Genomic DNA, 50811 nt, shown 5'->3' on the forward strand with positions numbered 1-50811 from the left:
TATCTTAGAGGTCTGGAGTAATATGGGAAAGGGCCAAAATGGATGGTGGCAAATAGTGGGGGAAAGGTCATGAGAAAAAAAATGAGGGAAGTAAATTGTATTAGCAGAAAAACAGGGCATGACCCTACCATTTGGCAAAGTTACAGAAATGTTAACCTTTGGAAATGCTATTAGTTCATTGCTGTTGGAAAGTTGGCTAGAAAGGCAACACTCAGGACTGACTCAGTTCTAGGGTTTCTGCTGTGCTAAGCACAGTAACACACGAACACACCTCCCTCCCCTCTCCTCTCAGAGGCATGCTCGTAAGGAACAGCCACTAAACTGTGTGTTATTCCCAATATTTTGCTACCCTAGGCAACCAACCATCAACTCCAGTCAGCATGACACAGCCTGCAAGAACTAGATAGTCTAGAATCAATTTGCTACTCCAGTTGAGTTTGATTTTATGATCTTAACACTTGTCATTTTGGGAAGGAACAAAACATTCACTGTTCCCAGGGTATGTAATGCTACTGGGAAGCCATAAATTTTAATTCAGTGCTTTATTTCCCTCATGAAGAGATGTTGTTCATATGTGCTGTCACAGTTGGGGGTTCCTCTTTTTTTCCTTGTCCCTTCATTAAGTTGGAACACACTCAGAAGCACGACAGTTTTTGTTTCCATCAATGATGGATATTATAGTGAGAGTTTTGGTCTGGTTTCCTTGGACCCGGAATTGTTTCACATTAAATTTTCTGCTGGATGAGCTGGCACTCCTGGCTCCCTCTCCAAACTCTGCCAATCACTATTTTTTTCCTTTCAGCATTTGCCTTGAATTTGAAGTGGCAGGATATGGAGATTGATGGTTTTATTCTTTAGAGGAAAGGAATCAATTCAGAGTGCATGCTGGTGCCCAAAAGAGTATTAGGGAAGAGAAATGCTCTATCAGTTTGTCCAAGTGTATTTCAGGGTTTGAAAGTAGAAACAGAAAACTTACTAAAAATATTTGTATTTTTATTTAAATTAATATTTTAATTGGAAAACCCATACTGTATAGAGTTTTCTGTAGGATATATTGCTTCATATTTGGCAAAAAATACCCAGATGTCTAAAAGCTCAGAAAAATACCTGTTTTTTCATTCTTTCCCCTTGTATTTCCCACTTGAAAAAATTTTACCATGACAAAAAATGAAGGTACATACAGAAGAAGACCCAGTTAATAGAAGGCTACCTACTGCAGTCTGTGAAAAAAGACAGGTGTTATACAAAAGGAAAGAAATTTTAATTATAGCAATCAAAGTTCAAAGGAGAATCTTTTAAGGGTTTTCTACTATTTTATGTTATGGGATAAAAGTATATCCTGTCTGTGAGGTCAGAAACTCTATCTAGCTCCTTTTTGAGAAGGAGACTCAAACATCAGTCAGGAGATTGGCTGAAGCTGTTAATATTTTTTAATACTCACTGGTCTTAGCATTTTGAGGACTGAAAAGGAGGAGACAGATACTGCAATTTGTATGTTTTTCTCCAAGCTAGGTCCCCACAGAGTAATTTATGTCCTTGAAAATATGCAAATTAATTTTACAAATGGATCTGGATAAGAATCAATTTTTAATCATCAATTTAATGACCTTGCAGATAGAGGAGGTGACCTCTCTTACTGCTTAATGGACTTTAAAATACAGCTGACATGTGGAGTCACTGTTTTCAGTGGTGAAAGGGAAGTTATTGTTTTTGGTTGGATTTTCTGTTCCCATCCCTGAAGACCACATGAAACCTGGCTACTGTCCTGGGACTTGTAGTTCAAGTTATTGTCTTTGTAGTCCCTGGAGTTAACCAAATAGCCTGGGATCTTGACTGTAGAAAACATTTGGAGAAAAATGAATTTATGTTCTATTTCCTGCATATTTTTGATAGCTGCTTGGCCAGACTAACAGCATCCCTCCTTGTACTGTGGGACAGTAATCTTTCAGCTTTTGATGGCCTTTTACAGAGGGAAATCTGGATAAAAAATGCAGTGTTTCAAAATGAAGGCCAAGGTTTACTCAGAATAGGATCAAAGTAACACACATACAGCATACATGCAGCCTTTCCCTCTTGTGGTCTTTGCTACACTTCCACAGGAAAGTTGTCAAAAACTAAACTGTTCCACACCAAGTGGGGAGGATACTGAGTATGAACTAGAGGGGGGAACTGGGTGTTCTAATTCGCTTAGGTGCGGAGAGACAAAGTTTGCCTCGATCCACAACGTGGAGAGGTGTTAGGTTCTAATGCACCCAAAAGCGAGATTATTGCACAAATGAGGCCAGATGTTGGATTCCAAAATGATAATTCAACTTTATTTTCTAAAACAAAAACAGAGGAGGGAAAGTAGGAAAACAGAATAGCAGGAAAACCAAGAGAAATTACTGGAAGCACAGAAAAGTGGTCACCACAACCATGGGCTCAGCATTGGCTTGTAGATTCAGTCCTCCTGAGTGGAGAGGATCTCCACTGGGCTCTGATCTCTGAGCTTCTGTCTTCTGTCCCCAGTCTCGGTCTTCTGCTGTCTCTCATCCTTGTTGATATTCTTCTATGGTCTTCTCTTGTGATCTCTTGTCCTGTGCTTGCTCTCTGTGACCTGTTGGGCACTTATACTGTGCAACTGCAGGTCTCACAAGAACTTAATTTTGATAGAAACACACTTACCACAGTAGGGTCTGGGTGCTCATTGGCTGATCCATTGGTATACAAGAAAAAATCACCTGGTATACCTTATTTGGGAGAGTGTATTTAGCTGAAGCCCTTACCATGAAATAGTATTTTAATTAAAGAGATTATTTTTTAATCAAAGCAACTTGTCTTTAACAGTTTTACAATTGAAGCAACTTGCCTTTTACAGTTTTTCAATAAATCTTTTTGTTTCATGGCTCAGGCAATGGCAAAGCACATATTGTTTTTAAACATGTTCTTCATACCAGGTTGGATGGGGCTTTGAGCAGCTTGGTCTAGTGGAAGAGGTTGGAACTAGATGATCTTTAATAACCCTTCCAACACAAATTATTTTATGTTTCTATGTTTTTAAAGATGTGTCAAGCCCCTTCCGCTCCTCAGGCAATCAAAGAAAACTGTTTGCTCCAAGGGAAGCAGAGATTTAAATGCATGTTCATTAGAAAGGCTCTTACCCTGTGTGTCACGTTTGCCCATGTGCAAACACTTGCACAGCCACCTCTTGTAACATTGGTGAGCTCTGGCTTTACACCAGTGAGTTGTACAACAAAAAGAGGTTGATTGCATATGATGTGAAAAACAAGCCTTCAGACAGGGAATTGCTATTTTGGGATATTTCTGGTTTTGGTGGATAATCCAAAAAAGGAGTAAAAGTAGTCTTCTGCATGTCCATTAACCTAAAAAAGGAAAGTTTTTTACCAAAGGACTCCAGAGCTTCCCCATCAGCACAGGAAGGACTGGCTTCCACAGGTTTTGACAGAGGGTGCTGTCACGTTGCTCCAGGAGCACGTTCTACTGCGGTTGGTTTCTCAGGCTGCAGCGCCTCTGTCAACTGGTGCTGCTGGACACCTGCAATAACCTGGAAGCCTCCTCTCTCCCAGCATCAGCTTTGGGGAAACTTCAGGGACCGCAGAAATCTGTAGTTTTGGGGTTGCCATTTTAGAAGTTGTGCCACTGTGTGCTACCTATAGGCATAGAAGTAAGTTCTTAAAGACACTAACAGAAACAACATCTAATTTTTTTATAAAAATAATTTATTGTAATAAATGAAAATAATTAACTCCTCAAAATACAGTAGCTCAGTGAAAGTCTTAAAACACTAATTCTCTTTTAAGACTTTCCTTGGACTACTATGCACTAATGTTTTATTTTCATCTGCTTCTCTTTGAAAAAACCAAAACCAACTGGTTACAGTTCTCAGCCGATTTTGTACATTTTTGTGCCTTCATTTAGAACCCGCTTCATACATTTGCCAACTAATTTAAAAGAATTATTGCATTGCAAAAATATTCAGAAAACCTGGATGCAATTGATTCCTGTAAGACATTTTGTTCTACAGGAAAATAAATTATCTATTGTTAACCCTTTAATCCCTGATGCTGTGTACCACAACTACTTCCACATGCATCTTTAAAAAAAAATTAAAACCCACCGCATTAAGCAACTGTCCGTCTGAAAAGTGTTTTTTTAATTAGAGATTTACAATTTGTTATTCTGTGCACACACTCTGGATTTTTGGAGCTCCAAGGAACAGTAACAGACTTTGATGTGTATGATCTCTCTTCCTCACCCAACCCAACTCATTCCGAGCAACTAGCTTTGCCCGTGGGCGAAGCTGTCTTGGATGACACCTGGTACAACCCAAAATTTTTCAGAAGTACATATGTGGTATTTATAAATAATTACAACTGTAGACGCAGGATTCATCACTAGAGGCACAGTTAAAACAACTGGAGTGTTTCAAGAGGGGAAGAGGAGGGGGCTTATTCCTGAGGTGGCATTTTAAGTGATAAAGCTCTAGATAACTGAGGTTTTACCTGTCCAAGTTTGCTTTCATCCTTTTCATCCTTTTGTTAAAGGACAAAAAAGAAAAAAAAAAAAGCCAAAAAAAAGAAAGTCTTTTTTTTATTGCCCAGTGTGGGGAAAAAAGAAAAATAAATAAACGCAGACACTAAGAGAAGTGACATGTGAGACTGAGCCCTGATGGGCACATGGGTTTCCAGATGCTTGAGCTCTCCCATTCATCACAGCCATTTTACTCTTTAAAACACAGTCCCCCCCATAAAAAAGGAAAAAAACCCAAAAAACCAAACCAACAAACCTTTTCTAAGAAACAGGGCTAAGAAACAGGATGCTGAGAGAAGGACTGAGCTGAAATAGCTTTCTCATCCTGGCTATTTATTTGATCTTGAGATGAAATGAAATATTGAATTGCATCATCCTTTCTAGAAATTACAGCAAATCCTCACATATTTGGATCAAGAAATTTGAGTCACTCTCTTCCTTCAGATTGCTTTTTCATTCTCTGCTTTACTCTTGCTGTGTCCTGCATGTCTTATTTATTCTATTTCTTAAGAATTGGGCTTAGCCATGCAAGGCTGTCAGAACCGTAGCACTGCTGTAAGTCCATGATGAAAAGACAGCTAAAATGCTGGTAGATGTTAGGCACATCGTGGACTGTCTAAAAAAATTTTATAATAATAATTCTGTGCAGGCATTTTTCCTACTATAGAAGAAACTGTATTTCTTTAAGAGACCCAATGCAATAAATGAAAGCTATATTTTGTCTTTTGTCACTCCACCTACTTTGCAAACTACCTTGACCTCAATAATTTTATTTTGTCCAGCGTTAAGCTGGCTCTGACTTTCAAAGCTGCCACAAAATGGTTTCAGCCTATATCCTCTGTCCTTTCTGAGTTCTCATTATTCACTACAAGTTTACTTGCTCTTGCAGGGATTTGATGAGACCAGTGTTCACAAAGTACTGTAGTACAGCTGAGTTGAATTTGCAAGAGGTAAACTGTGGGTGCTGTTTATATTGCTGATCTCTGGGAAGAGCATTTAGAAACATGGGATTTTGGGTGGAGCTTTTCTGCATGTTATATCCTTGGAAAACAGAACAATGCTATTGCTGTTCTGCTTTTCTCAGTCTTAGTGCTTCAGAAACCTGCCTTTGGTAGTTTACTCCCGCGAGCTCTGTTCCTACCACCTACTTCACATGGACATGTGAATGGATCAGGTTTGACATATCTGGCTCTTCCAGATTTAGAGCACTGAAAGAAAACTGTCATGCCGCATTTGACAACTCTTTGGCTGCATATTCCACGATCCCCCGAGGCTTCTACCTCCATTGAACAGTCTGTCCCCCTGTCAATTATTTTCCCAGATTTGTTTCAACAACCCCAGCTGCCTTTCTGCCAGGTAACTTCTTCCATTACTTACAGGCTGCTAACCAGAGCGTCCTGAACATCTTTAACAAACACATAATCTGGAGCCAGTCACACCTCACCTCATCCCATAGAGTAATCACCACTCTTCTCTGCAACCTCATTTTATGAATTTGCAGTGGTGAAGAATGTGTACCTTGGAGACTCTCAGCTTGATAGGCCCATCAGTCACTGCGCTGTCCATGGGGCAGGCAACTATCATGCACGCCATGGTTCAGACCAGGAAAAGACCCTGCCACAGGTGAGTCTGATGCAGCTGCTCTGAGGGAGCCGTAGAAAGAGCTACAGGAGCAGTGTGTTACCATTCAACCTCTTCACAGTGCTACAGAGAATGCCAAAATTGCATTCTGTACTTCATTTTAACTTCCAAAAGCTCTTGCCAAGCACGGAATGAGAGCTAAGGATTTGTGCTGGCACCCATTTTGAGAAAGTTATCTGGAGGACATCATGAGAGCCGGAGAGCTCTCAAGTGAGAGCTGCTTTCACCAGGCGAGAGCTTCCTAGGTTCCCAAAACTGCTCATGTATCACAGCCCACAGGAGCTGGTCCAGATGCTCTGGGGTAGTTAACCAACGTGTAGCAACTGCAGTAAGAGCAGATGTGTGCTGTAAACTACACCTGATTCAACATGATGAGCGCAGACATACTGTACAGCTGATACACAGATAACACAGGTTTAATTATCCACAGTTTGATTATCCGGTGTTGACATGGTTTTTATGACTAAGTTACCCTTGAGACGCTCAGAATCTGGAAATTGCAACCACAGATAAAAATTTCCTTGCAGCTACATAAAGTCATAGTACTTTTCTGACAAATTTTGGCTTGGAGTTTTGAGCATTTTTAACTTATCGAGTTTGCATTGCTTTTTACAAGGAGTGAAGTCTTAAGGCATAAATCATTGACTTAAAAGAAAACAACTGTGTAACAATATTACAAGATATACAGAACAGGATGCGCTTGGATTCCAGTTTCTGTTCACTGGCTCACCAGAGACAAGGATCATAAATCAAAAATAAAGAATGGAAATCAAAGAAAAGTAACAGGAAGTGTCAAAATGAAAACCTGGCAGAAATTACCAATAGGAGGAAAAGAAAAAAGACTCCAGATGTTTTTTTAAAAACTAAAAACCTGGGAAAGATTCAGGGAACAAAAGATCTACAAGCAGAAAAGAAAAAATGATAGCTTGGAGAAGGGGGGCTTCTCCTCCTCCTTTCTCACATACAAGTCAGGCCTATAGTGAGGTAAGAAAATACGTATCTGGTAAGATGAGGGAGGCAACGATGGAAAAAAACCATATAAACATCACCTCTCCTTCTTTCTTCCCATGAAGCACAGCTCTGGAAAGTGTGATCCTACAAATATTTCAATCGGGTTTACAATTCAAAAGCTTCATTAAATCTGGGATTATTACCACGAGAGAATTTGATCAGAGCAGCCAGTCTGTAACATTTAAGGGGCTCCTTATTCACACATACCTACAGGCTGCAGCACTCACACGGCCAGGAGCGTGTGAATCCCAGCCCTGCCAGCACCAAGCTTTTTCCTCTGGGGCCATCTGCTGGCTTTCCTGCAGATGCTTCTCAGGACTTTTCTAGGACAGTGATTGCTTTATCAGGTGCATCAAAGGTGTGCAGTGCCGGAGCCATTCAGTATGATTTCTCACGGAGCTGTGGTCCAAGATGTGCTGGAGGCTCCATCTCTCTGTCCCACATGCCACTCCAACTCCCACTGGTGGCACACGTTCTACAATCCATCTTCTGAAGACTTAAAAAAAAAAAAAATCCAGCCCCACTTCCAATACTTCCCTTGTGATCAGAGACGTTTTTCCCCCTTCCCCATGTGTGTGCTATATTTAATTCAGAAATGGTCCTAAATTTTAATAATTTTGAGGGTAAAGCATGCTAAATCCTTCGTCCAACAACTCCAGCCAACATTAATCTATTTGCCTAAGACTTTCAAACAAAACTGTGAGAGAGAAAATTAATTTGCAGACTGATACTTAGAAAGACAAAGTCATTACTTATCCATGTTTAATTTCTCTAAGAATCAAGCTTAGTCAATAGACTCCTGACCCAAAAATAGATTACATTTTTATTTGTACATGATAATTTCAGGGTAATTTTACCAACTGGCATATATTTGTATCATGTTGATACTAAACTTCAGCGTATTGTTGTAAATTCCTTTTCAAGCTGATTAACTCAAGAATGGCTAGATGCTTAAGGCTATCATTAAAAAAACCCCAATAGAACACCAAACCCCAAAAACCTAAACACACTGTCCCAGTCAAATCAAACACCTTTCTCCTTTCATCCTCCAGCATACTTTACAAGTTTTGACTGAACAACAATTCATGGACCGTACTGTAACATCAAGAAACTTTCAATCCCAGCACATTCCATATAAAAATACTCTCACGTTATAAAGAAGAAAAATATCCCCTATTATTAACAGAAAATGTATGCTGACCCACCACCAGAAATTTGCATCTGCAAAGCTTATTACCTTACAGACTAGAGAGACAGATTGATATGCTTTCGATTTTAAAAGCTTCAGTTGCTATAATTCCAAATTATATAGCTGGGCTACATATTATTGGCATTTCATTTAAGCATTCAACTTGCTGTTTTAAGTTTCTCTAGTTGGCTCCTTTGCACTGCAGCCTCATGTATTCAGATACGAGGAATCAGGAAAGCCACTTGCTACATGTACTGGATCAGACTGCATGCAGCTACATGTGAAAGTGCATTGTGGAGTTACAGTCCATCTGACCAAAGGGTTCTAAAATGGAAATGATGGGTTTCTGTATATTGTTACAGCATCCACTGCTTTGAGGAGAAAAATGAAGAATATGCTTCTTTAGAGATAAATAAGATCATGATAATGACCTGTTAGAAACCCTTAACAATGCAGACATCAAAAGTAATACTAGGTCTGTTTATGCATTAGTTATTTTCTTGAATAATGCTAAAAAGCCTTTTAATTATTTTATAATCTTAGAGATGTTGGGGCTCAGAATAACCTCAAATTTGAGACAAATTAGAAAGGCCATAGATTAAAAAACAGGCATTCTTTGGTATTTTTGGCACTCTGCTTCATTGTAATTCTACTTAAACCTCAATATTAAGCCTTGCAAATCTGTACTGTAGAGATGCTGGAGTCCTTAGCAAAACAAGACCTTTTTTATCTGCTGGCTGGTTGTATAACATATAAATTAACCCTGTCAAGCTAACAAAACCCAGAGCTTGTCCACAACCTGCAGCCAATGAAAAATCCCCTCGAGTGACATATCCCAAGACAGTCCTGGAGCAGTGGGAAGTAACATCTGGGAGAGCATCTGACCAAAGACCAAGAATGAGGTCTTCATGGTCTTCAGTTGTGTCTTGATCTGAAAGGCCCTTTTTCTTCTTCTTCTTTTCCTCTTTCTGTCTCTTTACCTTCTCCTTAAATATGTCACAATGTTTTGGCTCTTGAGGGCCACAGAAGAGTTTGTCCTTGCTTAGATGCAGCAAGTCGTCTTCTGTTGGGATGCAAATCATGGCATGTAATTCAGGGTTCCCCTTTCTCAGGAGTGACAAGGTGACCCAGACGAGAGCCCTTGGATAGCTCATCAGGATTGGCAAAAAAACATCTTCAGTCATTTCCTTCTGTCCCAGTCGAGAAATAAGACGGATTCGCCGATCTTTTCCAGCAGTGGGATAGCACCAGGCTGACAACTGCATTAGTAGTTTCTCACTCCTATTAAAAATTTTCAAAAATAAACATCATGGATAGTTATTAACAAGCAGTACAACAGAAATCCAGCACCCCACATATCTGTAAGAGTGTGATTAATAAAAGCCCTGGGGTTTTCAGGTCACTCAGCACAAAAAAAACATGAGGGAGTGGAATTCATGTGTCTTCTTCAGAAGGAAGGTGACATTACTTCTTAAAACCCCCAAAACTTGTTAAACCACAAATACTCTAAAACCTTCAGTGGCATTAATGCAGTCCAGAACTTCCAATGTTTTCTTCCCTGGTAACTACACAAAAATTAAAGACTTGCTTTCAGGCACTTTCCAAACACTGTTGCTGCCCTCATGCGTTGCACTGGAATGCAGGGGATTCTCTATTTTCTTTAGAGTGCAAGAACCTCCTGTGATGATGTATTACAGAAGAGAATGCAAGACGATTTTCACAGCAACAGTTTAAAAATCAAAAACATGAACATCTAAAAGCTCCATTCACCCAGAAGCAGCCAGAATATGCCAACTTTAAGAACACAGTAAACTCCAGAGTGTTATATTTAAAATAAGTTCAGGAATTTTCTTCATCTAGTCACTAAGTTTGCTGGGGAAAAGCAAAGGACTTCCACTCAACAGTAAATTCTGATCCTCGCAAAAGTATTTAATCTCACTGTATTTGAATCAAATAATTCCCTTAATATTCAAGGTTTGGCTCTTCTTTTCCTCAATTCAATAATTCCCAATAAAGAAATAACATGTGTGTATCATTTTGACATACCTGAGAACAATGAAGTCACTTGTCTGAGTTCCATCTCTCTCACCAAGGTCTTGCGTGCTTGTAACATCCTCTGTCTTCAGGGCACCTTCAGAACTTGTTATTTCCATGGTCTCCTCTACCTCACCAGTCTCAGGGGAAGTTTCTCTGACCACTTCTGCTTTGGGGTCACAATAATTATGCCCTTCAGTTGTGCAGCACTCAGGGTGTGGCAAAGAAGGACGTACAAAGCCTCCTGAAGCTTTCATTCTTCCTTCCCAGTTCTTTGTCAGCTGCCCCCAAGGACAGATGAAAGGAGACAGAGTGCCCAGCTTGACATAATTTGCCCTTTTTGCGGGTGGACGTCTAAATAATAAATCAAGTAAGTAGGTAAGAATATTTGTTTTCTGGGCCTTTATTCAGTACTTAGCACTTCAAAACGTTGTCTACTTTTTCCTGCTAGTCTAATAATGTTTTCTGTTTTCAAAATCAAGTATTTAGAGCAGAAAGTTAACTGTGTATTCCCTTTGTTACCTCATTGAACAAGAATTTTAAAGTTACAACCTAGAAAACACTGCTGTATTTTTGACAAACAAATCCTTTCAGCTATGCTGGAAATGTCTGTGTGCTGTGATTGACACCACCACTTTTTCCTCTGAACTTCTCCTACGTTCCCCTCCTAGCTCGAAGCAGAACCAACATCAGCTGATGCAGAGGACACTTCCAGCTACTCCATACTCATGATTAAGACTTTTGTGTTTGTTGCTGCAAAAATTAAAGGAAAACTTCAGAATACCTGATATTTTAAAAGTACACACTGAGATGTACTTCTTAATTCACTTTATTTTTTTAACATTTGGTATGTGCTTTGGTATTCTGCCTTTGCATTCTCTTACCTCCTGCCTCACTTGCTGCTTAGGGAACTCAGAACAGCTTTGTTTATTTTATTGTTTTACAGCCTTGTTATAGTCCTATAACTGAGCATGTCCCTGGGAATAGAATGTTTTAATTCATATGCCCTGTTTAGCAGAGTTCAATATACCTAGGATTCTTTTTTAAAATACAAGATTTAAAGCATTAGTGAAAGATGTCAATATTAAGTTCAAGTTTAAATGAACACAATGACAGATAATTAAGGCAATATTTTAAGCAGTATTCGTTTTTGTCATTCTTGTAATTAATTTTTAAGTTAATATTACCGTTTGAATTTTTCAAGAAGACTCGTTTCCAGTTCTTTGGCAAACTGCCTTCCTGCCTGGCAGTCTGGGAAATCATTGGGAGTGTGAGGTGTTCTTTGATATTCGGAATGCATTAATGCTTCTTGCAAGCCACCGACACGTACACCTTGATATATCTGTTATAAAAACCAAACACCCAAAAAGCAATGTTTGTACTGATTCCAAGTTCCTAACTGAAACAAAACATTATTGCTCCAGAAGGTATGGTCTTAGAAAATTGAAAGTCTAACAGTTCAGCTTTCAAAAAATAAAGCTAAGTATTGTTTCTACAGTTCTACATGCCTATTTCAACAAAAATGTTAGCAATGCTCTTTAAATTTAATTCTGAAAAACTATCAACAAAACTGAAAATAATTTTACAGGTTCTGATCCTGTACGTTGCCAGGAATGTTGTAATACTTCAAAAGCCACTGCCCAATCTATACTACACAACAGGTATCACTGCAATTAATGCCCCTGCACATTCAAAAGCATAAATTTAACTGCAGAAAGATACTAAAACTGCCACCTAAACATTCAAAGCAGGATGCTCCAAACAGCATCAAAGGAGCATTCAAGCTTAACTCAAACTCTGTGTTTCAAGCTCTCTCCCAAATCAGAGGCAACCCATTTGCTGACAGAGGTGGAGATAGCCAAGCTGGAAACAGATTGGCAGCAGGCACCAAACCATTTCTCCTTAGAGGCACATCCCTGCAGAAACACAAAACCAGAGAGCTACAGCTTCAGCTTCCTCTGCTGACTCCCCACTGCTTTGCTGCTTTTGGATGCTATGTGGGCAGAGCACCCGACAGAAGATATGGAAAGTTATTTTTTATTTTTAAGGTTTCAAGGCCAAGCTTCAGTCATCAACCAGTTCATACATGCTCTTTTATACTGGGGTTTTGATCCTGTAATTGTGAATTGGTTATACAATGTGAAGTATACTCTCTAAAATCATTTAAACCAAATTATTTGTCATATTTACTTGCAATTTGGCATCAAAGTCACTTACAAAAGGAATCCAGAAAGCCATGCCCCAGCCCTTTGGGAGATAGATATCCCAGCCACTCCCCCATCCTGGTCGATCTTCTCCAGCCATTTTCCCTGGCTGCTGCACCAACAGTATGGGAATCTTAGATTCACAAGGACCCAAATCAAGGTGTGATCCAGGTACCAGTAACTGAGCTCTCATATGGTTTAAATCCTGAGAAGGAGACATTTCCCAGAAGTTAGTAATCATTCTTTTTCCCTCTTTCCCATACTGTTCCAAGATACAGAGAAGAACTGAGCTTACAGATAGAAAACATATGCTAGTAATACACTATATATTTTAACAGAATTTTACCAGGGTATGAAAAATTATTTTAGAAGAGTATTAAACACCCTCTTTTCCCCCTTTTTACTTCTGTAGTCCTTGATGGAGAGCAGGTACTGAAACTCAGGGAAAAAAAATGTACAACACAGATGAAGGAGGAAAAACAAATATTGCAACTTCGTATTATAGATTTGTGCACAAGACTAGACTGAACAGGTGCTTTCAGACAGTTTGTCAATACACAGAGCAAATCTGAACTACATCCAAGGAGATGGGAAGAACATTTGGTCATGAAACAGTTTCACATAAAGAATGCTGGCACCAAGGCTTTGTCAATCACCAGTTGTTATATTCCATTGTACCACATTATGAATATATTTATAAAAACCAGACCATCAGACTCCCTCTGTTTTATAAGGTAAACATCAAATTCCATGACAGCATGAAAAACACTGTCATCCAGAAAAAGACTGTGCTGATAACTGTCATGAGCTAGTGCAATATTTTCCAAGTACTCTGCTTTTTTTACACTATGTCAGCCCGTTTGAAAGAGCACAAATCTAATTTTCATAAAGAGAATATTTATACAGATCTTTCTGCCATACAAGCGTTTACTCTTTCCGATTACAATGGTGCCGAAAATTTATCACCTCTTGTGACTGAACCACCACATAAAGTGCAATTCACCCATGAACTTTATGGGCTGCTCCTCCATTGTCAATGAAAATGTCAAGACAGATTTCAAATCTGCAACAGCAAATTTAAAGTTCTCTACAAATCACAGGTTATTGCCCAGAATGCCCACAGCATAGTGTCCTGCAGTTCAGAACCAGAGGATTTATTTTCTTCCAGCTTCCATGGTTCTTTCATCAGGAGAATAATCCTGGCTAAGAGTGAAAGGCCAGAGCCTCTCTGTGCCACTTATCCCTCTTATCTGCTGCACTTGAGTCAAGGTAATGTAAGAAAATCCAATTTCAAATTCTTCTGATAAATAAACCTACAACGATTTAGCCCTGTAGACAATGCAATAGGGCTTTCTTTTAATCAAGTTGGGAACAATGGTTGTGCAAGAACATTATACAAAGGCTACAAAAAATCACTTCAAGTCAGCAACTGGATACTCTGACATTAGGAAACTCCTGATCGACCTTGGATTTATACAAGTCTCAAGAGCCTCTTTCTAGGGACTCTATGGACCATTAGCCATTTTCTCTGTGGCAATCCACCTACTTAGTTACCTGCTCTGAGATTTTATTTTCAGTGACGTTCTTACAGATGTCCTGGTCCCAGATAAAGCTGTGAGCACAGTCTACGGGTACACCCTCCAGGTACAGCTGCCTAACTTTATCATTATCTAGAAAAGAAGAGAATCTTTAAACAGAATTCAAACAATTTTTGTGGTTTAAGTATCAAATTTCCAAAATCACTCCACTGTCATAAGTACAGTGGGCAGACAACCAAGGAAAGACTACTAAAAGCTTAACAAGCATCACTGCTTCTGGAGTAGGTTCCTATGATGTTTTTCCAAATATGAAATAAACTGTTAGAAGAACTAACCTGGCATTTTTTTACAAGCATTTCTTATTACAAATAACATCACCTTTGGCAATCTAAATTAGATCTTTACGTGCCAACTTTAATTTTCTGTAATTTGACCTTTTAGGCAGGGTGTGAAACTCAAAAGGTTTGGCGAAAAACAGGAAGAGGAACATTACAAAGCCTGAAATGAGTTTGCCTAAGCAAACTTGTAAGAAAAGTACTACCTTTTAGAAAGGTACAAACAGGAAATACTTGTATGGAAATGACTACCATGCAACTACTTATTTAGCACTTGCTTTCCACTCTGGATCTTTTCAGACTGCACTTCAAGGAAGTGAATATTCTTCCTTATGTCTGCACAAATCAAAGTTGTGTACATTACTGAAGATAAATAACACTTCTAGCTTTAAAACTGATCGTTGAAGTATTAAATACCCTATCTCTTTTTCTGTTTTGCAATCTAAGCAAAGCAAAGAAAGTGTATACCTACCTTTAGTGATCTGTGGATTAAAAACCTTCAGTGTACAGTTTGTAATGCATGCTGATCCATATTTTAAGTAAAATATTTCTTATCCACAAACAATCCAATGAACCTATTAATAGTTCTGTGATTAAAACTTAGAGTGACTGCTCCTCATTTTGTCATCTACAAGGTCTTACACATTATAGGAACAGAACATGCCAGGGTTTGGTTGTTTTTTAAAATTACTTAAGTCTTTCAAAAAAATGGTTCCACTAATTTTTCCAGGTAACGAAAGACTTGAAGCACAGAAGGTAGGGACTATTCAGTGGTAATAACAATACAATAGGCACTGTCAAACATAACTGCAATAACTGTTTATTTAAAATCCATATTCTTAAGATGTCCCCATTACTAAAATTTGCAAGATCCTTTGCAAGAAATATTACCTATGGCACCATTTGTGACAGTTTCATGGTGTTATCAAATTGATACTTGCCATGCATTCTTGCTAATGAGTTAGATTTATGTGAGAGGAAATGCTAAAGAAGTTATGAGATTAGGGTGACATTCCTTCAAATTAAGTACAATACAGCTAAAAAAGAAATCCTTCCCAATTAAGCCAGAAGATTTCCTTCTCTCACCAAAAATTAGGGACAGGAACCTGATCAGGAACCTAAGAGAGCTCAACATTCCTAGAGACAAAGCACATTTTGTCTGAAGATACAGCAAATATCAATGCCCCAAAGGAATAAAAGACAGCAACAAAATTATATGTGATGGTAGTAGGGAATTCCTTCCTGACTCTTATTATGTGATTTAGGGCACATAATCACAAGCAAACATAAGGTAAGGAATGACCCTTTTCCATCTTCTGTACAAAACGCATTTGTGAACACCAGAATCTCTTTATGTTAAATTATTTAAACATGTTCTAGTTCCTTCTACTCTAAATTATTCACTGTAACTTTTTCTGCTTTTTTTAAACATTTCTTTTTATTACCACAGTTCAGGCAGTCTATGCTTGTCATATTCTTGGAGTTCTTTACAATTACTGTATACTATAATGGCATGAATATTTTTTCCCACAACAGAAAGCCCTTTTAAGTCAGTCTCTCCATCACCATCACACATCTAATATCTTCCTTACTACCTTAAAATACTCGTCTCTAGCCTGGTACATTCTTCTCTTTAATCCCCAATGATCTTGTAGTATTTACTCTTTCTACTAACCATACTGTGATTCAAATCATAATCCCAAACCCTCACACCAATCCTTATTTCTTACCTCTCTCCCGTTTTCTTCAGTCCACATTTTAAGATTGCTGGGGAAATAACCCTACTGATGAAGAAGTTGCTGATGATAGGGAAAGATGTTGTGGTAGTATAGGAAGCAGGAAGCTGCATTACTAAGCACAGAAAACTCAGTGACAAGCTGCTTCTGCTGGTGTCAGTGGTGGTGCTTAGACAATACAGGCAGATAGAAGGAGGTTTTGCTCCATTTCAAGCTGTTATTCTGATTTGCATAGCTTATTATCTGAACAGTCTTAGAAGACAGGCCTAAGAGTTGAAAATTCTCCTTCCTCCTTTTGCAAAAAAAAAAAAAAAAGGCCCAAAATAAGCAGTTTCAGAGTCCTATGTACATAGGGTTGTGTGTATCAGGACAACTGAGGACAGATACCTAAACCTCTGCAACAGATGTGTTTACAGGCAAGGACACAGGCTCTGTGTTTGCAGAAGGAACTTCAGCTCATGTATCTTTCATGGTGTATTTTCCTTCTATGCACCTCATTCATGCATCTATATGTATCATTTAAAAGCTTCAACATACTCCATGTTGACTGGTTTTTAAGGCAATGGAATTTGCTTTCTCCCACAGAAGACAGTAAATACATATCAAAATGTCAGAAGTGTACTTTAAACTGGAGAAAAGAACAGCACTAATTTGCAGCCATGTGAGAACTGCTTATAGGAAGCCTTGAACTCCAGAAGGCATAAGGCTGCTGAGAAGGCAGTGAAAAATAACTTATCTTCCATATATATGGAGGATATATAATATATAATATATATATAATATATAATAACTTAGCCTGAAGAAATGAGGACAGTGCTTTGATTAAATCCCATCAGCACATGTCCATAACACACAGCTTTCACACATGCATATGCATTCAAGAGTGAGAGTAACTGGGAAAGACTGAAATTACATTTGATTCGTTAGCATGTCACTCACAGCGAAAAACTACTCAGGCAAAACTTAGAACAGCATTTTGGAAAAAAAGGCAATATGGACAGATGCGTATCAATTTCACAGAGTGCAGGTATGACAATCCACGAGCAAAGATGATGGCTGTAACTTACTTAAACACATTTGACAAACAAATGCAAATTAGTAAAGACTGTCTAAGAAAATCAGTTAGCTTTTATATGACACTGAAGAAAAAGAAAGGCTAAAGCACATACAGAATCTGCTACCATAAGCAAGCAGTGGCATTTCAATCTTACTAATACCAATCCTAATAGCATTTGAGTGTCTGGGAAGCAAAAAGGGGAAAAAAGTGTGGAACACAGAAATGGTTCCTTTTTTTTGCTCAACCAACATGACATGTCATTAAGACAAATGAAAGACTATTAACATTTTTTAAATTGAGATCAGCTGAAAATACTAGCACATCTGAGTAAGGCTACAACACAACCAAGGCTCCGAGGGTTTATGTAGTTCTAAGGCTCATAAAAAGATCTTTTTTTCTTACAGAAGGGGAAAATTAATACCACTGAAATGGAATTACAGATCTTAGAGAAGTTTAACTTTTTTCTGGGTGGGTGTTACTGTGGAAATGTTGATAATACTATTGCTGTAGTGATGTATGCTATGCGCTATGATTAAATTCCTTCCTTTTCTGGTTGAACAAATTTCCCTTCAAAAAAGTGAAGAGGAGGACAGTCTCCATTCCCGGGTTACTCCTGGCAAAAGAAGCAGTAGAATGAGGGGACAGAACAGATTGGAAAAATGCTAGTGAAAATGCTAAGTCAAACTAGAATAATCCTTAGGAATACATTGCTTTTGATGACATTCTTGCTGCGTATTACACTCATCTGATTCCAAGTGTGGCCAATAATAGAGTCCTAGGGAAGAGTACAACACTAGTACACTACAACAATCAGTACGTTGTGTTGCATTTCCTCACTCTGCCAGTTCCTGGCCTCTTGTGTATATAAACTTCTTCAGTTAGAAGTGATTCTTTTGCACTGAGTGGCCTGCAATAGGTTCTCCTTCATATATTTAACTGATTTTAACTTCTGCAAACCTGACAGGCAACCAAGGAGGCTTACAGGAAAAAAGAATAAATCAAAGTGATGGACTTGGCAGTGCTGGGTTAATGGTTGGACTTGATCTTCCAGCTAATATGGAAGAATACTCAGAGGGAAACAAGGGAGTGGCAGTTAAACCCCAGTCTTGAGATGTGAACTACCGTGCCAGAGGATTCCCCACTGAACGTGTAATAGGAGCTTGTAAATGATTCTGTAACTCCTCCCCCACAGCATTAGGAAGTCACTTAGGTGGGAAATGTAGAAAACAGCTGCCACTTTCCCTGCTAAACCATCACTCCCTCCTACTCTCTCCCTAACTACAACAGTGTAGGGCTGTCCTCTCCTTTTCTACTCCCTTTACCATGACATCCTTTTGATTTTCTACTGGAAGACAGCTGTATTGTCTGTCTTCTTTCATTCTTCTGCCTACTCAAATTTTTTAGTCGTGTGTAACACTAAGTCATTTAGCACAATCCAAACTGGAAGGTATTAGGCAGTTTACCTTCCCTTGCTAGCTGAACAAGGACCTTCTCCCTCTCCTGAATAAAGGTCAGAGAGGACAGAAGCAGTTTTAATTTAATTTCATGATGAAACAAACAAACAAAAAAAAGACTAAGAAAAAAACCAGAAAGCAACACCAAGTTTTCTGAGTACTTGTGGTTTGGAAGATTTTTTGTAAGTGAAGGATAACCCCAGGTAGAAAGATCTTGAAGATGGACATTTTTAGCTAGCCAGAGGAAAAACCATACAGGTCCTCTTGCCTTCCTATCTTACATCACTACCTCTTTACCATGGCATCCTTCCTGATGGACAAACAGCTCTGGTAGTGAGAGAGAAACTACTTTTAGACATTTCCAATACCTGGATGCCTCCTCTTGATCCTGCCTCCTTGAAATGTTCAGACATGGCAAGCAGAATGAAGGGAGCCAAATTACTTTTTGCAGTTGCTAACTCCTCTATCAGCTCAAACAAGTATCCTTAAACAAGTGCAACGTTGCTCACCTTACTTCCCAGAAGGAAGGAACCAAAGTAGAGGTTTGGTTCCTTTTGTATGCTGCAGCATTTCCAACAGGAACACTAATGATAAGAAAGTTAGCTGAGAACTAATTAACAGAAAGGCTGTTCTAGAGTGTAGAACAGGAGGATGTAAGAGAATGAAAATAACAAAGAGCTAAAAGACAGCAACTGAAGTAGGTGTTCAACCTGATTTAAGTGAAAGGTAAGACTAGATTATCCTAGTGTCTTTCACTAGACACCTCACCAAGGAAATTAAGTATTTTTAAGTCTCTGGAACTTTCAACTTTTCCTGTGTGCTACTGCTTGCTAGCTGGCTAGGATGTTTCATATATTAGGTCAGACAACCTGTGTCCACTCAACCTAATTGGGAATGCCTACACAGCACTGTGCACAAACCCCACTGTATATACTCTCGCACATTTTTCAAGAGCATTCACATCTAGCTGAACTCGAATTTTGCACTGAAATAAAAATTTCAGAAGTCATGCTTGCATCTTTCATTTTTTAGCATAACCAGCATCCTGGCCATCTGAAATACTAATCCTGCAATGGCAATATTTTTTCCCAATGGAATTAGAACTTTCATCACTGTAGGACTATAAACCAGAATAGCAGATATCTTTTTGGAGAGATAAACAGCATCAGGAAGACTAAACAGCAAACAAAACTTACTAAGCAGCTTTTAGCACCTGGTTGGCCTTGCCAGGATTCGAACCTGGATCATCTGTATGGTCAGACAGAGGCTTCCACTGAGCACAAGACCAGCTTTGGTGCATGTCCCTCCCTCACAACTCCTGTTCTAAAACCTATGCAACTTTCAAGCTGTTTCTGTTCTGCCAAGGGCTGTGGAAAGGGAAATGAAACATTCTGAAAATCAAAAGCTAGAGGAAAACAGCAAGAGACAATCTATAAAAGATGACAGTAAATGAAAAGAATTGTAGAGAAAAAGTGAAACTCCGCCCTTTATCAGTTCCACAAGAAGCATAATATAAGCCAGGCATTTTACCTTGGTATTTTTCAAAGTCAGGCATGGCTTTTGTCTTCTTTTTTGGCAAATTGATTCGAGGATCTCCAACAGTTAGGCCAAGTATGGTACCTGGGGGCATTTCTGATGGTGAACTCATCCCTTTAAAACACACAGATGAACAATGCCATGAAAGCACCAATTGTGATCTTTTTTTGTGCATTTTTTACTGAAGGGATGTAACATCACCTAAGCCAGCAAAGCAATCCAGAGTACTCTATTTAATGCTTTGAAAACTCACCAATGCTTGTTAAATGTCCAAGACCAAGAAATCAACAACAGCAATGCAAGACTTGGTTTGCATTTAATTTTAAGCATAGAAGTGAGGTCATGCTCACCGACTCAATTCATCCTTTGCATTTGGCACGTATCAAAGAACCACAAACCTTTATTTACACTTGTCTTCCAGAGAAAGGAAATTTAAAAATGTTTTGTAAAAGTTTTACCTCATCTCTGCTTAACTGCCTCACGACAGACAGCTTGAGTACAGTGTGAGATCTACCAATGCCAGTTCCTTACCTACTTCAGTGCTAGAAAGTGAGATGATGTTAATTTTATGATACTTTGCAATTCAGCCAAATACACATCTGTTAATTAGAAGCAAATATTTGTAAAGCAAGGTATAATACTTTCCCTTTGGGTAGAAGACTGCCATTTTATCTCGGGAGGTGTTGTACAACTTATAGTCTTAAATTGAGCGTATGGGGGGAGAGGGTGAGAGTGTACATCAGACTGTATATCCCATCAGCAATCTCAAATCTAAGTTCACAAAGATAACAAAAAAGATTCAGTTTATCTATTAAGAGTTTGGACTACACAGATGATTTAAATTCCCTTAAAAACTCCAATGTAACATTTCTCAGTTCTTTGTCCTGCCATGGTAATCACTTAAGCACATTCTCAAAGGCATCACTCTCTTGATCATGCAAAAGATAAGCATGTCCACACTGAAGTCAACTCATTAACATGCCAATTCTGACCACGAGATTTTAAGAGTTTCCCCTTTCTCCCATAGCACCCACATGCCCAAATACCTTCTAGAAGCTCAAAGATAGCACTTTGACATTGATGAAGAGATACTTTTTCAGAGTCCTTGCAGTTTTCTACCCACCAGTTATTCTGTTCTGTCTCTGAATCTGCCATCTCCTGGAAAACAACACATCTAATTAAACTCAAATGGTTATTTATTACTTTTGATCAGTATGAGTTCATTCTCAGTTTGCCTCAACCACTACAGTTGCTTTCTCTCCCTTCATGTTTTAAACCAAAATAATTTTTTCCTGATGCAGTATAGTCCCATACTTTACACTAATCCCTAATAAACTGTTCAATTTAGCCCATGTTCCAAAAATAAACAAAGCACAATACTTCCTAATTCTGTCACTATTTCTTAGAGAAAGCCAGAAATTTCATGGCCCCTGTCATTTTTACTGCAAGAGACAAAAAAACCCCCACCAAACATTAAGTCCACAGTGATACTATGTGACACACAAAACCCCCAAATCCTGGAGGAACTGAATATTTGATTGAAAACATAAAAGAAGTTTGCCCTTCAGTTCTAGTGCTCTAGCTCATTGCTTGAGAAAATGGTCCAGGGTTTGTCAAAGAGAACATGAATTATTCTGGACTTCTCAGCAGAATACATCACTACAGCAGAAACTACACAGCCTGCTCAGCAGCACCATTGGTTTTATTTTCTTCCTACCCCCACTTAAAATCCAGATATGAGTTCTTCCTGAGATCAGCACTGGTCAAGAGACCCAATAAAGAGAAGATAACAGAGTAATACATAGCTTAGCCTTTATAATAAGCAAGGCTAGATAATTTACGGTTATTTCTAGCCAAAACAAGCTTGCACATGCTAGGAACATTACCAAAATTACACTAAGATCCAAACTGCCAATTTCCTTACTGTTTGGACAGAAGCAGCTTTCAGGGTCTCTGTAAGGACCGAGTGTGACAATGGGCCAATCAGCCGGTATCTGAGAATCTCCATGCTTCTGTCACTGAAAGAGAAAAATTTCAGGTGAATGTAAAACACACTTTTTTTCCCCCCCAGTATACTATTAAGCTAGAATTCAGCTGTGGTATGTGGTTATAGGCCACAGTTTCTGACTCTACTATGAACAAACCTGATTGCAATACCAGTAGTCTGTGAGATCCAAGAGTAGGACTGGAATGGATCTCTAGTGCCATCACCAATTATTTTTTTCACTGGCACAACTTTTTCTCCTTCTTTATCCTCCTTCTTTCTTTTCTTGCCAGGGCTCATAACAACCTCCATTGGTTTTTCCTCTTGAACTGATGTTGTAACAGGCTCAGTAATACAGATTTCTTCAGGCTCTGAACACTGAAAAATTACTTTTAACTCCCTAAGTATGTCCTTAAGAAAAACAAAGTTTGGATTAGGATGATATGCAGTGCACCACAAAACTTAAGTACATGTTAAAAAAATTACACTCTAGTTTTCCTATTTGGATTTAAAGGAATAAACTTAATTCTGCTGAATTTAAGGGCTTGTTAACAAAAGCTGAAAGCAACATTGAATGTAACTAAGAATTTGTTCATGCAAATTAACATAAGAAAAATTGCTGGCACACAACATTTTACTTTTTAAAATTTTTTTTAAAGTTGATAGCTAAGTATCAGATTATGATTACCTGTGGTGATATCAATCTTAGCCTGTTGGGCGTGCCAAGGGAAAGGACGTGAATCAAGCAACATCACACTGCACATGTATCCTGAAGCAAGTGACACTACAAAACTTTTAACAAGCTCAAACGCTAAACGCCTCAGCAGCATCTGCTTTCTGTACATTTATAAAAACAAGCTGCAGAACATGAATATTGTTACAGCAGAAACAGTTTTCCAACATTTAGTTCCTGAGGTCATATATTATATCCAACTCCTCCATACTTTTCAAATGACATCTAAGCATTAATACTATGCAATGCATAAAGAAATAGGAGTTCAACTATATAAAAAAACCCACCTGCTTTAGAGCTGGATGCACCCATATCCACAGCTGTCTGTGTTCAGACCCATCTCTGGGTCTCCAAATAAATGTAACAGGACCAAGCATATCCTCAGGATAGCGATCTGCTCGGTAGAGATTCAGGGAACCCTCAAATCTTCCAGACAGACAACAAGCTTCTTGAAATGTTAATCCTAAAAGAGACAACACTTACTGAAAAACAAAATAATCTCTTGTTTAATAAACAAAATAAAATTGAAAGTTAGTCCGGCTGCTGGGTTGCCAATGTTGTACCATAATTAGATCATTAATAAGCAACTAGAATGTCCAGTCCTAGTATGACACATTTTAATTATGTTTTCCACCCAAAATCACAACTCAGTATCAACTTTGTTACTGAGACTGGTACATTATTAAAAAAAAAAAAGTGATGGGTCATCCTCTAGTGTATTCAGAATCTTTCTTTTGAATTACATAAATTTTACCTGTGTCAATGCTACACATTCTACCAAGTTGCTTCAGAAGTTCATTCTCTTTACCAGTCAATTCCAGGCAACAATAATATGATAAATCCTGAAACAAGAAGACAGTGCTAAAGTGAGAATAACTCTTGAAAGTGAGCCTGGTAAGAAAGGACCAGACAGGGATTCACAATTTACATGGAAGTATTAATTTTTCATTCCCTAAAATTTGTCAAAGAGAAAGGAAAAAAGACTAATTGTTAGTTATATTGTTAGTTATAAGAGCTGTTAATTATTTCACCTTGGTAAAATAACAAACAAAACAGATGTAAAACGCGGTACCTGAAGAAGGCAGTGTTTCGTCATGGCTCGGTAACAAGCCCTGTAGCTCTTCTCTGTAGGGCTGTTTCCTAAACAGTATCCCCATTTCTTTACCATGTGAAATCTCTTTGCATGCCAAATGTGTGTTTCCAGCCAAATATTCTTTCTTTGTCTACGATTAAACTCTGCCACCAAATTTATGTGGCGCCTTCTGGCTTTGCGGCATTTAGTCTTTGACTGTTCTTTTTTCTGATGCACAGCTTTCTCTGCCTGTTTTTTAAAAGAGAAGATATGGAAGTAAATCTTGAGAACAGACTTCTGAAAAGAAAAAGGCTGAAATATAATGATACAGGAAGCACTAACATTAGGTTATACTTTATTCTGATGTTGGACAAATCTTGAGGGTAACTAACACTTTGAAACATTCTACACAAGCGACATCCATAGAAGTGCATCAAGGTTTGACTGAAACTCATACATAAAACAAAATCCCCACACATTCAGAAACTTAACAGGGAACAGTAAGATCTGCTACTTCCTGTCTGAGGTTCTGCCACACATCAGTACATTAACATGAACAAATCCCTGTGACAATAAAATCACCTGGGGATTTGAGCTCCTACAGAAGCAGTACGGACTCTCAGACTGTCAGGTAGGACCCTAAGAGTTCTACAATGCATAGAAGCAGGCAAGAGAGAACTGTGGTGATATCTTGGCCAAATTTTTGATAACTAGACCCAGTCAAGGTCTGAATTATTATGGGTGAATGCACGGTTGGAGAGGAAGGTTTGACTCAATCAACATTTGATTTATCTTTTTGTGAAGAGAAATGGTAGAAAGAATTAGGGACTGTAAGATACAAAAAGATTCTTAGGATATCCTTTGTAAGAAACAGTTGACAACAGACCACTGGTTATAAGAATAGCAAAGGAAGGAGAATCCTAGAAGACTGGTGCCAAGAACACTGAAAACACTGAAGCAACCGACGAAAATTGGGAAAAAAAAAGAAAATATCTTCCCATCAGACCCATCATTCCACCTCAGAGGAGGCAATACAAGCCACTGGATCAATGGTAGGGGACTGGTTCAGAAAGGCAGTTAGAGAAAAATGGATGTGGTACTGCAGGAGAAAAATATACATATTTAAGCTTTTCGAAGAGATAAAGAGATGGTCTGGGTAAATGTTTAGATGAAAATGGTCAAGGTAAATGAAGAAAATGCAGCAGAATTGAAACAGATAACTTTGAAGATGCAGACCTCAAACACTGCAAAGTAATAGACAGAACCTTTACAAAAGCAAATAATGGAGACATGACAAGCTGTAGAAAAGCATGAAATAAAACAGCCTGTGCAAGCACACAAACGACACCAAAAGACCTTAAGACAGAAAATACAGAAGAAGAAATACAGTTGCACCAGGGCTAATTAAATTCTATCAAATATCCAGGAATTATATATGGAGTGGAAACAAGGATGGGAGAGTGTGAGCATGTACAGAGAAATTAGACAAGCTGTCACATGAAAGGAGTTAAAAAAGTAGGACACAAAAGAACATAGACATTAAAGAAATCTAGATTTAACAAGGAGAGAGCATATAACTAATTATGCAAAACAGCCCACATCTTCTTCCTCCAGTTGTCAGAAAACAGGCCAAACTGCATCTCTTGTCATGACTGACAAAGCAAAAAGAATGCTAATCAAGACAGTAAAATAAGAGTTGTGGATTTTGAAGACCCAATAAAACACACCCTAAGAAACACGTAGTTGGTGTGTGGCAAGGAAGTACCCAAAGCAATTTCAAACCATTAACAATTATCTTCAGGAACTGAAGATGAAACAATAAGGTCTCAAAGAACTTAAGAAAGACAATGCAAGGGAAAAAAAGAATGCAATAAATACAATTATCAGTCTACCTTAATACATAGAAAATTTGCCAAGCAAACTTAATCACTTTAAGAAGTCTCTAGAGATGATAAAGTGATCAATGTGAAACATCAGAAAGATCATTTCCCAATAAAATCCTGCCAAACCTATTTTTTTTTAAACATACATGAAAGCCACAAGGGGTAAGGAGCAAGTAACTCCATGGGCGTTTTCTCATTAAATGTTGAAATACTGACAAAAAATGAGTTTCATGAGCCACTAGGAATAGACAGTAAGTAAGCCTCAAGCTGCATGCAGCCTGCCAATAACCCCAGTGTACCTCCCACATTTGAGCTATAATACGGGAACTATGCATCAGCCATGCTGGTTTGAGCCAGCAGGGTCACACCCTAAAACTGCGGTGGTGCAAGGCAGACAGGTTGTACTGAGGACTCCTGGACGACCTGAGACCAGCACACTAGCTGAACAAACCCTCCTGCAGTGGGCCCTTTTAACACTACTCTGATAATTTTCAAGATGTCCAGCAATCGCAAAGCCAAGTGGTTAATGAGGCCTACGTGAGGTAACACCTAAAACTGAGGTGTTCCTGCATTTTGTATCCAAATGTCACTCAAACTTTAGGACACCCAGGGAAGTTTTGCAAATAATTACAGGTCTTAACATTAATAAACGTACAGCTGAACACTGTGCATTAGCTATGCCCACTACATCAAACACTGTAAAATGCACTTATACCTCTTTCTTGGCCATCTCTTGGAGCCGCCTGGGTAGGCGTTTGATGTTGTGACTCATTGCTCGCCTTCGCATGTGCCTGGGTAGAGTCTGGAAAACCAGAGAGTTTGAAGACTTCTGCGAAACTGCTTTCAACATGGCATTGATTTCAGCAGCACGAGCTTGAGCAAAGGTAGACACTGGAATGAAAAGGACTGCATCAGAACATGACAAATGGCAAAAAACAAAGACAAGGATACTGTACATAAATTATGGAATTATTCCTAGTACATCAGTCCAGTACGTGCTTGACGTAAAAGTACTACACACCATTACTGAAGAAATTTCAGTTCTTTAGATATCCTGAAGCTTACAGATATGTTCAAGCTAATATTTATACACGAATGAATCCAAAAGCCGTGGTATAACCATGAAGTCCTATTTGCATTAAACAGTTCTTTGTTAAATTAGAATAAAAATCTTTTCAGATGGTATTCAGAAAGATGAAAAGAACTTCAGTGTGGAAAAAAAGGGAAAAAGTAATCACATTACAGACATCACATATGAAGTAAAAATACAGATCTTGGTCTTCTTTTATGCTTATGAAAATCTACCAATATCAGAGCACTGCCACATTTTGCAAAGCTAATCTGCTCTCCTAAATAAACGTTCTATTAGACAAAAAGCTGTCTTTAACTTACATCATGGGTAAAATCAGTCTCATTGGCTACATTAAAAGCAGATGACTGTCAGTACTCATTTTGCTGGCAAACAGAAACCAAAATGCATATCCCTCACTACAAGCAGGTGCAGCTTTTCAACTCAGAAGTCCGAAAGGACCCACTGAACAACAGCTGGTCATTCAATCCAGTTCACAACTACTTCTGTGTTTTGGAGAAAATCAGGAAAGAAAACCAGAAGAACATAGAATCAGTTCTAATTTTTGCTCTTGCACAAAAACAAAGACACACAACAAACTTCATCACCAGCAAAATTGTCCTGGACATAAAATTATGACCTCATATATACAAACCTGTTATGTATTTTGGCATTTCCTCAGAAACGCTCTGGAATCCTCCTTGCCATCCTCCTCTTCCTCTGGCTCTCTCTCCTCTACTTTGCCCATTTGTGAAATATTGGTCTTTCCTGTGAGAAGGCCCAGCTAACTGATTTGAGAACTTCTGCTGCTGATGCTGCTGCTCAGAACGAACATCTCCTGGAAGGTTTAGAGATGAAAAGAGGTTAGAGAAATGCAAAGCAGTCTGAGTAACTATAACCCTACAGTCTTTCCTCATAAAACTGCAGCGTAGATTCCTCCTATTATACTTAATATATGTAACTGAAAAAGCCATCAGAAATCAAATTCTTATAGGAATAAATAAGAATTTTACACTGTCCTGCAGCAAACCTGGAGTACCTTAAGTAACTTTTGCCTATTCTGAAAATGGTACCCAATCCAGACTTTGCCTCCAAGAGCCTGACTGAAATTGATCCATGCGACATCAGTAGTGATTTTTATTATTGTCTGTTCAGAGATTTAGTACCAAACCAGGAGTTATTTTTCATCTTCCCCCTTGACCTTTGTTCCTATAAGCAAATGTATTCTTCTCTGACACTATATATCAAGAGTGCTTAGCAGTACTTAAAATTGAAGAGGGCCTTGAAGTCCATATTCAATGATTAGTGTATATTCACCCTAACTAATATGATATATTAGTTTAGATTACTTAATATTCAGTTAAGTCTTGGTTAGGATTTCTAGTATAGCTTGAGATATGGTTCTCAGGCTGTTCAAGCTGGACAACCTAACTAAAAAGGGCCCAGACAGCCATTCCCACCACCCCACCCACTTCATCAAGATGAGTACTTGAGAGGACATGGGGCCATGCAGTTCAGGGACTTCTCTAGTGAAAAATCAATCTGTATGTGCAGAGAAATGGGGTGAGACAAGCCTGTCCTTTCATTTCAAAAATGCTACCATTGGCATGAAGAACAGCCAGGAGCAGATTCACCTCCAGCAGCATCAATTTATGTGAATTAAAAACGGCAAAGAACCTCCTTTTTCCATTTCAAAAAAGCAAGAAGCTGAAGTTTTATGTTCAGCAGCAATGCTGTCACAGCCTGCTGCAACCACAAATCATGCAGAACTGCAGCAGTACAGCTAAAAAAGTAATTTGGTGTGGAAAACAGATATCAGCTTTCATGCAGAACAACTCCTTGACCTAGTTTTTCCACATAGCTGAGAGAAGTACTGTCCAGGCACTGAGGTGAAGGTGAGAAGGAAACAGTTAGGAAAGAGGGATGGAAGCTGCCTCAGACAGCAAATCTGTGTAGGTTTACAGCCCAAAATTATCTCATATCACAAACACACCCTCTCCATAGAAGAACTAAAAATTTTAATCAGAAAATGGAAGCGTGTTTCAAAAAGCAGTAAATGACTTAACACCTAAATAAAATTTAAATTATTTCAGCTTCTATGGATATCCATAGTTTTACAACTCCTATTTAGAATTTTTCTTTCCTGTTTCTACAAAATAGCCCTGTAAAACTGAGATAGTAACATTACCAAAGAATGTTACATGGATGAAAATCCACTCTGTTTAACAGAACAGAAAAGCATAACCACGTAATCTTAGAAGTTCCCTGCTATAAATAAAATTAGAAAAATGTGTTTAATCTGGCAGTACTGCTGTAATGATATTCCAAAATATTCAGACAAGACTGAGCATAATTTGCAATGTCATTCTGTGTGTTTAGGAGCTCTTCAGTCGCCTAAATACATTGTGACACTTGAGTATTTTTTTTGTTCAACCACAAAGATGCAATTTGTCATCTTTTGAAAGTCTCACAGTAACAAGCCCTTTCATGTGCGGTGTTTATAGGTAACGAAGTATCTAAATGGGAGGATGTGGGGTGGAAACTGAGGTCCAATTGAAGCATACAGGATGCAGGTCAAAACACAGACAAAAAAAGCATGTGCCATACAAGCTGGCAGGATTCTTCAGTCTTCAGCTGCAAAGGTTACCTGTGTACAAAAAGCTCCAGCAATGACTCAGAGACATTGCCATTTTAGGGACCGGCCTTGCTGCCTCCTACCCATACCCTTCCATAGATACAGGAGCCACAAGCCCCAAGAGGCAAACTGGTAGGGTACGCTGATCTGAGAGAAAACCAGAGCATTTATCACAGTGCCAGAAGGCTAAACCAGTCCCTCCTGCAGCTCTGAGGTCTGACAGAAAAAGAGGGGGGCCGCTCGATGGAATATAACACCCAAATTCATTTTAAGATTAGGAACCACAAGGATTTGTTGTGTAATCGAATGAATGATACAGAGAAGTGCATATTCCCAGAACTGTCAGGGTCGGAACGGACCTCTGGAGATCATCCCGTCCAACCTCCCACCTCAGTCAAGGCAGGGTCACCTAAAGCAGGATACACAGGAACGCGCCCTGGTGGATTTGGAATTACTCCGGAGACGGAGACTCCAGGATTCTCCCATACTAACATGCATCCCGTACTAACGGGATTTATGGCAGCACCAGGACTAAAGGAGTCTACAACAGGGGACGAAGCCCTGGGTACTCCCACGGCGGGCACACCAGGGGCCGAGGGGACGGAGACAACCGGCCGGCCATACCTGGGGGAGGGCAGGCTCTGCTCCCGCCGCCGGCGAAGGGCCCCGGCTCTGCGGGAAGCGTCACGCTGGCCGGCTGGTTCCTCATCTTCTTGGCCCGCTTCTTCTCCCGCGCCCCAGACATCTCCGGCGGGGGCTGCCGAGCCTCTGGGTAGCAGGGGAACGCGGGGAGGGGCTGGCGGGCAGTGCAGCCGCGGGCGGAGCGAGCACAGCGAGCACAGGCACCCCCACACACCGGGGACTCACTCGCAGCGCGGCCTCCACCGGCACACGCGGCTGCCTGCACGCACCATAGCGCATGCGCACAATCCTCCCCCTCCCCCCGGCAGCTGCGGGGACTACATTTCCCACAAACCCCTGCGGGCGGCGGTGGGTGGGGTGTGCGTCCTTGGGGCCCTGAGGGGAGGTGGGGAGGGGCGGGGAGGGGCGGGCACCGAGGGCAGCACCGGCACCCACCGCGGCACCAGCGTCAGCTATGGCCTCGCTCGTGAAGAAAATAATCAGCACTACGAAGGCCCCTGCGCTGGGTCCCTACAGGTAACTCCTTAGCTGAGAAAGGACTTGGGAGTCTTGGTGGATGACAAGTTGACCATGAGCTGGCAGTGCCCCTGCGGCCAGGAGGGTCCACAGTATCCTGGGGTGCATCGGGAAGAGTGCGGCCAGCAAGCTGAGGGAGGTGATCCTGCCCTTCTGCTTGGCCCCAGTGAGGCCACATCTGGAGTACTTTGTCTAGTTCTGGCCTCCTCAGTTCAAGAAAGACAAGGAGCTACTGGAGAGGGTCCAGCACAGAGCACAAAGATGATGAGGGGTCCGGAGCATCTCTCTTAGGAGAAGAGAATGCGGGAGCTGAGCCTGTTTAGTCTAGAGAAGAGAAGACAGAGGGGATCTCATCAGGACATACAAGTATCTCAAAGGCGGGTGCCAAGAGGATGGTGCCAGACTCATTTTGGTGATGCCCAGTGACAGGACAAGAAGCAATGGCCATAAACTAAAACACAAGAAGTTTCACTTCAACATGAGGAAGAAGTTTACATTGAGAGTGGTAGAGCACTGAACAGGCTGCCCCGGGAGGTCATGGAGTCTCCCTCTCTAGACACATTCAAAACCCACCTGGACGCATCCCTATGTGTCCTGCTCTAGGTGACTCTGCCTTAGCAGGGGGGTTGGACTGGCTGATCTCCAGAGGTCCCTTCCAGCCCTAACAATTCTGTTATTCTGTGAGGAAGAGGTCTCTTGGGAGAAGCAGAAGCAGGCTTTCCAGGTGAAGTTTTGGCAGACAGACCCCAGTGGGGTCTGTCAGGCAGCCCTGGGGCAGAGATGAGGGCAGGACCCCTGAGCAGGGGCTGGTCCTCTCCCCGGTGACCCCAGGGACACCTGGAGTCCATCAGCAGGAGCGGGGCCACACTGCCACGCAGGGGGAATGTCCCCTAGTCATTTTAAAATGTCCCTCCAAAAGTCAGTTTGGGAAAATAATTCTGAAATTAGTGGCAAGAAGTGAGTGAAAATAAACTGCAAGAGGAAGAATGATTCCTCTCCAGGAACAGTGTTTGCCTATAGACAAGGTGGTTGTGCAGGGAAGTTACAGAGAGTGCTGACTATGGAGGTGATGGAGAGGAAAGGCTGAGCCTGATCCAGGGCAAGCTTGGGCAAATGGAGAGTCCAGTGCCTAGGAATTGCAGATCCTGTCTTATTTTTGAATGTTTATAAATGCTTTTCAGGCTAAAAACTAACTGCTGTAAAAATATGTAAGAAGTTGTTCAACATTTTCACAACAAGTTTGTTGTTGCAGCAGATCTGCATGTAATTTAAAAAAAAAAAGAAAAATCCCAGTTTTGATTGGAGAAAGGTTTCTCTTTACTATATGAATGAGAAAAAAATGTTCAATCAGTATAGTAGACTCTTACAGCTAAGGTACCGAGGGTTTTTTACTAGAGCATTTTATATAACATTCTGCATTCAGGTTTTGTATTCCCAATAGCACCTTGTTGCCTTCCAGGTGCGTTTTTGTTTCCATTGCTATGTGTCCTGAGCTTTCTGAGCTTCAAACTGTGTGTTCCTTATAGGCATTATAAAGATGGAAAAATACAAAGTGTAGAAGCCAAGAGACATGACATGAAGGTTAACTTCTGTAAACAATAAACTGCTGTTGGACTGCAGCCAGGGGCCCGGCACTGCTTGGCGTTAGCAGAACGTCTAAGACATGGAAAGGCAACGATCCTTCTGCTGCACACCCACACACACCACACTGGCCCAGTCTGCAATATAGCTCTCCACTTCTGTTGTGCATTAACTGCCCTCCAACATTTTGTGCTTACTGGTAGCTCTTGGTGAAATACTTCTTATTATGCTGTCTGTAAATTGTCTAACATCCATTAGTTTATCACTAACTTAGTTTATCAGATTTCAGTAAACTTGTCAAAGTCCAGGGAGCAGAAGTTGCACAAGAAGTAACTGCCCCATCTCTACTGTGAAATTTGAGCATGGTAACACAGGAATGTGGGTTTAATATGGAATAAAGAATTGGGATGTGCGGGATGCATTTTAGTTCTGCTACAGGCATTCAGTATGCTTTTTGGTGACCAATTTTTACTGTATTTTTACTGTATTTTTCTATTTCCTTTACTACATCCCTTTGCCAGTACCCTGAGATAGGTAGGTAGGTAGATATTTAAAAAGACACGTATCTGTGTATGTGTATATATAGATATCATTAATGTTATATGTAGATTTCATTAATGTTATTAACCCTTTAGAAGACTCTGCAGAGATACTGTTCTTGTATTAATCCACAATAATTTGTGTAAAGAAGATCTGTTTAACTTGGCAGTCCTTCTCTTTAAACACTGTCTCTCTGATGGACAGTGTTCTTCCAGAGTCACAGTGTTAGTCCAGTTATGCATTTAGACACACTGAAACCTGAATGACTTTAGACACACAATCAAATCTCTGCTGATTGAGATTAATGAGTACCTGTGATTGACCCTAGTTGTAGGGTACATCTGCAGTATAGAGTGATTGGGGTTTGTGTGGTTGAAGTTTCTCCGAGCCTCACTCATGCATTTGACTGCAGTAGAACTGTACCCCTTGGCTGGTAAATTGTTACTGGTATTAGTGAATGGAGGAGTCCATCAGTAAGCATACCAAGAGAAGGAGGCTGAGGAGGAGCAGAGAAGGGGACCCAATAAGGCTGTTGCAGATGCTGGTCTGGCAGTGGTATCAGAAGGCTGCAGCATGTTTTTTCCCTAGTTATTTGTGATTTAGGATTTTTTTTTTGTCTGTTGAGATAAACATCTTGTCATGACATTCATTTTATACTAAGCAGTACAAGACAATGTCTTCTTTTTTGTTTAGAGGGCTCATACCTTCTTGTTGCATGGTTCTCTGTGCTTCAACAGAACAGAAGTTTATGTGCTGAGGGGCTGTGCCTCAAAGCAGGACATGGTAGGAAAGAAAATTAAGGTAGCATGTGTGTACAGGCACACATTTTCTATCAGCAAGATTATGTTGGCTGGAAAATGACTTTATTCACTAGTTTCTTGTCTTTAAATGATGTAGTTCTGTGATTTACTCCAGTTTTGTTAGTTGATGACAGAAAAAATAGTTGTCACATAAGATATTTCACCATATCCAGTAGCTTACTCTCTGTTTTTTCCCCTTATGAAATTACAGGAGAACATAGGACAGGGATAAAAGGAAAGATGGGAGTGATGGCCCTGTTTGAACTGCCTGACCCTAATTATTTTACTGAGTCCCTAAATCATGTGTGTCCCCTGTGAGGTTGGATTGAGACAATCCAACTGAGTCAGTCTCAATTGAGAGAAGAGATGTAATAAAATATACTCTGAAAGTGTCCATTTCTTTTTTCTACTGACATTAAAGGGAAGCTAAATTCCTTCAGATACTTCGGGGATGTTCTTGGCTAGTTTATGTAGTTTGAGAGACTTGTTGAATGGTCAAAACAGTGCATTTTCTTGTAGAATGGAAGAGATAAGAAAAACAGTGTTGACACATCACAAACACTTTCAAAAATCTTTCTCTAATTCCTTTGCAAAATATTTTCAATTACTGGCTGAAGAGAACTAAATTATATCTCTTGCATAATGTTTGCTAGGTAGTTTAAATCTTTGTTTTAATCTTTTAATCTCTTTGTGATAACTAGAGACATTAATAATTGCTAATTCTACTTCAGCAAAAACACACCTGACATTTATATAAAAATGTTTTGCAACTAGCTTTAACTCTGCATTCTTCTGAATTAACCCAGCCAACAGGTCACTCAGGTTATTTGGTGAGAGGAGGGTGATTGTTCTGGGGATGGAGTGATCAAGGTGTTTTGCTAACTGGCCAAATTCATTACTATGGGGAAATACTGCCAAAGTACTAGTGGGCAGGGTGTCATCTCACAACTGTAACTCGTTACTGTGGTGCCCGTTTGAGAAGAAAACTCTTAAATTTTCTAATGAGCCCTCTTTTGATTTTTCTTTTTTGTGGTTTTTACCCCCCCTTCATTCCCCTCATTGCTCTGCAGCTGAGATGTAGATAAAAGGTATTGTCTGCTTCTCAAACTAGCATGGAATATTTATCTAGTCATGTCCAAAAAATGTCTATTTACTCTGCCTTGCTTCTGTGCTATCTGCAGTGTGGAATCTATAGGTCAGTTTGGTGCATTCATACCCTGAACCTTTGCAAGAAATGGGGTTTATTTCCTCAAAACCAGATCTATGCAATTCCATAGAGGGTCTAATCCCAGCACTTCCAAAAGCATTCACCAACTGAGTGTATGACTTTGTGCACAGACTTGTGTGTGCATAACCTCAGTCCTCTTTCTGAGATATTATAAACTCCTGTAGAAAAATCTGAAATGTGCTTTCAGATACTTGGATGTTTTCATGGGGAAACATAAAACCTACAATGTGACTTGTGTTTTCAGCCAAGCCGTGCTGGTGGACCGGACAATGTACATTGCGGGACAGATAGGCTTAGAACCTTCCACCGGGCAGCTCGTCTCTGGAGGGGCAAAGGAGGAAGCTAAGCAGGTAAGAAGTCTTCTAGCAATTAACTTGTACTGGGGTTGCCACGAGTTTAGTTAAATGTGGACTTGTGAGAAATTGAGAGGACTAGAAAGTGCATTTTATATCCTCCAGATGAAGAAAAAGCAAGAAAAAGTCATTCCTTTCTAACCCTGTCTTTTTTCCGCTTGGACAACTTGGAGGTCAGGGGAGGAATCTGTGTTTTTATATAGGAAAGTAAGAAAGAATCAATGTTTGTAAGAAAGGTTCACACCCCTGTAAAAACCTTGGCTTGATTTGGGCAAAGATTTATTCCCCCAGAAGCAGTGAGGTGGAATAGGATGAGATGGAGCTGCATCATAAATTTACATCTAATGAATGGATGGTTTAATATTTATGGTTTTATTAATTTTTATTGTGGTCAGTTTTGACAGTTGAGGTTTTGCTGGGTGAACTTACAATATAACATGGATGCAGCCAAGTTACAAGTCATATTTACATACTTACATAAATATAACCCAGCTGATAGTTAAAAGATTTTTGTTCCATTTTCCTTAGGCTCTAAAAAACATGGGAGAAATCCTGAAAGCTGCAGGCTGTGACTACGGAAATGGTAAGTGGTGCTGTGATGGTGGCAAACAAGTAGTTGTTTTTACCTGAATTGAGATACAAAAAAAATCAAGTGACCTTTAAAGTGATCTTTGCAATGGGTATCAATGGAACGCTGCTCTTCACTGAAACTTTCTGCCAGTGGTACAAATACTTTAACTCCAGCTGGGAAAGCTTAGGTATAGGCAGAGCTGCACCTGGCTACATGCATTTTAAGCATCCTAGGCTTTGCTCCAGGTAAAAGCAGGTTTGTGTCTATTGTATTAACATTCTAGGCACTTTCAGTACTTTTTGGGGGGAGGACTCTAATAGTGCAGCCAAACCAGGATTAATGCTGGCTTGGACAGTCGTGGGCAAAAAATTCTAGCATGGACTATATTTTCAGGCCTTTTTCTGGACTTTTTTCACAACAGATATTATATATGTTTTAAGTTATTGCCAACAGTTGGTTTACAAGAGCTTTTTTAATTGACTTGCTTGTGAGTTCTGTGCCTCTTGGAAGATTTTGGCTTTTTCAGAGCTGGTCAGGAATGCCTCAAGTCCTTAAAGTTTTATTAATACGAGGTGCTCAGATTTTTTTGGTGGTTCTCTAGGCTGTATCTCTAATGGTCAGTATCTGTTTGCAAAACTTTTCAAAATGTTTAGAATACTCAAGAGAACTTTATGAAATAAAAGTAAGAAATGCATTAAAGTTTTTCAACTTTTGTATACAAGGCTGAGGTCTAAAATAACTGCAGTTATATAATTTCTAGTTGTGAAGACTACGGTTTTGATGGCAGACATGAAGGACTACAATGATATTAATGATGTTTATAAGCAATGTAAGTAGACTTTTTTTTCTGTTTTATCAGTATGGCTTGTGTAACAAATTATATTTGTGGTATTCAACGTGTTTGAATGACTCAGATGATGCGGTTCCATACTGCTTGAAATTCGAGAACAAATTAAAAACAAAAATTCCTTTGCAAGCATCAGATCAAGCACAGCCTAATTTCTTGTAGGTTTGTGACCTATCATCCCACTAACTCACTGTCCTGTGAAGATCAACTCCTGCTATCCCTCCAGGTTGATCTTCCATGCCTCTATCTCTATAGATGCTCTGTTGTTCCTAATATAATTCTACTGTAGGTGGCCTTCAAATGCTTCATTTTAGATTTTGTATCTCCATTTCTTTAAAGTCTGTTTATATCTTTGAAGAATTTGTGGGTTATTGTTATGACACAGGGATCGTTTTTTGTACAAAGGTGAGCTACGCTGCTCCACTTGAGGAAAAAAACGGACAGTGCTTGGTTAACAAAACTGAATGTAAACTGAAATAGGTGATGCCAATGGGCCATATTGTGGAAAAGAATTTGAGAGATTATGCACATGAGTTCCTTATGTTCCTTTGGCTTTAATTAGGTAGTGACATCTGATCTTGAGTGAAGTCTTTAATCGATGAGCAGTCAACACAATATTCTGCATGTCAAAATGGAATGGTGTGTGTGTTTAAGCAGGGTAAAAACAGACCAGCTGGATGGATGCTTAGTTACGTGTTTTCTCCTACCTGTACCTCAAGAAAGCAGTTGTTGCTGTTCTTTCCTTGTGAGTTATTATCTCAGTGATTAACGGCTTTGAGTGAAGTTTCATTTAATTATGCAAACTCCTTGGAAATGTTTGAAGCCAGGTTGGATGGGGCTTTGAGCAACCTGATCTAATGAAAGATGTTTTTGGCCATGGCAGGGGCAGTGGATATGACTATGTGAGCCTTAAATGTTTCCCCCAACCTCAGCTATTCTGTGATTCTACAAATTCAGCTCTTGTACCTTTACAAGTACCCTTACCCCTGCCTCACCCCCTGTTGTAACACCTGTGAGCTCCAGGTTTAAGTGGGCACAGAGGAATGGGCCAAGGGCCTATTTTTTCTCTGTCTTCCTTTGAGATGAGTAAGTTTGGACTCCTGTTGACTTTGCATAAATCTGGGGTCTTTGCTCATGACACTTTTGGCAGGGTGCTGTTTCTCTCTCTTGCTCTTTCTCTGAAAGAGCCATCTCCCACTCCCTGGTGTTTGCAATTGTTTCACTTTCAGCTAAGCTGGGGTTAAGACCCTGCAGTATCAGCAGAGTGCAAGTATCACTGGTCACTAGATCACAACTGCATCTGGCTTCTTAGTGATGAATGGTGGCTTGCTGAGATGGGAGAGCAGTCAGTGACCAAAACAAACCAACAAGGGGAAAATGATAGCTGGCACAGGAGACTTGTAGGCTTGAACTATTCAAACTGACTGCATTTTATACAGATTACTTTGAACTGTGTTTTATCAAGCAAAGTTCATTGATTGGTGGATGTTTCTGTTTAAATTACAGTTTTCAAGGCAAACTTCCCAGCCAGGGCAGCCTATCAAGTTGCTGCTTTACCCAAAGTAAGTGTCACTTTTCTGCCTACAAAAAAACCCCATTTCTGAAATACCTTACTTCTGAGGCATTCTGACAGCTTTTCTTATTCTGAAATAGCTTCAACTGCAATTATTTGAATGAAAACTCCTAATCATCTTTTTTTTAAGTATACCAGTCTTATTCCCATACATTATCATAGATCTGAATATGAGATATAAATTTCTTTATGGTGGAAGATAGTTACAACGTTAGAAGTAAGGGCTTATGATACATGAGTAAGTGTAAAGTGAATTGTCAATATTACTTAACCTGGCTAAATCAGTAATACAGCTGTCAGAAGTGTAATCTCTCTCAAATGTCACTGTTTTTACAAGGTTGTGTTGTACATCCACTTGCTTCACAGAGTAGGTGCATTAAATTCCTAAAGTGTTCCTTCCTTGTTTTGTCACAGGGTGCCAGAGTTGAGATTGAAGCTATTGCCATTCAGGGACCCCTCCAAGATGCTTCAGCCTGACTATAAATGGAGACTGGATATCCTACAACAGCAGTTTTGGATTTGATTAATACTTCTCCCTTACATCCAATTCCTGCAGTTGACTAACAGCAGTTCCATACAGTTGAAAGTAGTAAATTTACCAAGGAAAGGTGCCTTCTTCTGGACTGGGGCCTTGGGTTCTCTAGAATAGGAGTTCTCTGCTGGCAAACCCTGAAACCTGTGGGAGTCCTGCTAAAATCAGCTGATCTTGATTGCAGGACAGGGCCCACCATTTGTGATGGTCACTGGATATTCAGGTATTAAGGTACATGTTTGGGTGAACTTATGACAGTTATGCTATGTGTGATCTGGACATAGAAAAATATCATGATTTTTAAGTAACAATTTTAAATAAGAAAAAATGACAGAAATGAGAAAACTTGAATTGCTTAGGGCGTATCTTCACTTTTGGGGAATTTTATTTGTTTCTGAATTGTCTTAACCTCTTTCTTTACATAATAGATTACTGTTGGGACTCACATTTTTTTCATACGTAAGCAATTGTTTAAGAAAGTTAATAATAATTTCAGAAATAAGAAAATTACTCTTCTCTGAAGTGCTAACTTTATAAATCAGCTGTAAATAATTACTTACCTGACCTTTTTTCATAATCTTTTTCATGGTGATTCAATTTTGACTGTTTTGATTTAAAAAAACCAAGCAAAATCCGCCAAAAAAAAGAGTTTAACGAGAATAAAATATAATTGCAACTGCAAAAATGTGCTTGTCTATTCTGGGAACAAACTTCTTTTCCTTACCCATCGTAAAAAACATCCCCATTTTGCTTATTCAATAAGAAATTATTTGAACCAGAAGAACAGGCTTATTATCTCTCTCCTAATAGCTAAGGATGAAATTCTCCAAGACAGGAAGATTTCTGCAATTGTGGCATTACAGTTCTTGGCTCTTTTTTTGCCACCATTAAGATCAGAAACATCAGTTTCATGGGGTGATTAAGCCATATTGAGAAGTCTGACTGGTGCTGCTAGTAAGCATCATCCCACCCCTACTCATCTAACCAAGTAGAAATGGATATTGTGTTTTAAGTATCTGTTTGAAAGTCAGCTGCCTCGTGGCAGAGTTGATTTTCATAGGGTAGGCACACAAGAAGAGTCCAATCTGGCAGCACCTTGTTGCTGTCAATCTTGCCACGGCACGTGCACATGTTGCCTTGTCTGAAAATCCCCCAGCATTCAACACCACAGCCACACTGTGTGAATCGTCTGCCATCCTTGGATAAACTGTAGGTGTCCCACTCGTGGTTTGTTACCCTCCTCCTCACCAGCTATGCTTTCCGGATCTTGTTACTTCAGCTGCAATATGAATATTTTGTATTTTTCATGCATTCCTGGTTTCACTTTAGCATACACCAGAAGGGCCGTTGGAAAATTGTGAGAAAGTCAGCCCTGTTTAACCCTCCTGGGTGTGACGGAAAGTGGCTGTTTCTGCTTTTCACTGAGATTATAAATTGTATCTTTATAGAAAAAAGATTCATAATGAGGTTGTCACAGCAAGCATATACAGATGTGTGATATTTTACACTATTATCTGGCTTTCCCTTGAAAAAATGGACAATACTTCTTTTTATTAGAAGCAAAGTAATGCCTTCAGTATTTCAAACAGTGAACTTCCAAATAACCTTTCAAAAGTACCCAACTTTTCTGCAAACAAAATTCCTACACATAAAATTTATTAGTTTTGGCTTCTGCTTTTGTTCTGACTCCTTGGCTATACTATTAATGTCTTTATGCTCTACAGCTTTTACTCAATAAGCAATCCCACCTAAGAAAACACATGGTCAGACTTGTTAGGAAGGAGTTAGTACTACTGTGGATATGACTTTCTAGGAAACACAGAGCAGATGCTGCTTCACTTTGTCAATTAGTAAGAATTAAGAATAATATAATTGAATGAATTTACATATGAACTCCATTTAAATGGAGTTTAATTCCTAATTTATATTTGGGGTTCTCCGTAACAGCTTTGTTCACATATAATTGCTTTGTTTGAATTTATTTCACTTATTTGTAGTAGTTCAAATAGTTCAAGTTCCCATAAATCAGCCGATTTCAATAGTCTTGAACATCAGCTAAGTTCAGCTTTGTATAATCGCTGTGGTTATCCCTTCTTACCTCTCACATTGTTCCCACTGCCTTACCTGTGCCGTGCTGCCTCCTTGCCAACCTTGAACGTAACACTAGATGGCAGTTTTGATATTTTTTTGGTGTGCTGACTTGTGCATTGGCTGATGCAAGCCCTTTACAGAACTCCTTTGGGAGGCTTCCATAGGGGGAATGATAATACACCATTGCTTTACATAGTAAGGATCAGTCTGAGACTGAAGCGTAAGTGAAACACCTGGAAAAAAATGCATTCTGGATGCAGCTAACAAGGCAGAACACATTGATTCCATTAAAAATGTTATTATCAGTGCAAAAAGTCAGGAACTAAAATTCACTTTTAGCTTTACAATTTTTTAGGTGGAGACCGGCTGTAGTTTCTAGGCTTCATGTTTAGATCAGAGCCTTTTCTTGAATGGCTCTGATCTAAATACATATTCTTCTGGTACAGGAAGTCTAGAATAACTAAAAAAACCTCTCTTATTTACAGCTATAACATAATAGTTCTCAGCATAAACAATCAGCCTTCCATAGAGGTGTTTAAAACATTTATTTTTTTAAGCAGACTTATATTATTTGATTCCATTCCTTAAAACAAAAAGGCTGATTCTCTAATACGAAAAGCAAGTATCATGGCTATCTCTTAGGTCTTAGCATACAAACTACTTAGAACATGGATATTTCATAAAACCTGTTTTAAGTAGAGGCAAGTTAAACACACCTTTTTTTGTTTGCTAGACTGAGCCACTACCGTGCAAAAATATGAAGTTGCATTTCACCATGCAAAAATATGAAGTTGCAATTCAGCTGGTGGCATCCCATTTTCACCATTTAAAATTTCTTTCCATCACATATAACAGAAAAAACATAACAAAATAAGTCCTCTCTTTCTGTGAAAGTGAAGAAATACTGTTGTACCAGGTGTTTCTTTTAGTAGAACTTTTTCTTCTTCAGATGATTACATTCTCTATAGATTAAACAATGCAAAAATAAATTTCAGTACCAAGTTCTAACTTTGTTCTCTTAAAGCACTTAACCTGCCCCGATCTTCTGCTACAAGCACTTGCTCTTGCTGCAGTGTTTACCTGAAAGCAGCTCCTCAATGAGTGAAAGAGCCAAGCCCAGCCAGTCAGATGGCCACGTATCTTCTGAGATCTTACAGGGTGCAGAGCAGATCTTATGTGCCTGCATGGAGCTGACAGGGTGCAAATTTAACCTCTTCTAGGACTGTGCATATTGGTGATTAGAAAACAATTTCTGTCAGAACTTCCTTGTTAGTTTGGAAAACCAGTTTGTTCCATTAAGTGTCCTGCCCAGCTCTCCCTGCAGCATGAATTAATTATTTCTACCTTGGATGAAGTTGAGGGCTGAAGATTGTCCAGCTTTTGATAAAATACAGAACAATTTTCAAAAATGCTTGCCTGTGTTAAAAAAACATAGACATTGGAGCATATGCTTTTCCCAGCCTTTAACATGAGAAAGCTCTTTGATACACAGACCAGTTTCTATCCTTGGGAACCTCTGTGATGTCCCAGGTTTGCAGAGGCAAATAAAAATAACTGCATTTTGGCCCTTTATCCATGGTAGATGCCTTGGTAGCTTACAGATCATGAATATTAGACCCCAGTGAGATTTTCAAGGTAGGAATGTTTTATTTCTCAAGGCAGAGATGTTCAGTATCTATCTAGCAGCTGCATTGTAAGAATTTAGGAGATTTAACTTTTCATGTTTATCAAAGTATCAAGCATATTTAGCTTTCATCTGTTGTAATTATAGAGTATGTAAGGATGAAGATGATTGAGAAAGGCTGATACTGCTGGGTCAATGACTGGTTTATATTCATCTTTTTACTATTTGCATTGCTCACTGACTTGAAAAAGTGGAACAGTGAGGTAAGAACATATATTGTCACCCATCTTCTTTGTAACAACAGCGGTAGAAAAGAGTGACTCTGAGGTGAGCAGGTCATTTTGAGTCCCTTGTATCTTCACGTTATATTTCCAAGTGCAGCCTCCTCTGTTGCTATGAATACTACTGATCTCTGTCGCAGAACTCTTCTTGGTTTATGCTTTAAAATTGTTTAATATAGCTGGTCAAACTGCAGCTCGTGATCTTACAAGTAGTCAGCCTGGCTCCTCCACCACTTTAGTCTCCTGTGTTTGGGAGTGGGGCTGTGCTGGCACAGGTGCTGGTGGCTGACCTGAATTCCCAGCTCACAGGAGGAAATCAGTCCTGAAGTGCAGCTGAAGGTGGAAATTGTTGGGGCATCCTGGACCCTGGATGTACACCTAGTCCTGTATCACCCAGGACTGTCCTCATCGTGCTCGGTACCTGCTCCCCGACTCCTCAGCTCTCCAAAGTGCATGGTATGTTTCTCATGAATTTTTGTCATGTTTTGAGTACCTCTCTTTGGATTTTTAACTCTCACTTTTTTAATAATCTCATAAATTTTTAATAGAAACAGCTGCTCATTTTAGCTTCTCTATTATAGTAAGCTAGTAAAAATAAAAATAAGATAAAAGCAACTTCCACCTTGCAAAACATTCCTTAAAAAAATAGTGAATATGCATTTGGGTTCTAAAAGTTTATGGTGTTGCCTATAGGAAGCTGACATTAAATGAAGCTGACAAGTTCAGAAGAGTGCTGCAAAGCAGAAAACCTTAGATTTAGTGATATAGCCAAGTTATATCAGTTTACACAAAAGGCTGATAGCCCAAGGATATCAGCTAGATTATGTGATACAAACCAGAGTCAGCTAGGGTCAGATGTGCACATGCAGCACAAAATTTAGCTCTTAGAGGGGCTTTATATAATTTACTAGTGACAGTAAAAAATGTTGTTAAGTCTTTTTGTGCAATAAAGCTAATAAAACAGCAACATGTGCTTGCTCTTTTTAGGTAAATGACCTTTTTCTCATGTTCTGCTTCCTTATGCTAGAGCATCCTGTTAACACAGTCCCCAATAATATACAATATATAGTCCCTTTGCAACATTCACCATCAGAACAAATTTCTGCTTTCTATCTGATCCATAACACTAACGATATTTAGGACCAGTTTTCACAGGAAATTTGTTTGAAAGCTTTGCTACTCAGCTTCAGCTCCAAAATGATTATTTAGCATTTTAGAAAACAGCCTGTACAGTCCCTGATAGCATACTTCTCCGGGAGGACAGCATTACAGGGAAATATAATAGATGACCTCTCCTTCGGGAACAGGCTCATAGTTGTCTCTGGTTAGAAACCTATTTTAGAAGCCACAAATGCATATGAAGAGAGCTACACAGCTAAAGAAAGGTTGTTAATCACCTTGAATGCTAACAGCTGTGAAGTTATCTTCTAGGATTTATGTGACTAAAACATCCTACTCAGTTAAGAATGGCCTCTTCTCCCTGTTTTTGCAGAAGTCATCACGTATATTGTGCTACTATCCTTTCAATAAATTTATGTTTAAAAATGGGGAGTGAGCAGCACCTAGCACTTGGGTCTTGGACAATGCACCCTGTTATCTTCTGTTTTCTGGAAAAATAACCTCTGCATTTCGTTACAGCCTGGTAAATGGGCATTTTCATCTCCCAGTCCTCTAGGTTTGTCCTCTAAGTCCTCTAAGCTATACACTTCAGCAGCTCTGTACACTGGTAGTCCAGGCATTCAGAGAAATTGCCCACTGCCTGCATTACAATCACTTAAAAAAAAAAAAAAAGCTGCACTGTATTCTTTATCCTACATAAGGCTGATTGAAGGTAAAAAAAGTTTGAAGTTAGTTATCTGAACCTGAAAGAAAATCCTAATTGTAAACTGAATGCTTTTGGAAAAATATCAAACTGTGTGCAGAAGGCACTCTGTGGAAGGGTGGTAGAAGTTTAGGTATTTCAAACACTTGAGGTCTTGGCAGCTTGAACTAAAAAATATTTACATTGTGTAAAACTTTTTCTGATGCCTTTTATTCATGTGTCTGTAGCTTGTGGTTCAATCCATAAAAGCTTTTCTATTTTCCCAACCCAATAAAATTTTAAAATGTTCATGTGGACAGAAGAGCAGGCCCAAGAAGAGGACGTTCATAGAGACATAACTTCTATTCCTTGTTATTAGCTGTCTCTGAAACACATGGAAAAAATAATTTAGCAATTAATTGAAGGTACAACATGATATTCACAAAAATCTCACAGGAATTCAAAGTGAAAGTTCCCTGGAAGCATTACAGGATGAAGGGGGTATCTATTCTTCTCCCAGATCTGTAAGAATATTCTGTGTAGACCTGACATGACCACTAGCAGCCACTGGCTCTGCTTCCTCTTGCCCCATCCTGTTCATACAATCTTCCTCTCACAGACATTAACATCACCCCCGTGTTACGCTGCAACAGTCTTATGCTCTCCCCACCCTGCTGCCTTTTCTCTTAACTTTTGAAATCACTTTCAGTCATAGCTGACATAGAGGCAGGCATCTCATGGACATTAAATCTTAAATAAGGACAAGAGGCAAAAGGCATAAATTCAAATAACAGAGTATTACATTTAAATGTAAGAAAATAATTTTTTTTTTATGTAACGACAATTGACTGATGAGAATAGGCTGCCCACAATTTATGGAATCTCCATCCTTGGGGATTCAAATCCCAACAGGACAACCTGTTCCAACTGACCCTGCTTGGAGCAGGACTAGACAAGCTTCAGAGGCACCTTTCTACCTCAGCCATTCCATGATAAAGTATGGTTGGGGAACCAGCCCCTGAAACTACCAGTCAAGGTGGGAAATTTGCATGGGAGTGAAGGTGAGTGACAGACATCCAACTGCAGTGACTGACTGTGACAAAGACAGTTAATTTGCATGAAGACTGCTAATATAGCATGAAAAATAACCAACTACCTTTAATGGTTTTGAATTTTTTGAATTCAACACACTTAGCATGTCACTGAGCATTCCCTTGCCAAGAGATGGATTCCAGCTACCTTTAGAGCAGTATTTTTTTGCACTAGGAAAAGCTCATATCCTCTTAGTCGTACCCTCTCAGAGGCAAGGCTCTGTATGTTTTTGATGTCTCTCAAAGTAAGAATTTTTTCTTTCCCTCAAGCCATTCTGTTTCCCTGCCCAGAATCTTGTTTTAGTTCTTCAATATCCTTTCAAGATGAAAGAATTGCTCCCTTACACAACAGCATCCCAGGTTTAAATGGTCACTATTCCATTCTTAACATTGTTTTCTCTTCTCGCCCGCAGCCATTCTCCGAGCTGTGCATTGCTGCACTCCCATCATCTGAAATGCATTACAGACACAGAAGCAGGGCTGCTTTTTCTGCTTCCCTACAAAACTGTTGAGGAGAATATTGTCAAAGCAGAAAAATGCAGAAAGTATTTCAATCAAGCTGTAATCATCACATGATGTAATTTCTGGATTCTGGAAGTATTCAAAGCCAGGTTGGATGGCACCCTGAGCAACCTGATCTAATGGCAGGAGAGCTGGAACTGGATGATCTTTAAGGTCCCTTGCAATCCAAGCCTTTTTATGATTCTCTTACTCTTCAGGAGCAGGAAGCTGATTTTAAGCTGTTCTTTGATTCTCCCAGATTCAAATGCTTTGCTGAACTCAGCACAGACAGATAATTCTTTGCAAAAGCATATGAGCAAGACATTGAAAACAAGTTGATTGAATAGAATTGTTTTGACTTCATAAGCAAAGCTATACGGCATAAATGGCCTTGACCAAACTGCTAGACCATCACGATATCGGTCTTCCAGGCTGCAGAGCTTGTGCTGAAAAACATTTTCCTTAGTCTTGTAGCACAAGTGGCACAAGCTGGTTTGCTGCTGGGAGCTCAAAGCTGGCATATACTAGCATATACTGGTGTCTGCCAGCATTGGGAAGGAACCAAAGACTTCTCATCCCAGTTGCAAGATGTTCATTTGGAAGTCACGAAAGGCACTGGTGTAAGGTATCTACTACCCTTTCTGCTATCCTCAAATACAGAAATACTCACTATCCCAGAGAGATTTTGAGCATAGCTACATAGGCTGGTGGTTAGGAGGGAGGGGAGAGAGGAAAGGTGGTTTCAGTCATGCAATAATGTTCAACGGGGGAAGAGAGGAGGTGCCTGTGTTGCCTGCTCATCCTTTTCCACGTTCCAGCAATACCATGGGGTAATCTGTGGTGGTGGAATCACCATCCCTGAAAGTGTTTAAAAAACACGTGGATGTGGAACTTAGGGACATGGTTTACTGGTGGACCTGGCAGTGCTGGGCCAACAGCTAGACTCAATCTTAGAAGTATTTTCCAACTTAAATAATTCTATTATTCCACTTCTGTCTTCTGAGGCACATAATCACCTTATGTGATGTACTTGAGTGTGGGATTCTTAGTGACTGTGGAGGAAGAAAAAGAAATAACTTTTGCAGAAAGACACTGTTAACAGAATTGTGACCATAATTTCAAAGTCTGCCAGAGGGATAATCCCATTCCCTCGAATTTTTCTTTTCACTGGTGTGACCAGTTTTCAAAGGCACTTTATTTGACCTCTGACTTTTCCTTCCCACCATGTGACTGCATTTGCTGTGCAATGTGTTTTCCCCGCAGCACCACACTGCTGATTCCAGCTGATATGAAGAACAAGAGGATCTAAAATGACTGGCACAGAATGGAAATCACAAAGTAACTTTAAGGCTTACCTTAGAAGAAGCCTGCAAATAATGATTGAGCCAGAGTCATGATTTTAACACAGGTTTTTATTTTCCAAGACTGCATGTCACAGTCTAGCATTCTCTCCAAAGCTGGATAATTTATCTCTGGTAAGGTTCATATATTGTGTAAGGACAACCCATGTAAAAAGCATGACTTCCAATTGATTGCTTCCAAAAAATGTCTCTTAAGGTAAACCAAAGTATTTTTGATGCTGTCATGTTAAAATGCAGAAAGCAGCTGCCTGCCAGTAGGGGAATGACAAGAAGTGCTCATTAAGGACAGCACAGTCTTTTCTGTCTCCTAAACAATAACCCATGTGGTCTTTCCCTCCTCTGTCAACGTACCCATCTCTGTCGCTGCTGCACTATCCACAGCTTCTCCTGTTTCTTCTTTTGTTTCAGGCCCTCCACTTACTGTCTCACTGAGCAGCTCAGTTTCCACCTGTTCTCCCGTCTCACCTGGGAATGGTAACCATGGAGATCAAATTAGCATCCACTGAGAAAAGCACCAAGTGCCCCATCTCCCTTCTGTAAATCTGATTTTGCTTTGTCAGCTCTCCAATGCCCCTTACCAAGGTACACCCTGATTGAATTCATAGGGAACAAACAGGATGATCCCATCCAGCTACATGCATGCCTCATGCCCAGGAAGTTCTCCTTATGCTTTCACAAAATCCCCTTGATGCTATATCAAAAAGACATCATGAGTACTATTTCTGTTCAAATTATTTTTCCTTGATTTTATTTTGTAAATGTGCAGTTTTATTTGCAATTCGAATAAAACAGAAATAGAAAGCACAGTAGCATGCCAGCCTGGCTGAATATGTGTTTTCCCTGCTAAGTTGCTGCCTCATTCATTTCCTCACACAGCTATGGAAGCATAAAGGAAAATTAAACAAATGCTAAGTATCCTATGCACCATAGCATAAAAATGTAAAGACTCTTCATCATATGCCTCATGGAAAGAGAATGCACACAAGTTAAGATATTACTTCTAGCTTGGAAGTAATAGGAGCAAAACTCTTTTTCCCAAAAGTCTTGTTCACTAGCCCTGCACACGTCGTTTGGTGCTCAAAGCCCCACAACTCACCTTCAGCCAAACAGTCAACTGTAAACGTGTTTGCACAGACAGGAGGTGGCAGAGCAATGTTCAGTGTGTGCTGCTCTGCCTTCAGCATTCTGCCCTGAGGCTTAGAATGGTGATTAATGAGTTTGCAAGTAGGCAAGATTGTGTTTAACAGGTGAGCATCCTGTCATTTACTGCTTACATAAAATGAGGCTTTATGCTGAAGGATAGATGCCCATTTTATGTAGGGGAAACTTCAAAATTCTTTTGTGAAGAGACACAGGAGAGGACAAAGCAAGCCAACCACCTTGCCCAGCTACTGGAATGCAAAGAGTGAGATTTATACAGCCAGTTCAGAGACATGCAGAGAAAAGCCACAGGATTAGTGGTAGGTAGTGTATGTAACTGGGTCTGGACTTCCCACAGACCAGTCCTTCTCCTGCATCTTGCATTCCTTCAAGACAAATGTGGCGTAAGGAAGGCTGCTGATACCATATTTCCCTGCAGAGAAATATTCCTCCTTGTGCTTCACTTGCTTGTTCCCTGAAAAAAAGCTCCCCCAGGACGTATCTGATTCCATACCAAGCTACTATGTACAATTCAGGAGAAATTTGACTCCTCCTGTGAAGTGTTCACCTTTTGCATGTGCAGTCCATGTCCTCTGGGCAATAAGCCAAAGATGAGCATAGCCTACAATTTTCGGGAGCAAGCACATCTCCCACTAAAGGTCCCTCACTGCGCATGGAAATATCTGCCATCTCAAACACCATTAATTCCTCATGCAGCCTTCCTCCACTGCTAGTCATCTCCAGACTTTTTTTGAAAGCCCAGCCCAATGTCCCTCTGCTACTACTTCTATTTAGCTCGTCTAGTAGCAAAGGCTCTAGGACTGGATATGCCAGGCATACATCAAAGAGATTTTTTTCTTATACATCCAGGAAGCCTCCAAGTTTACGTGCCCAGGGAGAGTTACTTTATAACTCATACCTGTGACTAAGTAATAGAGTCTTTGGGTTCTGCAAATATTAAGGGATTGTGTCTGAGCTATACAGAGACACAATGTTTTAAATGAGGGGCATGGTGGGGCACTTTACCTGCTAAGAACAAAAAGGACACGAAATGAAGTAGCAGAGATAATGACTGGAAATGCTGATTAAATTTATTACAGCTTGGGCTTGTAAATCTGAGGATTCCTCAGCCACATTCTTCTATGCTGCACACAGTACAGACTCCCAGGACCAAATTCTGACTCCAGAAGCTCTTGCGAGGCTCTTAGTAAATTCCTAAGTACCCACATAGAAGTCTCTGGAGGCAAAATTTGATCTCCTGAATTTATGAAAGCACAAATATTACCCTCAATGAGGTGGTCCTCTTCAGTAATATGTACTTTATCGATGACTTCCACTACAGAGCTGTCACTGCTCTCTACCAGCCCACTGTCCTCAGCTGGTCCTGGTGATGGTGCCCCAACATCATCTGGTGCTGCAGGGGAAGGCTCATTGCTCTCCTCTCTCCACACAGAAGGCAGCTCAGAGCTCTCCTCTGCTCCTGCAGGCTCAGGCTCGGTGCCCTCTGGCTCCTCCCTTTTACTGACTGAATCGGTCTTCTCCTCAACATCCAGAATCATGGCTGCAGGCTCCTCTCCTGGCAGATGCTCCCCCAGGTTTGTCTCCTCAGAGACAAGGCTCACATCCTCTGCTGGGTCCAGCTGTGTTTGGTCAGCTATGGTTTTATGATCGTCTGCAACCAAGGTGTTTGCACCTGATGATGCTTTTAGTTGCAGAGGGGCAAAGAAAAAAAAAAGAGAATTGATGAGTGGTAAGCTGAATGAAAACTAAACTCACAATGCACCACAAGAGCACTACCTGTCAAAGAGCTCCCTCCTGGCTAGGAACAATACCGTCTCACAGGTGTGCTGCACATATCCACAAACATCCCATAGAGGATGGTGCTGCTCTTACACGAAAAGGAAGTTTTCCTTTGAAGCATAAGATGTATTTTTTATAAAGAGAGCTGATCAGTTTACATTTTGCCTTATGAATCTGAAGTATGCAGGTGGTTTGCAGGTGATGGGACACTATGCAAGGAAGCACCTTATCCTGCCCCAAACCAAACACAGGATCAATGTGATGAGTGTGAGGGAGCTGCTGGTCTGGACTGCACAC

At 39.8% G+C, this 50811-nt stretch overlaps 3 protein-coding genes across 4 annotated transcripts; 1 reads left to right on the forward strand and 2 right to left on the reverse strand.

The window, feature by feature from the left end:
• Nucleotides 1–6566: 6566 nt before the first annotated feature.
• On the reverse strand, nucleotides 6567–30440 carry POP1 (POP1 homolog, ribonuclease P/MRP subunit). 2 transcript variants are annotated; one of them, XM_027900439.1, is made up of 15 exons: nucleotides 30266–30440; nucleotides 27662–27844; nucleotides 26653–26828; nucleotides 24055–24303; nucleotides 23737–23824; nucleotides 23270–23445; nucleotides 22410–22660; nucleotides 22190–22283; nucleotides 21312–21423; nucleotides 20260–20379; nucleotides 14164–14273; nucleotides 12623–12814; nucleotides 11593–11747; nucleotides 10418–10759; nucleotides 6567–9652 (listed from the first exon to the last, which is right to left on the reverse strand). In XM_027900439.1, the coding sequence occupies exons 1-15, from the start codon at nucleotides 30384–30386 to the stop codon at nucleotides 9025–9027; spliced, it is 2997 nt and encodes a 998-aa protein (XP_027756240.1). In that variant the 5' UTR covers nucleotides 30387–30440; the 3' UTR covers nucleotides 6567–9024. The 2 variants fall into 2 exon arrangements, with proteins under 2 accessions (XP_027756240.1, XP_027756241.1); XM_027900440.1 differs by lacking the exon at nucleotides 30266–30440 and adding an exon at nucleotides 27330–27512 and having other exon boundaries at nucleotides 27662–27757.
• A 208-nt stretch (nucleotides 30441–30648) lies between these two features.
• RIDA (reactive intermediate imine deaminase A homolog) lies at nucleotides 30649–39439 on the forward strand. Its single transcript, XM_027900445.1, has 6 exons — nucleotides 30649–30799; nucleotides 35193–35298; nucleotides 35830–35884; nucleotides 36633–36701; nucleotides 38226–38281; nucleotides 38707–39439. Exons 1-6 carry the CDS (start codon nucleotides 30738–30740, stop codon nucleotides 38767–38769), a joined length of 411 nt encoding a protein of 136 aa, XP_027756246.1. The 5' UTR covers nucleotides 30649–30737; the 3' UTR covers nucleotides 38770–39439.
• Nucleotides 39440–44852: 5413 nt separating this feature from the next.
• ERICH5 (glutamate rich 5) lies at nucleotides 44853–50411 on the reverse strand. Its single transcript, XM_027900441.1, has 3 exons — nucleotides 50000–50411; nucleotides 47926–48039; nucleotides 44853–45006 (listed from the first exon to the last, which is right to left on the reverse strand). Exons 1-3 carry the CDS (start codon nucleotides 50271–50273, stop codon nucleotides 44984–44986), a joined length of 411 nt encoding a protein of 136 aa, XP_027756242.1. The 5' UTR covers nucleotides 50274–50411; the 3' UTR covers nucleotides 44853–44983.
• Nucleotides 50412–50811: the final 400 nt, after the last annotated feature.

This window comes from Empidonax traillii, unplaced genomic scaffold (genome assembly GCF_003031625.1).
Source record: "Empidonax traillii isolate 1590-97213 ecotype Southwest subspecies unplaced genomic scaffold, ASM303162v1 scaffold729:size315501, whole genome shotgun sequence".
NCBI lineage: Eukaryota > Metazoa > Chordata > Aves > Passeriformes > Tyrannidae > Empidonax > Empidonax traillii.

Bases quoted from the DNA above. Each gene is read 5' to 3' on its own strand.
- POP1 (XM_027900439.1), bottom strand. From the start codon at position 30,386: ATGTCTGGGGCGCGGGAGAAGAAGCGGGCCAAGAAGATGAGGAACCAG. The intron at 23,446-23,736 runs GTAAAATTTATG...TGTCTCTTTTAG, and splicing joins AATGTGTAGCATTGACACAG to GATTAACATTTCAAGAAGCT. The intron at 22,284-22,409 runs GTTTGTTCATAG...TTTCTCTTTCAG, and splicing joins ACTACTGGTATTGCAATCAG to TGACAGAAGCATGGAGATTC.
- RIDA (XM_027900445.1), top strand. From the start codon at position 30,738: ATGGCCTCGCTCGTGAAGAAAATAATCAGCACTACGAAGGCCCCTGCG. The intron at 36,702-38,225 runs GTAAGTAGACTT...TTTAAATTACAG, and splicing joins TAATGATGTTTATAAGCAAT to TTTTCAAGGCAAACTTCCCA. The intron at 38,282-38,706 runs GTAAGTGTCACT...GTTTTGTCACAG, and splicing joins AAGTTGCTGCTTTACCCAAA to GGTGCCAGAGTTGAGATTGA.
- ERICH5 (XM_027900441.1), bottom strand. From the start codon at position 50,273: ATGATTCTGGATGTTGAGGAGAAGACCGATTCAGTCAGTAAAAGGGAG. The intron at 48,040-49,999 runs GTAATATTTGTG...TACCATTCCCAG, and splicing joins AGAGGACCACCTCATTGAGG to GTGAGACGGGAGAACAGGTG. The intron at 45,007-47,925 runs GTACGTTGACAG...CATGTGTTTCAG, and splicing joins TGCAGCAGCGACAGAGATGG to AGACAGCTAATAACAAGGAA.